The sequence below is a fragment of the Scomber japonicus genome, chromosome 11 (genome assembly GCF_027409825.1).
Source record: "Scomber japonicus isolate fScoJap1 chromosome 11, fScoJap1.pri, whole genome shotgun sequence".
NCBI classification, from domain to species: Eukaryota; Metazoa; Chordata; class Actinopteri; order Scombriformes; family Scombridae; genus Scomber; species Scomber japonicus.
The window spans coordinates 19920585-19974407 of record NC_070588.1 but is presented as its reverse complement, the minus strand read 5'-3'; the positions used below and the strand labels follow the sequence as shown (position 1 = coordinate 19974407).

The window sequence follows — 53823 nt, the reverse complement described above, 5'->3', positions numbered from 1 at the left end:
CGAACAAAACAGTTGATGTTTATATTGCATCGAGTGGCAAGCACCATGGCCAGATACATTTTAATCAATGCAGATGTTTGCTATGATGTAGTAACACAGATAAACTAGATTAATGAAATATATTATACTGTATACTTTACATACATTTGTTGTACATAATACAGTTGCTAATTTCACTTTTCTAACCTTTTCCTAATCGTATAGGCCATGAAGAGATCCCTTCGTTAACTACACTGTAGAGTAGGGGGTTCTTGTTCTAAGGAAAAATGTATTTTTAAGTCAAGTTAGCAGTCTGCTGAAGCCTCATTTGAGCTTTGTCTGAGTCTTAGATAGTGTTTTATTACTTCCATTGGACTATGAAAGCATTATTGTATGGCCAGTATGAACAGAAGTGATTATTGCAGCTACTAATGACCCTTTCAACATACAGTACATATGGTCATATGACATATGGGTATGTATGTATGTGTGTATCACACATCTGAGAAACCTTTCTAGTCAGGAAGAATATTACACCCTAATTCTTATTTTCTTCATGGTATGCTGTGTGTTACATGTTACTAATACTGTAGCACTTTTTAATGATGAATCTCATTAATGTTTTTTGGTCCTCTCTGCTGCAAGGGTTAGGCTCAGTGTATCATAATTGCATGGGGTTAACACATTGGTTTCCAAGGTGTGTCTACAGCCTTCATTTACTGCTAAGATGATTAGTTTATCCTGTCACTAGAACCAATGGTTATTACAGGGATTCTTCAGAGAGGCTCATTTCCACTTCGGTTTACAGAGTGAAATATGTCAGTAACACAAGAGGGGTTAGAGGGATTCGTTCTATCCTATGGCAGGCCCCATGGGACAAACAAGGTCACAGAGGTAAATGATTGCTCAAATAGACAGTTGAATGAATACATATTATTTTGTATTTGAATAACTAAACAAATGCCTCATTCATACCCACGTTGTTTTGGGCATGTTAACACAAGCCATGGAGTCGAAGAGTTGTAAGACACAACAATACTGCATTTCACTCTTCTTTGAGGCAGGATTGTACAGTAAATATCTACATCTGCAGTGATGCTTTCTCTTAATGATTTTGAGCTACACGATATAAGCTACGATAAAAGCCTTCACCTACATAACTGGCTAAAGCAGTTATATCCAGACGAAACTGAAAAACCACACAATAGATCATTATATAATTTGCCCAAAGACAACTTATAGTAATGTTTAAGTTACAGAGAACATCTGATCCCACAGTCTAAACTTTAAAGTTTCCCTTTAGAGAAACTAGGGGGATAGGGAGTCCACACTTTAATCTTTTAACATGACAACACCCCATACAGTCTGTGCAGTCAACTTGTTTCTCTACCTCTGTTTAGAAGATTATTTAAGGATACGTTCAGATTGAAACAAACAGACTACTCTAACGTTGAAGCTGTTTCCTTGGAAATTGTTTCCTTGCTGAACCACAGGAAGAGGATAAAGTGTCCTGTTAACTTTATTGCTGAGACAAAACGTCATCAAATGATTGATAAAAATTGTGTGGTGATTTGGCTGCTGGGTAAATTGAAGAAAGCATTTCTGCACAGAAAGAGCACTGAATTTTGTTTTCCACTACAATGGGATCACTTTAAGTCCAGTGTAGGCGAAAACCAGGGGCTAACCCAGCTGGGCTAAATAAATATACAGTATATTATATTTGCGTATGTATTTAAATGCTCACACACCTGGCACAAAGTCTGTAATGGTGTTAATTTGCCCACTCATTTTTTCTTTTCTACATTTTTTGTTTATGGGAAAGCAGCGACGTAACTGACGTATATGTGACGTAATGACATGGCTCCCTAACCACCTCGAGCCATGGAAAAGCAAATTGATTCGCAACTGGTTAACAGTTGAACCGACTGTGAACCAGTTTCATATATTTTGATATAAAAAGCATCAACATCAGCACTGATCTACCTCTACTTGGCTGTATCTAGGTTTTAGCAGTGAGCCCTGACTTACAGAAGACCAGCACATAACGGACCCACATTATTGATTCCTCTATTACATATGTTTTCCCACCCTAGTTAAAGCTGAATCTCATTTATGCATGAAACATGACTTATGCTAGTTCTAAAACACTTCTGTACCAGGCAAAGCCAGGCCATTGTGTTATTTTGACATTTCACTAAGGTGGTCTCTCAGTTCAACAGGTCAGGAATAAGATGTTCAATTTCTGCTGATGTGACAAAGCACTGCAACAGTGATGAATGCATCTCTCGGCTAATTTAGCTATGACAGCGTTTAAGAGGTCCTGAGAATGCCAGTTTAGAATAGGTGTTAATGAGTGTGTGCCTAAAATAGCTACAACCCAAACTGTTTTAAAGGTGTAACAAACACGGTATGTGGTCAGACGTTGTGTTCTTACATATACAACATGGATATACAAGCAGGAACCAATCTGTAAAATTACAATTTTTCTTTCATATTGCTTCAAAATAGCTTTTTTTAAAAGGCTTTTTATTGCTTAATTTGATTTGGGTATTTTGATTGCATGTGTGTATGTTTTTTCTTACAAAGGCGGTATTACAAAAGCACTTTGTAATATCTTGTTTTGTTGAGTGATAAATCATTGTGCAATGATAGAGACATGCATCATCCACCCCCAAGCACCTCAGAGGAGACTGTTTGGGCAATTTGAGACCTCTCTGACCTTCCATATGTGGACTGCACTGAGGATGTGATTGAAGGATGTGCAGCAGGAAGTAATGGCTATTGTTATATTATGGCTCCTTGACATTTATTAGTTTTATGTCCAAGTACGAGCTACCATCATTTTGATTAAATCCGTTGTTAATGGACGCGCAGGTGGTTGAGTGGTTGGAGCACATGCCATATACGCAGCCGACCCCGGTTCGAATCCCGATCGGAAGTCCTTTGCTGCATGTCACCCCCCCTCTCTCTCCCATGTTTCCTGTGTGTCTACTGCTTAATAAAGGCATCTATGCCAACAAAATCTTAAAAAAAAAAAGAAAGTCAGTTGTTAAAATTTAAAGGAAAAAAATGTGAGATTGTGAAAGTAGCTGCTGTTTATGAACCAGTAAAACCTGACATTAAAATACTTTTTGAGCAAGAAAGGGTATTTTAGTGACAGCAGCATACATGAAAATTATTGTTATATTAATTTGGGGCCAAATGATTTGTTTTATTATTCACAGATAGGAATGATGAAATCTCTCAACGATTTCTGGGCTGACTGCTGAGACATTCATGAATTACCCAGGTGGTGCTAATCCTTGTAAGAGCCACAGTGCTGATAACAAGTACTCCCTTAATCAATAGTCCATTACCCAGAACCATACTATCTAAATTATATTCAGCTTGTGATGAGTGACTCTTCATGTTATATGTTACAGTAAAATAAATGTCAATCAGTCCTACAGTAAATCAGTACATTTCTGCTCTTGTTGGACTTCTTGTATATGTTATTGTCCATTAAGGCCTAGCGGTTATTTTAAAGTACATAATATAGATGTATTTATATTTTATGTGCTGTTGGTGTTTTGAGAGGCTATACAGAGGCTATTTAAAGAGTAAAGGCCAACATTTAGTTTCCTTTCGTGTCCATTAAGACCACTCTAAGTAAGTCAGTGGCAATGCCTGTGCACTTGTACTTCTCAAGTTTCAGCATGGCCTCGTTCTTTGCTTTGAGTGCTCAAAGGATCTGAAATGGACTCAGGTGAGGCATGACTGCAAGAATTTATTGCTCTTCTGTTTCCTGAAAAATGACAGCAAAGTAGTTTCAACTTCATGAAAACATCCAAAGTGATGGGAAAAAAAACATACAGTACAATCTCAAAGTGGTCAAAAGACGACATGAGGTGATTTAATATAAGTTGACATAGAATCTTTATTTCAATTAAATAACATTACACAAAAAAGCAAAAGCACAGTAATACCAGCTGGATAGTGACAATTATGTATGTGTGTGTGTGTGTGTGTGTGTGTGTGTGTGTGTGTGTGTGTGTGTGTGTGTCTGAGAGAAAAACAGAGACATATACAGTCAGACAGGAAAAAACAAACAATGTGAATCTGTCAGACATAAAGATCACCAATTTAGTAACCCAAAGTAGGCCGCATAAAACAAACAGCAGATGCACAGAAATATCTCTTGTATGATTCTGGTTCTTTCTTTTACATACACATAATTTCCATTATTAGAACATACAAATATTGACCAAATGATCCTTGTGCTGAAAGATAGCACATCTCTCCTGTCTCCTGAAACAACGGATAGTTGCCATAACAACAATTATAATAGCAATGAATCTAAGCTGTCGCAAGGGAGGTAGATCTGTTGAACCTCCTCCATCCAGAGCATAAACCAGAACGGAAAACTACACATTCCAGACCACATGTAAACACCTAAGGCCTTACAGCGTCATAGCAGCAATGACATACTTCTTGAGAAGTCTTCTTGTGGACAGCAGCCAAGAAAACCACATAACATCATTTCCACACTGTTTCAGAAAGGACAACAGTCCCAGAAGAATGTCAAGCCAACCTTGAATATGTTAGTAATCAAGAGTGTGGCTGTCATTGCCCATATTCTTTTCCATGGATGAGGAAACATCATTGCCAAATGCTTCAGCTCTTGTTTCGCCTCAAAGAAGAGTGACGCTTTTATATACGCATAGGCATCTAAGTATATTAAAGACACACACACACATAGAAATATAGATGCTGTACACTCAAAAACACACTTAAGGCAACGGTGGCCTGGCAACTGTGACCATTGGAGTAGATCTTAATGTGTCCTTGTATGCTTCTGTAACCTTTCATCACTGTTCTTCCCTGTGGCCTGAACAAGCTACTTAGAAACATCATACACTACAACATATCACTGAAATACAAGATCAGAACTTTCCTTCACAAAACATCACTATGCAAATAGACAGTACATGAGAATGTTTTATTATTATATTTCATTTTATACTGTTGACACATGATTTTAGTACAATTCAGGTATATTAACAATAGTACACGAGCAGGTATTTGCATTTTACTAGAGAAGGCTTGTGTGTCTCCACATATTGTCGCTGACATTCACAGGCAAGCAAGATAGCTGCACTAATCCAAAATCCGTCCCACAGAGACAGTAAACATCAACACAAATTAAACAATACCCAGATGCTTGACTCTCAGATGACAGTCTTTAAACCTCATCATTATGGTCAAAGAAATTATTTCCACTCTCCACATGGATCATACGGATGAAATGGCTTACACCTACATCTGTATTATATTACAACCCAGCAGGCTATATTCAAACAAAACTCACACTGCAGTTTGCTGCAACTTGACAACCCAACAACAAAGACACATGGAGCCATCTTAAAACTAAAGCCTTTCAACAGATTGTGAAACTTTTGGTGTGCCAGAAATTAGCTTTATTACTTGCAAAAAATGCTAGCCCCAGATTGTGCCAGAGAGAGACAGGAGTTAAAATAGCTTTTTTTGACAGAGGCTGACATGATGGGCTGTGTAAAGGGTCAATATGTGTTAAATATGTGTTAAATAAGGAGAGGATTTTTATGTAAACCAGAGAGATTCCAATGGAGACCCAATTTATTTTTTATATCAACCAGGAAATGTGCATGTCATGTCATCTTTAAATTCCAACTCCTAAAATAGGTGAAAGCAGTACCATACACCATAATGCCAACAGTTTAAATTCATAAGGGTGATATTGCCAGGGTGTTCTGACAGGGAGTTATATTTGCCATTCAGATAACCAAATGTATTATTTCCTTTCAATCATGTTACTACTACTGAGCTTATTTGTCAAAAATGCACCCAGCTGAGCAGCCCAGTGAAGCAAATTTGCTCGTCAAATACCAGCTTTCATTACGATGAACCATCATGACCCTTTCCAAACTGCCAAGCCTATACCTCAGAGAATCCCTCTGTAACACCTATGGACACTGTCAATCTCATTCACAGCAGCACCCCTCTGACTACCACAGCACCATTTGTCAGTGACACTTGTGCAAATGAATATCGGACCATTTATTGTGACAAATGGTTGCAGTTTTATTAGTATGGACAGGCTCTTCTCGTGATGATGCTCTGCGAACCAAGCAGCGGTCAGTAGAGAATCCAATAAAGTATCAGAGGGCCAACCAGACATATTACTGACATATGGGAACTCATAATGTTTAAGATGCGATTGTTACATGTGGTATTAAGTAAGCTAGAGCAGAGAAAGGCTTGAGTGGCAGAGTGAGAAATCAATCAACACAATTGCCATCAGCAGCTTTTGTAGCCTTTCTTGAGAGAAGATGGTTGTTTGACTAGCAGCAGAAACATAGTAATCCCAAGAATGAGTGAGGGCTTGTCAGTTTATAAAGACCACCTCATTGTCTAGTCTGAACATGATTGATTACTTGTGTAAATGTGAGAGGCACATGCCGATAGTGATCATCCAACTGTTCTGCTGTTTGTGGCAGAGACACTTCTAAAATCTCTTTTATGATGTATATTTAAACACCATAACAGTTATATAAGCAGACATTTACATTAGCATATTTGTGCTCACTTGAATATATATTGTCTAATTTATCTTGCTATACTTTGTATAAGACGGAGATGTCCATTAAATGTATGGATACATAGTGTTTGTACCTTTAAAGGTTACCCATATTATAAAAATCATTTACCTCTGTGTTATCTATCCATGCAAATAGGTTTTGTTTTATTCTGTCAAGGTATTGAGATGTTGTAGATATCTCAGAGATTTTTACTCCCATCCCAATTTCATAGAGGTAAATGAAATTGTATCATTTCATTTGAATAAACCACCAACAGTGCATTTTTGTAGAAACAGGATGATGATAACCTGCTAGCTATTTTGAAATTTTAATCAAAGAAACAGTCACAGTGAGGAAGTGGTAAATTGTTTCTGCAAAGAGAAATTCTGAGCTTTCCATCTATTATTCTTCCCTTTTGCTTCACCTCTGTTGTATCGGGGTGTTGGTACAATTGTCAGAGGTTTGTATCTAAAAACAATGATATAAATAAAACTGAAACTAGCTGTATGGCTGGTTTGTGTGTGTGTGTGTGTGTGTGTGTGTGTGTCATTCGGGTGAGCTGACCCCTTAAAATGTTTTTTGTTATAAAGTATGCATGCTCTTTTTCAGCAATGTCCTCATCAAACACAATTACAGTTTTCAGTAACATTTTGGTAAGTTTACATATTCAACATGGTTGTTGCAGCATATTGATTAGAGCAGCGTTATGGGCCAGAAACCCAAAACAATGATCCAAAATAAGTGATAAACTGATCAATTCTGTGTTGGTTTGTCACTATGATCAACTAATTTCACACTACACAAAGTAATTTAATCCTTTTCATTATCACTAATATTGACCAGTGCAGCTTTAAATTCCTAGACAACACCCCCTATAGGTATTGTGCAGGGTAGATTTTACTATCTTAATAATATATCCTTGTCTCCTGCCATGTCTCCCTTACTGACATTTAAATATTCATGCAAGCATATTATGTCCTTGCCTAAATCAAATTCCAACTGAATTAATTTTCTTCTATCACTATTTCTGATGAAAGAATGCATCAGCTTGACATTTTAAAGTAGACGACGACAGGTAGCATTTACCTTTGTCCCTCTGGTCACATTGACATTTCTTTATACATACAGTAAGTGAAATATACTAATTAGAGATCCAAGCACTACCTGCAGTGTTGTTGCTCAGTTATTTTTATACTGAGCGTTCATGTGCACAGTAAATACGAATTAAATGCAGGGGGACAACAAATAATTGGCAGCTGTCCATCTGATAACTAGTTTAATAAGCTGTGAGTGTGTGTGTGTGTGCATGTGTGTGGGTGTGGGTCTGTATGCATTTGTGTTTATGAGAACTGGATAAGGAGGGGCAGGTAGGAAAGCAAGTCATAACGTCAAACAGCGTCTGTGACACCGCAGGGAAATCAGTCTCTCACAGCTCTCAAAGAAAAAAAAAAAAAACGCTTTCCAAGTGTCACTCATAAACAACACAGACAACTGCATTACACCACTCCTCTCCGTCTGAGAAATGCCACTAGCAGACATAAATACCTCCTGTCTGTTGTTTATTCCTGTAGGAGGACTTCATTCACGGTTAGAAATGCCTTTTTTTCCAACCTTTTTACAATGGGAGTCAGACTAACACATTGGATCTTGAATTTTTAAATACACATTCTCTACCTCATTGTATGTACATATTTCAGATCAGAGCCATACATTCAAATACCTGATCCTTTTGTGGTATTGAGCCTAAATGGTGTCAAGCCTCCAGAATGTCACCAACTAAATATGTGCCTCTGTACTCGAAAGATAAAGTAGTCTGAGTCTGCTCACTGAGACGGAAATATCAGACTGTCACCTTGTCCTTGGTAATACTGTGTATATGCATGAAGGTGAGATACAAGAGGAATTGACTGTAACAGACGTATCATATCAGAGTACGATTTTATTGTCCTATAGTCTCGGCGTGTCACCAAGATTGTCACTTACTATATTTTTCCTAATATTTATCTTCTTTATGTAATTCAGTCTACTGCAGCAAGGAATCAATATGATTTATACTTTAAAAACAAAGGGTTGTTTAAAAACAGGTTACACAATATGCCGCAAAAGCTTCAGGCTGATCTTGAATCTTCCAAAAGACAGGCCATACATCCATTAGTTGTAAGATTGACAGCGCTGTGCTTTGGTGCACTGTGAAATATGCTTGGCCGTTCAGCCTGGCAGGGTTGGGGTCGTAACACATTTAGCACAAGGGGAGTAGTGGAGCCAGAGTCAGGCACATTAGACAGGGCATGACAAACACAGACCTCTGAAGCCTGCAGGTGAGCTTAGCAGGGAAAATGAGATACATGACCCCTTTGATACTTTCCTTAAATCATAAGGCTGCTGTAAACTTACTGTTCATAAAAAACCTGGGCACCAATTAATAAATTGTGAAAACACAACTAAATATTATGATAAGCAAGTTTCCGCTTATTGAGACTCAAATTACCACCACTGAAGTACACATTCTGCATATTCTATTTTCACTTTATTTTATCTTCTTTTTATTATTATCGAGTGGGCTTTATTTTCCATGAGTGTACGTGTTTTTGTTTATTCTGTCATGTGCAGCACTGCATGTAATTGTTTAGTTGTAAAGCACTTTAAGCTGCATTTTGTATGAAAGGTGAAATACAAATAGTCCTATTATTTATTTATTTTTTAATTATTATTATTACACACAAGCTACAGTAAGCTACAGTTTACTAAGAATAGGGAGTCCTTTTTTTTTGCCAAAGCTTCGAACCATAACTGCTAAGCTTGGATGGTAATATGAGTCAGGTGGTTTGCTGAGTGCATTTTACGTATTTTACTTCACCAAGTACACTGAAATGCAACAGATTAACAACAACATATCCCATTCACGACTAGTTCAGCCAACCAAAGCAGTATGACTAAAACACAGAATATTATGTAAATGTTTTGGTTTATATCACCAAATACTTTAAATACAATAGTCTTAAAACATGTTCTTACTCTTCATTTGGACACAGTTCAGTTGGTCTTGAGAGCAGCAATGTAAACTTTTACTCTAAAGGCTTCTAGTTTTGGAGTGGTAAACTTTAACTTGTATCACATTACAAAAATCACTTTCATCAAAATCACCTTATCATTTACCATCATGCTGTTATTCCAAAACACTATGGGCCTGATTTACTAATGGCACTTCTTCCACTATACAGTTCTAGCACTACTCAGCTCAACTCGACTCGTTTTGGTACTAGGAACGACCTTTTCCATTACTATACTACCTACTCAACGTGGGCGGGGTCGTCATAGCACAGCTGCGGGAAACTGCAGTGACTTCATTTTATACATGACACAAACACATAAACAACGGAGGACATGGAGGCGATGTGTACTTGCTGCTGTATGTGGCTTTTTGTCACACACAAAGCAAGAAAACTGAGCCTAACTGCTGTAACACTGTTGCCGGTATTTAAAAATGCCGGGTTTGATTCTTGTGTAGGAGTGCTCATGACTCTTCCAGTGAAGACTCTGACCAATCAGTGGCTGGCAGTCTGTTGACATCACATTTAGTATCGGCTCGGCTTGCTTGGAACCTCGGCAGAGCAGGTACTAAAAAAGTAGCAGGTACCAGGTACTATCCCTAGTGGGGATAGTACCTGGTACTAGTGAACGCAAAAAGTAGTGCTAGAACTGTATAGTGGAAAAGCGCCATAAATTATCTATTGCACTGTGCACACAATTTAGCACCCTTTATTTGGGATCTTAGTAAATCCGGCCTTATGTGTTGTTATTTAAGTATTCTATGCAGTACTATCTGTTAATCTAATATATAGTTTTTTTCATAAATGTAAGCCTTTTTGACATACTTAATTCTATATTCTGTGTATCCACAGTGCTGGGTACTACATATCAACCAACTGCATCAGTCAGCTGCCCTCAAACTAGAGGGCCTAATATAAGAAAGACACACAATGCAAAGGGCCCAATGACTGTGTGCAACTTCAAGGATAGATTACAAATGAGCACTGCAGCTGAAATTTTGCCACATAAACACAAACATGGCTAGCGGTACACTTCACAACCACAACACAAGGCATCACCACTGCCCATCTAAGCTGTTTATACCACTGAAGTGTTTTCTGCAAGCTATGAAGTCATGAAGAACTGACAACTTTCTCATTTATCAGTTCTCATTTGGAGGAAGTTCCTAAGTTCTCTGGAGGATTTTTCAGGTTTTCAGTCTTTAAACTCCACTTCCCTCAAACCCCTCAGGTTGCAAGTTGCTGTAATCATGGTAACTTTGGTGAATGAGACAAATTGATGGTCGACGAATATAATAAAATTTAGAAGCAGGCACTTAGTCCACAATGCAACTGAATAAACATCAATAACACAGATACACACTCACAACTGGCAGCAAAATATAAAACACAATTTGAAAATGACATAGCAAGTATTCTTCCTATTTTTATAGCTACATAACGACTAAGTTATAAAGACTGATTCCCTCACATATCATACAGCCCACCACTACTCACACTCTCTGCACTACACAACAAACACACACAGATCTTAAGCAAGCACATGTCCTTGGTCATGTGACAAGTGATATATTCTGGTCTTTTTGTGCTTTTTCAATATAGCTATGGAGGTATTTACACTGTAAGACTGGGGTTCATTAAATAATCCCTGTATAATTCTACTCATAGTCATAGGTGAAGCTTTTATACTGCTACATTTTATGGCCTGTTTTTCCACTCCACATGACTGTCCCTGTATGAGCACAGAATGGGCCTATAGACAAAGGATGGGGGGTGCCATGTTGCCGTAGTAACTGTCTCTTCTGGATTGTGCGTGCATCCATCTGATCAGCAGGTTCCCATGGTGCTGACTGTAGTGTAACTGAACTTGGACATGGATGCACCCGTTGCCATAACATCCTCCTCATTGTCCCGTAGCCCGCGACGACGATGATGATGGCAAGGTGCAGCACAGCAAGAGAAAGTGGCAAGCAGGGCTTTGCGGAAACGTGTGTTCATGAAGCAGTAAATAATCGGGTTGACGCAGGCAGAAGTGTAGCACAACAAATGGATAAAAGCAATGGGTGACCCTGAGAGGGCATGTTTTGCAGAGATGTCATCGAAAGCCCGCCAGGTGTTGACACAGTACAGTGGCATCCAGCACAGAAAGAACAGGAAAACAATGATCACCAGCATGCGGATAACTCGCTTCTTGGCCTCCAGCTTCGCCTCCGATGTGTTACTGCGTGGCCGGTCCGCCTTGAGTGTCTTGCCAGATGCCGCCATGGTGGACATCTCCATCGAGTGAGGCCGCTGGACATTCATGTAGCAACCATCACCATCCTCACTTCCACCAGAAACAGTGGAGGTCAGACCATTCTTCACATCTGTATGGGAAAGCAGAATACACGTCTGAATACACGGACGCTTTATCAGCAAATACAGTCCGATAAGACATTTTGGCCCCTCACTGTCATGAATTCATGAGATCACAAGATCACATGATAATCCATCTTGACAGCCTCGCGTGAGCTCATGATCTCGTGAATCCAGCTATCTCACAAGGTAAGATGGTGATAGACAGATGGTTCATCCAATCATCTGCCAAGTATTTTCTGAAAATTTTTCCAAACACTTTCCAAGGACCATTTCTCAGATGCTTCTGTGTAACAAAACACCTGTCGTGTCAGGGTAGGTGGTAAGGGGACACCTGCCAAGGTGGATTGTAGCATGTATAGCAATGTAGAGCTTGTAGTCAACAGCGAATCAGCCCTGAAGAACCACTGTCAGACTCTCTGTGTCCGTGCTAACCCTCAACCAGAGAGTCAGGTGGAGCTTTGACAGTCACTATAAACACATTAACGGCCTTTTGTAAAATGTTCCGTGTTCCTGTGTTGTAGCTGAGCTCTACTACTGTACAGGAGGCTCTCCGGTGCATAGCCCTGCTGCTTATTGTGCTAAACTTTTCATTGTCAGTTGTGAATATCTTGTAAATATGTGCCTTGAGATAACTACAATAACTAATAAGCACAGTAACTTGTGTTGTGTTTACTACAGAAAATCTCTGGGTTAATTGCATGACTGGTTCTCTGAGTAGCACAACATTGCTTCTCTGCTGTGGTCGGAACCTTGGTTGGTTCAGTCCAGATTATCTAGTAATGTGAGGGGTGTACAGCATACATGTCAATTTTGAGCTTTGAAAATAAGGAAGACTTACCGGGATTCTGACCCAAAATAAGGGAAAATTTGCACTTTTTTACAAAGAGATGATGAAAATATTTCATTGTTTCTTTGAGGCTTTACATCTTCTAATCATTTCAACAATCCGTAGTAGACATACAAGAACACCTTTTATGAGTGTTTTACAAACTTTATTAAAAATATCTCTTTTTTTACATCAGTAAACATAACAAAAATTACAATTTCAGTGCTTTGTTTTTTTGAGACAGCGGTAGGGGTGTAGGGGGTGCCTGTGCTAATCCTGATAAAATCGCAGTTTTTGTATTGCCCACGGACGCGACTGCCATCTGCTGATATGGAGGTGACCTGCACAGGTTCTGTCCCTCACTGACGCTTTAAGTTCTACCAGGTACCACTCTCTTTCCAATCTTAATAAATGACAACGTACAAATACGTGATTTTTCCGGGAAATTGTTCAACCCGGTAAAAACAGGAGGGTTGACAGGTATGGTATACAGATCCAGTCTTAAACTTCCAGAACTGCTCGCAGACTTAAGGGGGTTACCACAATAGCCAAAGAGAGAGACAAGTCTACAAGTAGACAGTGTTGCCAAACAACGGTAAATATTCTAGGCCTTGAGGCTAACATTAGCTAGCATACTACTTTTGAAAGATTAAAACTGACAGTTAAAATCCCACCTCCAGTTCTTGCTGAAGCCAGCTTGATCCCTTCTCAGCAACTATTTTTTTCCATCCAGACTCATTTAGCCTCCTGCTTTTGTTTTGTTTTGTTGTATTTCTCACTCCAAAGCATAATGACAGCAAGTTTTTGCAGCATGCCAGTCTATATTCTGTTTACATCTGCTTTCATCCCCACGAGATCATGTGAGATCGTGCTTTGCTTCCTCTTGCACAATAATCATAATATTATTTTGTAGTGTGTGATGCATCATTAATTTGAAATCTTGCAGCGTGTGCATGTTTGAGATTAGAGAGAGGAATCTCTGTAAAATTTTCCAATGATTGTCACGGCCGGCTCAAAACCACGACAAATAATGGCAGATGGGACAAGAAGTTAAAGCAAAGAAATCATAATTTATTTTAAGTAACCCAAAACCAACATATCAAAGAATGGTATGAGGTGTGGCAGTCAGTAAATCAGTAATGCTTGTTAAAATAGTGAGTGGTGTTAAGATGGAAACAGAAGCAAATAAACCAATAAGCAAAAATAAGAAGCAGGGAGTGTAGAGAGCAGAGAGCAGAGTTCCCCCTTTGTCCTCTCTCACTCTCATTCCAGAGCTACAGTAGTGAGGTGTGCTCTTAGTGCTGGGAACACCGGGCCCAGGTGTTCCCACCAACTAATGACGACCCAAAGCCTCCTGCTGGGAATCTGCAATACAAAAAAGAGGCAACCAGCCCAACAGCCAGAGGCATGGCCGTCACAATGATACAACCCAATTTCAAAATCAATTAGGATTTTAAAACTCCTCTAGTCTTAGCCCGGCTTCAGGGGAAAATCATGGTCATGGTCAGTGTTGACTCATGGTTGAAAACAGGAAAGGCACTACATTTTGCTATGTTAAAGTCCAATGTTTTAATGACCCATTCATCACCTCATTTCCCTTTTTGCTGCCATCTAAATTACTACAGACACTGGAGGGCTTTGTCATTTGAACATAAACACATCATTTTGGCACACTTGCTTACACGACTGACTCATTTTTCTTGGAAGCCTCTGTCTGCCTTGTGGTAGAGATGGAATATTATTATACAGCATATGAATGGATAGTATGTTGAATATGTGACAATGAAACAAGCTCTGTTCCTGCATGAACTACTATAAGGACCTTTTTTTATCATGGGAAATTATATAAATTTGACAATTTGTGCCACTGGATTTGAAAATATACATTTGATTAGATAAATTGTATGCTGTCCAACATCCAGATGAAAAAAACTTCAACCAAAGCATCATGTCTCATATTTCTGACATTGGCGCCTTTGTATGATTCATTTTAGTGAATCACAGCTCTTTAAAGAGCAGCTGCTCACCTTAATGGAAATGAGTGACTAGCAATTCTTCCACTGCCACAGCAATCCTGCATCAGGGGAAATTGCAATTTATTGATAAAATGTAATAGTTGTGCTCTTACAGAAGTAAGAGTGCTTAGGCAAGTAAATATAAAAAAGGAACTTGTACTGTAGAGACGGTATATACTATTTGCTAAACCACAACTGGATTATTAAATTCAAATTATTTTCCAAGAGGTGATGCTGATATCTCTGTTGGAGTTATTTAATCTTTTTTTTCAGATTTCCTGTTTGTTTATTTTACCCTACACTATTTGTCTCTCCAGCTCTTTTTTTAGAGAACCTCTTTCACTCTGAGACCAAACAGATGGTGATGTCCAGGCCCGCAGTTGCCAGCCAATTCCATCCTCTAATGGACCACCAGCAAACACACTCCATGCTGTTGTCATCCCAAACACACTCTCATGTGCACACAGAAGGTTACATTTCACTTAACCTGTACACATTACAGTGATTGTACAATGCTAATGGAATTGATGTGGTTAAAAACAAATTCCTCATCATTCACATACACCATGTGAAATATAGTGTTGCACCAACCGAGACCAAGACATTACTGAGACCAGAAAGTACCGAGACCGAGACAAGACCATGACATTTGGAGGTTGAGACCGAGACAAGACCAAGACCATATATATTAAAGGAAAATCATAACAAAACATCAAAATGTGAGTTTTCTTTTTACTTAAGTTTGCTTTTAAATAAATGCAACAACAAAAGCAATCTTTCCTTGCAAGTTCATACAGCCGCTTTCCTCCTGTCGTCTACAAACTCTGTGAGCAGGGGGCGTGCCAGTCACTCTCACACCGGTCTCGTTAAAAAAAAAACCTGAGTCCGCCCAGTCCGAGACCAAGACAAGACCGAGTAAAACTGCCCTCAATTCTGAGACAAGACCAAGAACCTCAAAAAATGGTCTCGAGACCAAGACCGATCTTGAGTACTACAACTTAGTGAAATACAGTGTGACGAACATCTGAGCCTTGAATGGTCGTGTGATGAAATTAATTTAGAGACACAGAGAACCCAACGTTGACTCTCATTATAGTGAATGGTCTACATTTCTATCACGCCTTTCTAGTCTTCCAACCACTCAAAGCACTTTACACTACATGCCAACATTCACACACGCATCCATACACTGATGGCAGAGGCTGCCATGCAAGGTGTCACCCGGCACATCAGAGGGAGTTTCTGTTCATTCACACACACTCACACACCAATGGCACAGCCTTCAGGAGCAATTTGAGGTTAATTATCCTGCCCAAGGACAACTCTGATGTTTTGTTGACCCATGCATTTACACTGACCTTCTCCCTGCACACACTTTGTATGGGTGTATTATAGGAACCAGAGACCAATTTTCTAGCTTCATTGTGTGTCTCAGCCCACAGTCTTTTCATTGGTATGTAAACTAAGTTCACCTTTGATGCAAACACTGATTTTATGTTCAAAGATTCTTCATCACAAGAAACCTTAGAAGTCTGTTAACAAGTCTGTTGAAAGTGTTGAAAGTGATACTTCCTGTATTGCATTAGTTGTTGGTTTGGTGATTTCAAAAATTCATGTTTTCCATAGTGTACATACCCTCACCAGTAGAGTCTTTTTTGTGGCCCATCTCAAACTGGATGCCTCTATAAAGCTCCCTGGAGATGAGTCCATACGCCACAATCATCACCACGCCTGGAATAGCGAACAGCACCAGCAGTAGCAGAATGTACCTAAAAGAGACACGAAAGAGGTATTAATAAAAATGTGCATGCAGGGACCCATGTGGCCTCAGTTTGTACCTCTGATTGCCATTATTACTACCATAACCTTTGAGTGACAGGGGAGAGCTTTGTTTTTACAGAAAAAGAAATGGAAAAATACCAAACACAGTTACTGCACTTCTGAAGCTATTTCCAGTATCCTAGAAGACGTATCTAACTGCTTTTTTTCTGTCTGTTTTTAACGTTTCTTTAACCTATTTCTCAGTTATGTTATTGTATTTGTTTATACCAATCTCACAGTCTCTCTATTAGTCTATTATTTCTACTGTTGCATATTTTCATACACAAATGCACATTTTTCATGCAAGCAACCATATCCACGTGCCTTTAAGTGGAGGTGCAAAATGTATTTCTTCGAATCTTGTAGAAATACTTTTCCACAACGCTAAGTGTTCATAAACAGTATTGTAGGGTATTTATTCTTCATAAAAACAAGTGCTTAGCTCTGTGATTCAAATACAATAATAACACATGAAGTAACTGGGCCCAGTATGCATGCACTCATTTATACACACATAAGCAAGCCTAAGGTCAGTTGAAACATAATTTTCACGTGTGCACAAATACGGAGTTATCTGAAATTAGCCCAAAGTCTGCTCCCAATCTGAAATGAAAACACATTAAAACATTTGTTCTCATCTTCCCTAATGTTTCCATGAAAACACCCAATGGCCAGAAAGCGAGAGCTGTTGAAAACTGTCTCCAGGCCCAAACATGGAAGTAAATGAGATGTTTCAGTGTAGCGTGCTTTGCTGAAAGTACACAGACACACACATCCCTCAGACACAGATGCAGTTCATATAAAGTTTATTTGATACAAACAGAATGATGTCCCAATGGTAAGCACTAAGAGAGTAAAAAAGATGGATGATCTGACGGCAGGTTTCATGTTAAGTTTCATTTTATGGACTGTTGTTGACTGGCTTACTCTGGAAATTGAAATGATAATGCTCAGGTGAAGACAAGACAAACACCAACTGTATATCTCTTGTTACATTACAACACAACCACCATCTTTTATTATCTTTATCAGAAAGAAACTCAACAAGTGCCCCACTGGTGGTTCTGGCTTCAACTGGATTATCTGCAGCTGGAAGCTCTCGTTATAAGCTGGTGTGGCATTATTAAAAGAAAATAGATCAACACAGGTATTTGGACACTGTGTGTATTTGTGTGGTTTGGGGATGCTCACTAATCTCTTAGTTTTTCTATTTGTTCTTCAATTGATTTTGTGCTTTTTAATCTGTTGATGAAATGTGTTGAGCGGTGAATGGTTTGATAGGACCTTGGTTGGAGGAGCTTTACAGTGCCAAGGTGATGGCCTAAAGTATTCCTGCACAGTTGAGTGGAGTTAATTATACTTCTAACTCTGCAAGTGATTATTTCAATATATACTATTTCGATATGTGCAATATGTCCTAAATGATTGATTTTGAATGTCCTTAGCATGAGTAGCACATGTGAAGAACAGCTACAGCTATTGCTCCATCTATGTGTCAATATATGATGCATTCAGGCACGATATTGGGTGTAGGGCACTTTAGTTATACAGGTAAAATGAAAAAAAATCAAGTCAAAGCAATAAAAACATTTTTGGTCTGTTTGGTTTACAGATGTATGGCTCTAGTGAAGTATGCTCCGTTGCTTGACCTGACAGCCTTATTGATTCAAATAGAAGTGTTTCTGTTCTGTCAGATATATGGGATGGACAACTGAAAAAACACAGCTATCTTTGTAGACATTGTGTAAAGAACAGTACAATTCTATGTTAATCAACCAGCTATTTGCACAGCTCATGTGGCATGTGTCATGTACTATACCCAAACCTTATTTTTAGACTTCAACTGTGTTTTTCTTCTATTTTATATGTCATTGTGTACTGAGCTCTGAGCTCTTCCTAAACACAGATGAACTACGCTCAACACTGTACCTGAACACTGCCAGTGTCAACACACAGACAGAGCACTCCCTGTTGCTGCTCTGCCAAACATGCTGCTCACACTACACTTTCTGTGTAGACGATGTAAGACAAAGAAACACTTTCTCATTATAATGAAAAGCAGATCAGCAGGTTTCTTTTTCTCATGGTCACAGATAAACACTGTCATTTAGAAATTAGAGGTAAGACTGTGTTAAAGAATCAGTTTACTTAAACGACACACAAGTAAAACACAAACAGACTCACCAGGCCTGCTCTGCCATTGCGAGGGGCCACTTGTGGCGACACTGGTGAGCAGTGGTGTTGTCTGCGCGCTGAAAAGACTCCAGGTGACTGATTATTGGATAGGGGATCATGATGATGATGGCCAGCACCCATGTAGCGGCAATCACCCTGTAAGCATGGGAGCGGGTCTGCCACACCCGTGACTTCAGGGGATTACAGATGGCACTGTAGCGCTCAATTGCAATGGCAACCAGGCTAAATGTAGAGATACTCACTGATATGCCTGTAGAAACACAAAACATTATTTAAAAAGTTAGTAAAGTTAGTATAAGCTGCCGTCTTTTCTCAGATATCTTTTATTAGATGAGGGAAAAGTTATTGCCGCTCTGTGCTCAGACTAGAGTTTGGGACAATAATAAAAAATAAGAAGAACATGTTTATTGATGTGCACGTAATATCTGCAATCAAACCTGAGAACAAAATGTGCGGCTCTGCTGAGACGTGCTTACAAATGAATATAGTGTGAGGGAGTGAAGAGGGGATGGTTATCTGAGTCTTGTGGCAGAGGAAATCATGTTGGCCTAGGCCCCTGACGTGATCTGCCATCTCCCTCCTGACAGGGCAAGACGGGAAATTACTCTTTACCTCTCTCATCCACGTCCTCAGCGAGAATACAAGCTGTGTGTGTGTGTGTGTGTGTGTGTGTGTGTGTGTGTGTGTGTGTGTGTGTGTGTGTGTGTGTATACCCTGCACTATGTTGTCCGTACATATGAGGGCAGCTTTAGACTAGACCCTACTTAAGCAAAAAGAAAACAATCAGCCAACAGTCTCTCCCCTGGGGTTGTGCACTTCCACACCGGCATCCTGATGATGGTTCTCCATTCAAAGGTCCTGTGTTTTACTTAATCCACCTTTCTATTCAACTGTCAGATGGCTTCTCTTGTTAATTTAATTGTCTCTAACTTACACATATATTCATTATTAATTGATACTCTCTGATGCTTCTATATTTTTATACATGCAAGTGCAGGAGAGGATGAAAGTGTTCTATTACATCTGTTTCATTCAAGGATCTGAGGCTGTTTGTTATCTATTACTCTTTTCATCCTCAATGTTAGGAGTTTTTTCTTCTCCTAACTCCCTCTCTTTAATTTCCTTATGTACAATAAAAGTTAGTTGTGGAAAACAAGACTCCCCTCTATTAAATTGTGAAGGCTAGCTTCATCCCCAGCAGCAACCACATTAAAATGCTTCTCTACATGTTAATGCACCAATTACGGAGTATAAAGTACTATACGTTTACTGAAAGAAATAGTTAATATTTTGGGATACAACGCTTATTCATCTTCGTTATGAGAAGACTGGTACCACTCAAATCTTAGTACAGTCAGTATCGCTGGATCTAGCTGCGGGGTAGCTTAAAGACTCGTTGCTTGTTGGAGGATGTTGTTATACCTTCTGACAGAGCCAGGCTAGCTGTTACCCTTGTGTCCAGTGTTATGCTAAGCTGACCAGCTGCTTGCGGTTCAATGTTAATATTTAATGTTCAAACATGAAAGTGGTATCAGTCCTCACATCTATCTCTTGGTAAGAAAGCAAATGTCAAACTATTTCTTTAAGTAAAGAGTCTGTAAGAGGACCTCTTGTCAAAGAAAAACATTTCTTCTGTTAAAAAAACACAGATTTTCCTTGATGCGAAGAAGGAGAATTACAATGTTTCCAATGAGACTGTAAACATGGAAACACTTACAGATAAGAGAATAAGGCACAAACAAATCCCACTGAGGTTCCACACCAGTAAACCTCCCACAGCTGGGAAACATAAATGAAAATGGACTCTAAATGTAATTTTCTTCAATGGAAATCTATAGGCCCACCTTTTGTGAATTGACAGACAGTAGCCACAAGAGGTTGGAGAGCTTGTTAACATCCTTATTGCTACTTCTGTCAATGGTTGTTGCAGTTCAATAAGTAAAATAAATCAATGTGGAAGCTGCATCTGAATGGAGTAAAATAATGGGCCTCCCTTTTCATTTTGGATACAATGTCAATCCCTTCTCAAGGCAATGTGGGATCAGCCCAATAATTAGACTAAAGTGTCATTGTGTTGTGTCAGAGATTTGAAATTAGGCTATTATGTGATGCACGATTGGCCTGCAATGTGAGGTAAAGGGAAATATTTTTTTGTTTTGAAAATGTTTTAATGTTTTTAAAATGAACCAGCAATTAGGGCAATCATAGCCTAGAAGTATAGTAATAGAGGAAATTATGCCAATATGAATTAAATGTTTCATTCATAAAGTAACAGTGCATTCTTTTAGTTATAAGATCTTATAATTATGGCAGCCCAAATTATAAGAAAATGTCTCTCGATTTTCTTTTCTTTGATTAATTCTTATAGTGTTATGTTTGTAACCTGCACACTCAGCAAGACATTAGCTGAACTGTTTGAGTTTATTTTTCCTGAATAAATATACAATAAATGAGATTTGACTACTTTAAACTTCCATTAAAACCATTTAATAAAAGGGTTGGTGACTATTTACTATGTTGCCTGATAAATGAAAGCCTGGTGATGCCTGAAAGAAGATCATAGCAACTGCGATGAAAGTGTTATCAATAACACAACATTCTCTAAAGTTTTCAAGGAGTGGCATAGATTATTTTGTGTCTTGCCAGTGATTCTGAACCTTTCCCAACATTTCTTTTCATATCTTCATGCAAATTCCCATCAATAAACTTACTAGATCAGATGAGTAGATCTAAACCTACTGATTTATTAGATCAGATGTAAATGGCATTTCAAAGCAAAATCCAATAAAAAAAACTTCTAAAGGTTACAGAAAAATGATGATTCCTCACATTGTATAGAAGATATTGTGTTCTATCGAAAAAGGCTTTCAATAGCCATTGCCACAGGTACACCTTAATACTATCATATCAAGATCATATTGAAACAGTTGTATTTGTCTTCTTCAGACAGATTAGTTGACCAAAATGTAAAGGGCACCATCTTCAGATATTGACTGGTTTTACCTAATAAAAGAAGAAAAACATAAATCCTCTAAAAGATGCCTTTCCCCTATATGTAAAAATTCTCTGTGACTCATTGAATTACCTGCGACATTTTTTATCAATCTACTAAAATGCCCCCAGTAGTATGATTTATCTTTGTACATTTACTAAAAATCTTAAATAAATCAATGAATGTAAGAATAGCATTAGATGTACTGTATAGCAATTATCCCTTAGCAAGACACTTCCATACCAGCTAACAATGTTTGAGAAAGCAATTGTAGTGATATTTTTTTTGCTTTATTTTAATTTTATTACAGAACTATATTAAATTCTTCAGTATTTACATCTATGTGAAAGAAAGTAAAACAACACTTGTACTCCCTTTATGAAAATATGTTGATTAAAATTGGCTGAAAAAGGTATCTGACTGAGCAATGTGAATTTTACAGAGATGCACAGAGGCTTACATATACACAGTAATGTACTGCTCACTATAGAGTAAACTACTGAGTGACTGTTCTATAGTAAATTAGTGGATATGAGGGCGATTTTGGACACAGCATGGGTATTAATACCTGAGTGATGGTAATCTTTATTCTACATAGTTTTCTCCTTCAAATTTGATAATGTATTCTGCTTTCTCATCACTTGTCATCCCTGGTTCTTGACACCCTCTAAATTCCCCCCTCCTTCCCTCACTACCCGCCCCTTCTCTCACCCATGAGGTAAGACACAATCTTGCACATGGCAGCTCCGAAGATGAAGTCCTTGAGGATGCTCGGGATGAGGGTGAAGGGCATGCAAAAAGCAGCCATCATCAGGTCACTGACAGCGAGCGACAGCAGGAAGGTGTTGGTAACGGTGCGCATACGCTTATTGACCGTCAGCACCACGATGATCAGCAGGTTGCCGAACACACTCAGGAAGAAGATGAGCGAGTAGAGCAGGATCCGAAGTGTGTGGTCCTCATCTAGTACAGCAAAAGACAGCAGCAGAGGATATGTTAGAGTGTGAAGACCTTTGTTCTTGTAAACCAATTTATCAGTACTGTTCTACATAATGATCAATACAACCACGCCGTCTTTATTGATCCAAACAGACCTAATAGTGCTATGTATAACCATGCCGTGTGTGCGTGTGTCTTGTTAAGTTATACTACAGCTTGATCAGGAACAGCATGTTGTCATGTTCTTACTGCTGCTCTTTAATCAGCTTGCAGCCCAATGTTTTCCTTAAAAATGATGCAATACTAGACTTGACATAATCATAACCATAACATCATAATCATAAAGACTGACATTATACTAGTAAAACAAAAATTATATCAGCTGTTGGTGACAGACTGCACATCACAGCTACAATAAAATCATGAAATAATAATGCGAGAGATGTCAGTATCAGATAATCCTACAATACCAAATAACAAACACTGAGGAGTCCACATACTAACACAAACACAATACACACAGTAGTGTCTCCAGCTGTCTATCTGCAGTTTAGCAGTGAAAAATACTGCAATATTCCTGTGACCTGGGAAAATTAGCATTCATCAGTGTCTCCCATGCCTGAAATTTGCATGACGTGGTCACCTCTCTCAGATTTTATACCTTTGTACATCTCAATATAAACAAGTACAGTAAAAAAAAAAAAAAGGAAAGAGAGACTGTGGTGAATTCAGCATGGCTATAGTATGAGAGGAACTTGCTGTTCCTAATACACACGTGATGTATATGCCTCAACCTGCTGCTCATTTTTGTCCAACTATGTCTCTGTTGTTACCAACTGGGGACAGAATGAGCCAAGTTGAATTGATGTTTCTCCATGTTTATTTTTTAGAGCCATAAAATGCATCAATTCCTGCAAATGTAAATGGTTTCAAGATCTGACAGCATGCTGAATCACGCCTGAAAATGTCTGCCTGAAAGCAGGTATGCCTATTTATTTCTACATCCTTTTAGATTATTTACTTTATTTATAATTCAAGTGCAATCAAGAGAATTCAACATTTCAAAGTAGAGTCCTTTAGTCCTACAGTACAAAATACTGTACAGGACAAAATTACTGGTGCCGAAAGCCTTTCTGTGCCCTCGGCCATTAGCAGCTTCACTGGATCATATCCTGTAAAGTCCATGTTATCTGCTTTCTCTGTTATCTCCACCTCACCCCCTGCTTAGACATAACACTTTTTAACTGGTTACTTACTGTGTCGGTATACTGAGGATTAGAGGCACCACCCACACCCCATCAATTACATCACACACATAAGCCCATACTTCATCGACACAGTTGTAGTAGACAACCAAACACACTCAAGCCTGAAATTACACCGCAAACAACTTCTCAAAGACACCCATAAATTACAAACACTAAAAACTAAAAATGCACCAACAGACAGTTCAGTTCCCTGCAAAACACAGGCCAAATTGATTGCTAGCTCTGTCTTTCTTATTCTCTTTTCACTCACTGCACTTGATCTTTTTGACCATTTTCCATCTCAGGAGTCCTCTGTGGTTTGCCTTCTCTGCTTTGCTTTTCTCTGTCCATTCCTTCTCCTTCCACTCTCAATTAAAAGTTTACAAAACAGAAAAGCAAAGTCAGCCACACAGCTATGTGACACGTAATTACATTTTTTTCTCAAGTGCAGAGTAAAATAGCTTTTCAGTTTGTGCAATTGACTTGCTCTTTGGCCACAGGCAATTCAAATGTTTTATTTGTTAAGAATCACCATCACATTCTAATTCTAATGTTTTCTAAATGATCAGTATCTTTGAGACCACAAAACGTAACATATTCCCTTGGTCTTTGTCATCTCTGTCGAAACTGATCCTCAACTAGGCTGATTTACACTTGGGATGTGCAAATTCTGCACAGCTGGCAAGAGTACATAATCTGAACTCCACTCACTTGACTGTGTATCAGAAAGCAGTACATGGATGAAGTTGAGCCGTAAAAATGTAAATACTGGCACGAAGCTAAAGAACATCAAAGATATGATTTGACTTCTCTTAATGCATGCATGTGAGATACCTCTGCAGATCAGTGCCAGCTCTAAGTGGTCTGGACTATAAGCTCCAAATGGGCAAAGCTTGAAATAGGAGTTAGAAATGACAGTGTCTGTGATAGTTCTAAACTCAAATCGCTGTGAACCATTCATGTGGTCTATTCACGCAACTGTAAGCGATGCTAATGGTACAAATGCACTCAAGCAGATAGACTTGAGTGTGTATTTAAATGAGTTCAATCACAATCGTTGTTAGCCAGGTGAAGTAAATTACTGAAGAGAAATATAGCAGTAGCATTAATGAGACATGTTGAGAGAAAAACACCAGTGGTAATAGGAATGAAAAGTTTTTAAATAGTGTAAGTCTGAAGTCAAAATACAGCTAAAATGAGTTACACTAGTTATTGCTCATGTACCAACAGCAGTATAATGTTGATGAAGTAGTTGGCTAAAACACACAAGCCTTGTTTCCACCGTCTCTTCAATGACAACTTGCTTCCATACTTACTTCGCTGCTACTAGCCCCTCCCATTTGCAGCTGCCCGACCCCAAAACACTTGAAAGGCAACACTCGGCACTCCTTACATGAGAGGTCCTGGCTCCAGGAGAGTATGTGGTTCATATATGATGAATGGAGCCAAGTTGATTTAATGCTGCTGCGTCCACTCAGCCATTGTGAAATGTTTTAGTATCACTTGCAGGTTTAGTGATGGATTCAGGCTATGCTTGGTCAGCAAAAATCAGACTCTCTCTGTCTCCCAGACATACAAACACACACACACACACACACATACACACACACACACACACACACACACACACACACACACACACACACACAGTGTTCCCATCTAATGATGATGCTCCACCATCTGTCTCACACATACTCACTATGCAAATATAAAGCAGTATCCTCCAATATGGTGGGAACTGTTCTGCAGACAGAACACCAGGGTTTCTTCATAATCAAAGAAATGGCAGCAAATAAAAGTGTTTCATTAGATGATTGTGCATTCAAGAGAATAATGAAAATGTGCAGCCTGTTGATTGGTGACAGAAATGAACCAACAAACCAACACTGCTTTATTAATGTCTCTCTCTCTCTCCCTCCTAATATTACACTGCCTTCTGTCTTATCGAAGCCAATTAGCTTTCCTGTGTGTTAGCTGGCTGTGTGGGAAACACTGATAACTCCCTCAGCACATTTACCAGTTTCTTCAGGCAAGTATTTCCAATAGCTGCTCATAAATAGAACAGAGACATTCGTATTACTCACCCCACTCAGATTATTATTTCTGTTTCATAAAGTAGAGCACTCTTATATTGTGGTCTTCTGTATCACAGCCTCACTAGACTCATTAATACAGATGTACAAGAAAACATGACCGTTAAATCCTGAAATTAATATTGTTGGCATATGACCCATGTTTGACCTGAATGTTTTGTCAAAGTTGTTAGACACGCAGATGGGTCTGCAGTTTCTCTACAGGCTTTTATAGTGAGCGTACTTTAGGCAGGATGCAGTTCATCATCTAGTACTTACGTAAATATTTCTTAAAGAGACAAACTAATCTGGGTGGTGAACATTTATAGTAATAGTATAAATATCATTAGTGTGCAGCTAGTATCGGTATTCGATCAGTTTGAAAATATGTATATCTGTATCATATCTGTATGTAGATGCAAGTGTTTTGATTTTCATCTAAATTGTTTGCCACTGTTACAGGAATAGCCAGCGGTGTCTTGTGTTTAAGTGGAAGACATAAATAATAACTGTTTTCTCAAAATACACACACACACACACACACACACACACACACAAAACTGAAAAAAAAAAACGTGATAGACACCGAAGGATGTCTAAAGCTTTTATATTACAACAGATGAATGAATGAATTAAAACAATGTGAAAGACTTGGCTCATAGCAACATTTTCAGCTAACGAAAACTGTACACCACCTGCTCAGCACTTAACAGCAGACACACAAAATTAGCAACTAGCAGGTGAAAGTAGTGGAGCATTTAGCGGCTCAGGAGTCAGATATTTCTTTCAGGAGTTAGTGGAGACCAAAACAGAGCTAGAAGGACGGTCAGCATTGGACTAACATTGATCAAGTGCACATAAGCACATTTACAAATGAATACTAGACTTGCCACTTATTTGCTGTGTGTGTGAACCAGCAATTAAGTTAACTATATCAACTGATGTGTTTCCAAGTTACCAAAAGTTTTGAAGTTATTTAAAGTCCCCTTGTTCCACTGTCAGCCAATCTCATATATATTCATAATTTATTAAATGTTATTTATCAAAGTGCTGTAGCTCATATAATGCTGCAGTAGTGGTGTGATGCGGGGGGCATGTGTTCACTATGGCTCTGATGGGATCTCCCATTTGTGCAGGACATATTACACAGCTGTGCTGGAAGTGTTGACTGATGTGGTTGTGTAATGATTATTCTGCCTTGTTTAGTTTTGCCCAGTTTATCACCACCTGTAGCAGACAAATCTCTTCCTCATTATCTGGACAGCCCCTGGACGGATGGACTGACAGACCTATTAATATTGCACCAATATCATATGAGAAAAATATCATACACTCTCACTGTCAGGTAGCTGCTTAAGGATGCATGTTATAGATATTATCAAGACAGGATAAAGTCACAAGGTATAAATGCAAATGCATGTGTTGTGTAGGAAATTTGTCCCTGTAGGAATATTATAGAAATATTATACAGCACCTGACAGGACACGCTATTGTAAGCAAACTACAGCTTTGTATTTTTTTTCCCTGTATGACAGCAGTTGTTGATAATATTTCTGGTCAACATACTGCTTCTTTCAACAAAATGAGTCTATTTAATATGATTTGTCACTCATGTCCTCTTCTTTTTATAGTTGTAAAATTGCTCATTTTTACAGACACACAGTCCAGATCAAGTCAGCTGTTAAGATGCATTTGTCCTGAATAACACCATGCATCTGCTGCCCCTGTTGTGACAGAAATGAATTAGACTTTATCAGACACACATTTCACTTTGTGGCTGATTGTTCTCACATAATTGGTTAAATAAACCATTGGAAGAAAATACTAATTTGACAGTGTTTGACATTGGAGCAAATGTTTCCCTTCGGAGGCTGATGGATCTTTAATTTGAAGATTTACAAAAAAAGGTGATGAAGGGTCATGATATTAGTCACTGATATGACTGGTACAGGAGCAATGTGCATACCGTGGCTCCTTTTTCAATCAATCTCATATTTTCAGTCTCCTACTACTGACTTTGCCCACATTGTTATTATTGTTTCTACCCACTCAAATGACACTAGAGGCATGATGTAAGTTTAATTCTTATTAAACCAACAACATCGAGTTGTTCTGCTTCAGTGCAAGAGTGCTGAAGCTACTGCTTACTTTCTACTACAATAGTGGAGAAACCAACACTGACCATTTGGCATGTTCAGTCAAATGACAGAAGGGAAGTCTGTAGAGGTGTGAGGAGCAGGATTTGTGGGTGTGGGTGTGGGTGTGTGCACGCGTGTGTGTGTGCGTGTGTGCATGCGTCTGGTGTGTGTGTGTGTGTGCAGTGCCCATATCTGACCATTGGCTTTGGCACACGTCTTCTCACTGTTCACAGACTAGAGACATTGTGAGCATGGTATGGGACAAAATTACGTTGTGGCATCTACCAAAGGTTTTCTGCTTGTTATATGAAATCATTTTGATAGGTCAGACAAACAAAAAACAAATCACTTGCTGCCATTTGTCTCTTACTAGAGTCAACAAAATATCTATCTCAGTAATGTATCTGTGTTTGGATATGTCACATACATACAGAATAATGTATAATGCATGGTACTGAAAGTTTCAGTGTAGTTCAAATGTGCAAATGCAGACTTCATTAGAAACTTTTCACTGTCTTGTGTAACATGTAATAATACATTATTACTATTATCTTATGCACAATTAAAGACTGCAGTGGCAGACCCTGTTATAAGATATGTAGTGAAATGGTAATGAGGTTTGTACTCCATTTTTTTATTCCAACTGTGAATGTTTAAGGCTTCATCTGTTTTTCTCATTCAGTAAATCAGACATCATATTGACTATGAATAACCCTCCCCCTCTCTCTTTCAAATACATATGCAGCATGTGTCACTTCCTATCCCCGTTGGCCCTGGTGTGACTGCACCTATCAGGGAAAAGCCTTTTCTACTCCTGTAAGACTGATGTATTGGTAAATGTCACAGCTAGTGGCTAATCCAGCCCGGTAAATGTCAGCTGCGGTGAGCCTTGCCACTAAGCCAACTGCACTCCAGAAAATTTGATGAAGGCACTGAATGCAACTGCTTTCTGTTGACAGACTACAATGCGCGATCAGCGGGGGCCTCTGGTCACGCTGATTGGAATACAGAAAACATGCTGGTTGGTTGGCGCACAGTGCAGGCATTTATTAAACACCTCAGCTCTCAACAGGCAGAGTGAGACAAGAGGGTGTGAGTGAGAAAGTAAAATATCCACAAACAGCAGAGTATGGTGGGGACATGAAAATCAGCGGATGGCATTCCTTTTTTTGTGTGTTGTATGACGAATTACACTGCAATCAGCTAGCATCCTAGATAACTCAAACACATTATTATTGACTCTAGAAATACATTCTCACTCACCTGCAGTGTATAAGGTGTGACTGGCATCCTGTAAAGCCACTTTAACCCACATCAACACTACAGCAGGAGTGTCAAGTCAGTAGAGCACGTGTACGCAGTCTGCAAGTTATTGTTCCAAATCAAAGGCACCTGAGCTGCATTCAATGTGAGAACATTATATGCAGTCCAGGTTTTTCCTTGCTTTGAGATGTGTTTGTTCCCGTTTGGTGGATTTGTCAAAGGGTGGTTGCCACTATTCATGAAAAATCTCTCAAAGCAGCAATTTAAACACTGAAATGTTTACATGGGCTGCACATCACCTGTTTGTAATCCCACCTTTCTGTTATTTAAGTAATTGTCGTTTCACATCCTAAACCTGGTGAAACTTTGAATGTCAGGCTAATTATTCCAACAGTTTTTACAGACTGAGCCGGACTCTTAATGACTTGTAAACTGATCTTGGTGTATAGAAATTTGTGGGGTTCCCCCTTAAACAAACATTTTGCTGTTTTCAACTTGATGAGCTGCACACATTTTCCACAGTAGCAACTATCACCCATAGCACATTCAATACATTGTGGCAGACCTGAACATTAGGGGAGAATGGGATTGGTTGTCTCAGGGGTTGGTCGTCACATTCATCAGATCTCAGACCTAGAGGGCACTGTTTAAAAGTTTTGGTACTGAAAGTTTCAGAATTTAGTGTTTTTCATGTGAAAAAGTAAATATCCAACTCTTCTGTGTTTCTCATCTAGGCTTTTACACAAGTAGTTTATAATAAAACAATCATTACTATTAAAAAGTGTGAAGAGAGAGTGATAGGTAGATTTTTTTTTCTTAGCTACGCCAAAATGTGATTGTTAGTTTTGCTGGTAGCAAAAAATCCCAGTTGGGGATGCTTGTCACATTCTCTTCAGGGTTGGTTGTCACATGTTGGCATATACATATATAGTAGGGATGCTCAATATTGACTTGGTCCTCTCAGCTGTTGTGTCTCTCTCCTGCAGTGGAAACGGGGCTCATAGCAGAGTAGGACCCAGATAGGACCCACTGGACTCTGACGGTGATGTCACAGAGGCGACACACCCGAAAACATAACAGAGAAAATGACAACGAGGAGGTAAACCTTGTTTCTGGTTTGTGTGTTCGTGTACATGGCGGTGGACGCTATGAACTTTTTAGCCACGGTTAGCCACGGTTAGCGACCCACGAGTAGCGTGTTGCTATTGTTATACGTCATCAGACGCATGCTGGTAAACGTCCCATGCTGATACAAGCTCTGACATGCTGAAGCCTTCAGAACAAACATCGGTTATAAAAACCTGATACTTCCCAATATTAAATTTTTCAAGTAAATATCGGACATCCCTAATATATAGTGTGATAAATCTAGTTCTTTCTTTCTTTTAACATAGCAAAATGACCAGGAACTTTGTCAGGAAGACAAATAAGGGCCAGCCTCCTCCAGATGTAAAACTTCAGAGAGTCAGAGAGATGAAATGTGCAATATTGTTAAATAAAGACAAAAAAATGCACTTAGGTTCTCTTGGTGCATGAGATGTGTTAGGTTGTTGTATTTCAATGAAACTAAACATTTTAACTATTTTTTAAGACTATCAGCATTTTTTATTTTTCTCCATTAACACAGGGACAACCAACCCCATAGTGTTTGACTACCAACCCCACTGTGGGGACGATTGTCACAAGTGCACAAGACATGTTTGATGGTCCATATCTTTAGAACAGAATCAGCTGAAGCAGAGTAAGACCACTCTATTCCTACCTGACACTTTAGGCTTCAATTACAAATTAAAAGGGAATCTATTCAGTATACGGTTTATGAGGAATTCAAAGGAAAGTAAAAAAGTGTGACTACCAACTCCGTTCTCCCCTACTCAGGTAATTTCACTGTCAGCCAGAGAGGAAAAATGAATTAGTTAAATCCCCTTGGTAAGAGTAACAACCTGTCGGCTGTGAGAAGTCTGTGGCTTATTGTTTTGATATCTTCAGTCTGGAGAAAAATGAGTGCGACAGAATCTGACTGTGACACAACTCAATCTGCTTCATAAACACAGAGTGTCAAAGTGATGGACAGAGGACAGGAGATGAGGACGAATGAGCGAATGTAATGGAGAAGTAATTTCTGGGGTGAAGGAGGGAGTAAAGGTGACAGCTGCTGTACAGGGTCTGATGTCCTCATTTTTCCCCTCAGAAGATGAGTGTGTGGTCTTTTTAGACAATATGGTGGGAACACTAAATACAGAGAAATAATGCCATGAAAAGTCTAGTTGGAAAGAAGCAATAATCTGTGAGTGAAACAGCATGCGGAGCATTATTATTATTTAATAGTTCAGAATAAAACTGCTTTAACTTCCAATTTAAATATGCTGCTGAAGTTCTCTGCAGACACGAGACATGTCGCTCTTTAACTGTGCTTGTCCTGAGTGGCTTTTTCATTTTCAGGGCACCAACCCAGTATACAGTAATGACCCATTATACTCATGCCTGCAGGATGCTTGAAATTACTAATCACAGACATTTGTAGATGTTGTCTGGTAAGGAGTGACTGAAATCATTCTGAATATAATGTAGTATTTGTGAACTGGTTGTGTGAACACTCGCTATGATAATGTTCAGTCTCTGTAGAGCCTGTTACACACATGCAACCCCACAAACCTCATGAACACACATGGAAACACTGACAAACAACTGTTAAGGGATGAACGTGTTGATGAGTAGGGTTGATTAAGTAGCATGTGGAGACACGACTGAGAGGATATGGAGTGATGACACACTTAAATGTTCTGTCTTGTTCACATGAACATTTTACAAATATTTATATATTCTATATATAGCCAGAAATCACACATTTGCCTCAGAGGGCTTTTAAAAACTGCAACATATGCAGCCCGCTCCATCCTCAGACCCTCAATTTGAATGAAATGCTTTGAAATGCTTGGAAACCATAAATATTAAAAATAAAATCAGCAGATTGCAACAGCATGACCATGACATGGTCCAAATATGATACCATCTGTTTTTTAATCTTTTTCAATTGATAAATTCTGTCTAGCTTAAAATAAAGAAAACAACAACACAGCTTTCTGTTGAAAAGAAAGGCAGATGCATCAGGATATCAAAACCAAGTGAATGATTAAAACCTGGTCTGCTCTATATTAACATAAATTGCAATGGTGTAAACCACTTACTTTATTGCCCTCAATAACGTTATTCAACTGTATAAGCCTTTAATTATGATGAATGACTGGAAAATTAAGAGAAAATTAAGAGATTAAAACCATATAATAGAGGGAAAACCATAAATAGTCAGTTTATTTTGCTTTCAGTTTAGAGTTCACATATCTTGATTAACCTAAAAGCACTGACATTAAAGTGAAGAAAAATAATTGGGCATTTGTATGTCAAAGGAATGCTACAATTAACCTTCTTGCAGCATAACTTAGTTTTGCTCCCAGCTGGAGGTCAAGTAATTCATACAAAATGGGGTCATAGTTGCAACCTCTAAATGATATAATAAAATGCCCCTCACCTCTCTGTCTCACACGCTGAGGGATGAGAATTGTGGACGTGTTGCTGCAGGTGATGTTTGATGTCCCCATGCTCCCGTTACCGGCTCCTTTTTGCTGCGCAAAAGTCTGCGCTCCGAAGCACTCGGAGGATGTCTCATTTTGCGTATACAAATCCATGTTTTTGATTTATGTTGTCACTGATGTTACTGAATTTTCAAATCAGACCTTATGTCATTTTTATTCTGAGCAGCCAAAGTGGTAAAATAACAGAACTTTGCATCCATAGTCCATCACGCGAAGGAGGCAATTTATCGCTTCCCAACCTCCAACACGAAAAAAAAACAGTGGTTGGCTTATTTCATCGTTGATTGTGTCACCTTTACTCCAGCTGTGTGTCTTTCTGTGGCATCAAACGCGTTAATGAAGGGTTGGTGCGCGTCTTTGAGAGGAGGGGCGCAGCGCACTGCTGCGCCTTTGCCAAGTGAACCGCACGGAGAGAGTGAGTGAGCGTAGAGTGGAGAGGGCGAAAGTCATATAGGGTGATAGAGAGAGAGAGAGAGAGAGAGAGAGAGAGAGAGAGAGAGAGGTGGACAACGACACTACTGTGTGCTATTGGTCTGTTTTTGGTTTTTTTTTAGGTTCGTTCATAGCACAGAAGTTATACCTCATGTCATCATTCATCATTCAGAACAGTCTCCCTGTATGAAACACACAGATAACCTACTTGAACCTTTTAACAACAAGATTTTGTGGGTTTTTTGTTTTGTTTTATTGCCGTTTAATGTTTGTCCTTTTATGTCCTTTTTTGTCCTTTTACAACTTTGGTTGTGTTAAAGTGCTAAACAAATAAAGTTGGATTGATTGGATATGCTTTTTTGTTTTCACCTTGCATCCTTTAGAAGTATTTCGGTATTTTTCAGGAAAATGAAGTGGAAAAATTAAGGGAAACATAAATTAATTGATAACAATAATGATAACTTTGTTTGAATAGCACGTTGTATACAAAAAAACTGAGCTCTAAGTGCCTTACAACAAAATAAATCACCCGCAAAAAAGCCATAACATGCACATAAAAACATGGAAATAAACCAAACTCTATGATGATAATAATAACCACCACCACCGTCATCATCATCATCAAAATAAGATAAAGTGAAATAGTCTCAGTGGTGGTAATTTGGGACCTAATAAGTGAAAAACCATAATGATTATAATAATTCAGAAGCAGAAGTTATTAGTCTTGAGAAAGGTGGATTGTAGCTCAAAAGTATTCCAGTGAGCTGGAGGCAGCCAGTAACAGTGGTACAGTAATATCAGATTATTTTCCTTGATGTTTTGGGTGACAGCATCACAACAATCTGCCATGTCATCTGATTCCTAACTATCATCTATTGTGATAAACTTTTATTTTTTAAGAAATAAACTTATCACAACCATAGTAGGTAAAAATAAAGATTCATTTTGGAAACTTAACTGAACAAGACCAGGGAGAAATCTGTTTGAATACAGGGAGAGAGAATATAGTGCACCCTGTCGCCCTCATGTGGTTTGTGAGCGCATTCCATGTCCCTATCAGGTGGTTGAAGCATCCGTATTAAATTAGACATGTTATATTCATGTCTCATTCCTGTGTAATTATAGGGCCTGAACTTGATGGGAATATGTAAATCTACAGTCGGTGAAGGTTACTTGAAACAAATCCTCATCATATCTTGCTCATAATCATCCTCATAATTACCAGCTGTAGGCTACCAACCCTCCCGATAAAGAATCTAATTAAAGCCTGTGATATTCAAATGTCTGTAAAGGATCTTCCACATACATGTTCTGTGTCTTCCTGTAACTCCCTCCCTCTGGCTGCATGTGGTTGTAAAATTACTATCTGTGGTCACTTAGGCTTTTTGCCCACTCAGCAACATTTATGGATGATGTTGGACTTTCTGAGTGAGGTATAGAACACCAGCATGCTGCAACAGTGGAAGTACAAGTGCCTTATATGAGAAAATACTGCTCCCATCCATTTGCTAGCAACAGCTAAGGTTGTTTCCTTTTCACCATGACCACAACCATTCCCTAACAAGTCATTTTAGTTGCCTAAAGTTAAATAAACCTACAGGTGGCAGATAATAAGACAATATAGGCCTACTGTATGTATAGATATAAAGATATATTTTTCAACAGTCATATGTATTGTGAAAGGCACTGACAAACAATTTCAGAAAATGCTCATATTGTCATTTTTGGAAAGCACTCAGGACTTGATTTTTTTAGATTAAACAACTTAGTGGTGCTACTGTAAAGGAAAGCTTTAAGGAGAGAGGAGTTTAGTTGGCTTTAGTTTTATTCTTTTTTCTTTTTGATTTGAGTAATTGTTCCATTTTGATTAATTATAACAGCTTTATGCACTTTTTTCCCCCAGTAGTTCCAGTTCTTCCAAACTCTGACTACAATTAAAACTGCCTAATTACAGTTTCAATGACTCACTAAAATGTGTCTAATTTCATCATAATTAATAAATGCAAGAAATTGCCCTGACCTCACTGTGCTCGTGTGTTGTCCAAAGACACAACAGCACAGATGGATGTCAATGCGCGTCATTGTTTTGGTGGATGAGCAAACAATGCATGCAAACATTGTGAGGAAGAGGAGTAAAAATACCTAGATGTGCTTCATGTTCTGATTACAATTTGATTATTTCAATGGAGACATCTTCAGACATGTATCCAGAGATCATTCTGACTCCACATTTTTATTATCGTGTATAGAAATGTTCTTAGTAATGTTTAATATGCTTCATAATGACAGAAAACTAATCTAATCTACCGGTCTTATTATTAACCCTAATTGGAAAAAATCCTTTGACAAAGTCATCCCCATCATTTATATTATATATAATATGTTTTAGTCAGGTTGGGCAGTGGCACCATTCATTTTCTTGTACTGAGCTAGAGGTGTGTTATGGAATATGTTCGTCCAGTGGGCCTGCTCTGGACAGGTTCCATGCTTGTTTAGTACAAGGAAAGGAGACACCATCTCTTCTGTCACCTGTACGTTTGGGAGGCCGAAATGTCGCTGTTTTCTGAGGCATGTTATTGCTGTGGAGAGCTGGGACCGAACACTTAAATGACTCCCACAAAAAAACAAGGGCCATTATTCCTTGCGGCCTACCTCTAATCGTTCTCCTGGTCTAATTAGCTGGCTCAGGCAGCTCATGTGCAAAGCCACTTAACACAGATAAACAAGCCATGTGAGGATGCCAATCAAGATGAAGAGAGAGAGTAGTGCTACCTGTTGAGAGTGGTAATCATAAACTGGCATGGCATGTTGATTACTGATGTTCCACTGCTGATGAAGGCATGTTGGAGATAAACACTGCTGGTGTGGCACTTTACAGTACTGTGTCTTCTGCTGCTACAGTATATGCATACTTTTCCGTTGTTACCATAAATACCACTAAGATTATGTTTCAGATCAAATAAACAACTAAAGGTGTCATCAATCAAAGCAGTCAGCATCACGGAAATACATTCAGCTATTTTTATTTTTTTTCTGCAAACACAAGGTGATGACAGAGGGTAATGGATAGTGAACGCATCATTGCTAAGCCAAGCTGAAAAGGATTTCTGTCTCCTTCCACTCACTTCATCTCCTCTCTGCTTGTGGCTCCTGGATCCCTGGGATCGATTGTTCAAACATGGCTCCAGACCGGTAATGAGTGAGTGGCTGCAGGGTTGAAAGTGTGTATGTATGTGTTGACATGTGTGAGGGGTTGGAGCTGGGCAGAGTGTACCAGAGTGTGTGTACAGGCAGTGAGACTGACGCCCTCAAACTTGCACAAATGTTTCCATTTGCTGCTGTTATTTCCGATTTGTAGCACAGTCCTGCACCCCCATGTCCTTCCCTTAAGTGCTATCTGAAAACAGACTGACTGCTGTTCAATCAGAGAGTTACTGTATTGTTTGTATCACCGATTCTATGTGCTGTACACCATGAGCGTAGTGTAGAGTGACGTGATACACACTGTAAACCTTTAAATGAACAGTTATGCATGATCATGTCAATATATATTACTGCTGGTTGCAGTAAAGCTCTATTAAAGGCAACAGTTTGCCAAAAGGAGGAGGGCGAAACAGTGATGAACCTAATGCAGGTTTCAAAACACTGACTGAAAGCCTGTGAACGTGTTTTATGAAGAAGGAAGCTCTCACAGGTTAGGTTACTTTATTGGTCTCCACCAGTGAGAAATTTGTCTCGGAGATAGGGAAGAAGTTGCAGCACATGAATGACATACAAGAAAAACAACATGCAATACAAACGTACATCAGGTTAAAAGACAGTGGTGGAATAGACAAAGACTGACACTGGATGATCATACACATATACTGCCATAAGTATACATCCATATCACTCCCCCATCTTCCATCATAGCATTCACACAAGCATTCGCATCATATCACCTCACATCACCCTCACCACATCACCATGTCAACCTACCAAAACATTCATTCTGTCATAACTATAGATTCAGTCACACATCATCGCAAACATTCATTGATCCATTCAGTTGATCCAAGTGTTGCTAATCTGAAAACTTTATCAGGTAAATCAATATAGTGTTGGCTCATATTTGTAAGGTCATCAAATGTTTTTAAACTGAATGTTAATCTGTGAAATAGATAATGACTGCACACATTAGATGAATGCAATTACTTCCTGAAATGTTTTAAAGTAGAAATATAAAGAACATGGAAATATAAAAAATAACACAAAAGTACTTAAAACCTGTGCAAGTATCGGAGTAAATATTCTGTGTTACTGTCTTGTGTACAGTCACTAAAGGTACTGTCAGGTTTTTAAAAAAGAAGTTTCATCAACATGTCAACATTTCAGAGACAATGAACTCATAATGAAATGTTGTATCAGTGTATCCAGAGTAAATAAAGATCACCTGACCAACATAACATATCTTGGATGCACGCGTGAGACTGTCCAGAGGTCATCTTCAAAACAACAGTAGATGGCAGCATTACATTTGGCAAAGTGCTCCAGCAGACTGACACCTTGTGGGGTTATAATGTGACTTCTTTCTTCTGACCCTGTCCACTTGATGGCAAAATCATTGTTATGAAATAGCTGCTGATGGCTGAGTGTGCCAAAATATTACTGTGTCAATTAATGGCTTTCCTCTAATTGATAATTACAGTCTCCTTGGAGACAATCAGAAACTAAAGATCATATAAAAAATAATTTTAATTGAATTCAGAGCAAAATTATTAAACACAGCTACTATACAAACATCTCTTGCTGTAGACCTCAGCATGTCTGACCACAGTAATGAATCAACCTTTACTGTTTGCAGATTTGTTGTGCTTGGCTTTGCTTGAGTTTTTGTCACCTTTGTCCCATCCCGAGGACAGCAGTATCATAATTAACCTTTTATGACCAAGAGACTCTCCCAGTTACAGGCCACAGCAGCCATAAACCTGGCAGACTAAACCACACAAACAGAAACCCTGAAATCTGTTAACTCTATATATGATGTTTTAAAAAGTATAATGAATCCATTTAATTGACCTAAGTAGCAGGGTTTTTTGAGTAGACTTCCATGCAGAGTAAATCACAGTTTGTTTGTTTTTTAATTTTTGTTTATATCCCATTTGTTGTTGTGTTATGGTTGCTATGTGTGTTTTAATTGTTTATACCTTGCTAAAATACTGTATTAAAGATTTAATGAGGTGCCCTGAAACATACAATATATGATATACAATACAACAGTATTACAGCATCTAAGTGAGAAGTTTTAAAATAAATAGTTTTAAGAAAAGCTGAACATTATAATCTTCATGAAGGAACGATCCACTGCAGGGGTGTTGTGTTAGACTGCATAAATTTAAGCCATGTACACCTAATAAAATAGTAAGTTATTTTAAAACAGGTGCCAAATATTCCCAAGGTGTGTACATTCCAAAAACACGGTAACAGTCAGGACATTTTTTGTTTTTGTTTTGTATACCATTAACACCTAAAAGGTATTTTTTCCTATTTCAAGTGAGTGTAAAGCATAGTTTAAATTAAAATGTTACTAATAAGATTTATACAAATGAGTATTACACAATATGTATTTCCCTTGACGTAGTTCTGACTGTAATGATTCTTGACAGTGCTGATTGCCACCTGCGTCATGTACTTTTGACCACCCAGCAGATGACTGCTTCACAGTTGCATCTTCTCCCTTTTAAATGATCTCTTGAGGCATTCCTGACACGAGCCACAGTTAAATAACTCAGCCTTTAGGCTCACCTTTGGCCTGTCAAAGTCCTCTCAGAGGGAGGGAGAGGGGGATGGGGGAAGGAGTGAGGAGGAGACAGACAGGTTGAAGATGCAGGATATATCAGCTAAGCAGTGACAGGTGAGCGCTTCCTTTGGACCAGGACATTAGGCTGAGACGATCTGGTGAGTTTGATTTCAATGATTTCAAATGACATGATTATATAACATATAGAGCCTCTTCAAATAACAGAAATGTGAGGCATCACATACAGCAGTGGTTGGGGTCAACCTTTTTCTAATCTTTTCCATTTTTGAAAAATTACCACATAGTATGTCAAATCCATTGTATTGATACAGGATTCCCTTGCTTGAGTTGCCAAGGATTTGATAAAAACGGCATTAAACCATGCTCTTGTAAAAAATACAGTAGAGCGCTATTATACACACATCACACGAGAACACAAAGCTGTTGGATAATAGCATCGATGAAAAAGTAACGACTGGACATTCACCTCAAAACACTAATTCCTTCAAGTTTTGGGATCTTATTCAGATGTTTGCTAGATAATTTTCACTTAACTATGGGAATAAATTTGAGGTAACCCTGTTGCATTACTGGGTTAAGTTTGTTGGTGAGGTTCTGCATCTTTCTTTTCCCCTACCTCTTTCTTTCTCAACCCAACTGGTCAAGACAGATGGCCGCCCACCTAGAGCCTGGTTCTGCTCAAGGTTTCTTCCCATTGAAGGGGAATTTGTCCTTGCAGCTATCAAGTGCTTTTTCATGGGGGAATGTTGGGTCCATGCAAACTAAAGAGTATGTGTAGACCTTCTCTATATGAAACATGCCCTGAGATTAGTATTGTTGCAGTAGTGAAATATTTGTCCTGATGGACTTCTTAAATATAACATTACAAACAGGTTTTTTCTTATTTTTTCAAGGTCAAAGTGAGTTACAATATGTTGTGCCATTGCTGTTTCCTTGTCATACACATACATCAGAGCACACACACACACCTGTCCTTACATACACCTCCTTTATGACCTATCCATATGGAAAAAGTCTTAAAGAGGATTACAGAGACATTCCTTACTGTACATTCAAAGTCCAAGCTGACTTTTAAAATCATGTTCAGCTGTGACTCACTATTAACCATTAACTTTCACTAGAGAGCTGACATGGAAGATTAACTCTCTATCTGAAGCTATCAGCACTTCTATGGCTATTTAGTATTAAAGGAATACATTTTATGCTGAAGGGTGACAGTTATGACTGAGAAAAAGGTGTTCATGCGTGGGGGCTAGGGGTGGGGGGCAGAGAACTTTGAAGGTTAGAAATAAATTCAGTAACTGCAGGCTCTGTTTTACAGGAGCCTAACATGAACACGTTGAAAAATCATAGCACTTATTTCTTTCACTTCTCTATCTTTGCCTGTCACAGTCTTATCACACCAAGATTTCTGGGATTGTAGGTTTTTCTGTGTACTTTGTCTGAGTTGATATGAATGAACTTTGCAATATTTAAAAGTAGGTGTAAAAACTACAAACTGCAAACTGTGGTCCCAAAAGTCAAAAATGCCAAAGGACTTACCACATTTCCTTCATAACAGGACATGGCCGGGTACAAGCCAAAGGTGATTTCTCTAACCAAGAGGCCAGGTCAGACATTTGGCTTCTACTTGAGGGTGGAGCATGGCGAGGATGGTCATCTGATCCGCAGCCTGGAAATGGGAGGTCCAGCTGAACTAGCTGGCATGAAAGATGGAGACCGGATCCTACGAGTTAATGGAGCATTTGTTGATAGTCTGTCCCATTCAGAGGTAAGCATGATGTGGAATTGCTGCAGTGCAATAAAATCTCTTACACTGATAGTTTTATCCTGTGACCTGGCCTTTTTAACTCTTTTCCGCTCCCTGAATGCATTCCCCTGGGATAGGTGGTGGACCTGGTGAGAAATGGCGGGGCAACTGTCACCTTCCACACCTTGGATGAAGCTTCCTACAAGCAAGCAAAAGCTCAGGGCGTAAACCTGTCTGATCCTAACAATGCTCCTGTTGTCAACGGTGTGGCAAAACATGCACCAAAACCTAAACTCTGCTACTTGGTCAAATCCAGCTCAGGCTACGGGTTTTCTCTTCGCTCGGTCAATGGTGAGTTGACGTATCACAGTTTTGGAAAATGTAAAAAAAAGTAAACCTGAAAAAACATACATTACAATGTACAAATACGTATCCAACTTATATACACTTTTAGATTATAAGAGTTTTGTTGGATTTGTTACTGGCAATTGTAATCCTAGATTTACTGTCCTTAAAGGACTAAATTCTTTTGGTATCACTTTGATAAAGACACCCTTTAACTATTGGTGTTTTTGATCATTTATGAACCAGTAATAGTAGCAGTAGTGCATTCATTCATCAGGAAAACCTCTGAGCTTGTAAAACACACTGCAGTGACACTTTATTTTAAAGTTGTTTAACTGACAGAAAACACTTTGTTTAAATATGTGGATTTGTGTGTCAAACTACATACTAGGTTGTTTTCTTAAAAACTCAATAATGAGAACATTTCCTAGCAATTGACATAACCCTATCATAATGCCCAACAATTGACTATTATAAAGCAGCTACTTTTAGCAAATGATTTAAAAACTGAATATGTTAAAAAAGTGTTTTCCTTCAATTAAAGAATTGTTAAAAGTCTCATTCACTAAGTCTAAGATATTTATAACAACTAAAAATGAGGCCAAATACAAGGAGTAGCAACTAAATTAAACCAAACCAAACCAATTTTTTCTTTTTTCCCCTTATAATTTGTACCAATTTGCACCTCTTAAAAAGATATATATGCAAATATATGCAAATTACTCCCCAAAACTCCAGGAAATGTGTATATAATTAAAGAACCTGTAAAAGTGTTACTACTGCTGCTTATTATAGATTTATTGACATTTGCAGCAGTAGATTTGATGGATCATTGGCAAAACCAATTATTGATGACATTAACATTTATAACTACAGACATTGTTATTTAGAAAGTAAGAAACCCAACAACAATCCATGTATTTTGGTTCAGTTGTTCTGCAGCATTACTACAGGTCAGAGGTCAAATGGTTCATTGACCATCCATTGTCATTCTGGAGGAGGATAAACATGAGCCGAAGGGATTTTTCACACCCTGCCAAATGAAAAGTTGTTGTTATTAATGGCTTGTAACTGATCTATAAATAACTATTATTTTATGATATTAAGCAGCCAGATGATGACAACTGCCTCTGTAATCTCTTCTAAAAAACATTGGTTTATGCTGTATATTCTGTAACATTTCCTTTAGGTCAGCAGGGTTTGTTCATGACAGAGGTGATGTCAGGAAATGTGGCAGACAGGGCAGGGGTCAAAGCAAATGATCGTCTGCTTGAAATCAACGGGGAGGACGTGGAGGACTCCACGCACGAACAAGTGGTGGAAAAGATCAAGCTGTCAGGCAGTGACGTCATGTTCCTATTGATTGACGAAGAAGGATACAGGTACTACCAGAACAAGCGCATCAAAGTAACAGCGTCATCAGCTACAGTCAAGTACCTCCCTCACAAGCCACGCATCATTGACATGACCAAAGGATCTGATGGGTATGGTTTTCTGCTGAGAGAGGAGCCAAACCAAACAGGCAAGGCTATAATCAATTAACTGCTATGTTCACTAATATTAAACTACAGCAAGGAGGCTGTGTTTTGACAGTGTATTCATTGACACCATGCAGGACATCTCATCAGGGACATAGACAGAGGCAGTCCAGCAGAAAGGGCAGGTCTGAAGGACATGGACAGGCTGGTGGCTGTGGATGGCAAGGAGGTGGATGGCTGCAGCCATGACCAGGTGGTAGACAGAATCAGGCAGAGTGGCAACAAGTGCTGCCTCCTAGTGGTGGATAAGGACACGGACCAAATGTATAAGCAGGTGAGGCTGGGTGCCACAGTCAAACTTTGGTGGTTTCAGTTTAGATCGAAAACCATCTATAATGTTATGTTTTGTCCCACACAGGGGAGAGTGTCTCCTATGCTTTTCTGGGAGGAAAGGAACGACTCACTCTCTCCACCTAGTTACACAGAGGCTGTCAAATTACCATCCACACCTGTTCAGGAGACAGAAGAAGAGCTCAAGCCTAAACTGTGTAAGATGGAAAAGTCCTCAGCTGGCTATGGCTTTCACCTAAATGGCATCCAGGGTGTGTGTGGTCAGTACATTAAAGAGGTGAGACACAAAAATGTCCATTTCATAACCATTATCATTTTCAATCAACTTGTTAAAGATCTTGGATGTACTTTGTTTCAGGTGGTGAGGGGTGGAGTGGCTGAAAGAGCAGGTCTGGAGGACGATGACATTGTGGTGGAAGTGAACAGAGTGAATGTGGAGCAGAGCAGCCATGACGAGGTGGTGGGTATAATCCGCAGCAGTGGCAGCTCTCTAGAGATGCTGGTGGCTAAAAAGAGCGTCTACGACCAACTTAAAGCTAAAGGAGTGCCCATCACACGCCAGCTCCTCGGAGAAGCATCCTATGTTGAAGTCCACTCTGCAGAAACTCCAGAGTCCTGCGAGGAGGTGACATATGATGAGATTGAAAGACCAGAAACTCCTACTGAACGAGCAAGAGAGAGGGTGAGCACAGCTGTTTGTCCGGCTGTAGAGATGGCAATGTTGGTCTGTCAAACCTTTGTCAAGACTGAAATATCTCAGTAACTACTGCTATTAAATTTTGTCATGGATGTAATTTAGGAACTGGATCCTATGATGGTGCCTAGTCACTCAAATGAAAACTGCTCACTAGCACATTGCTTCTGAGTTTTCTTACGTGTTGTGCAGACCACAACACGTACTGTGCACATGCACAGTAGTGTGCAACTGATGCCACCCACAAGTTTGCGCTCATCCCAACTGTTTTACAAATGAAATTGCTTTTCAGGCCACAGGGTTGGTAGCAACATTCACAACACCCTCATGATGAAGTGTAATAACTTTGGTGGCTTAACTTTTCATGTTTTGCCATTCTCATTTATACTAATAAGCAAATGTTAGCATGGTAACACACTCAACTAATATGGTCTCTGCTGAACATCAGCACACTAGCATTGTCATTGTTTGCATGCTGACATTAGCATTAGGTTCAAAACATTACTGTGCCAAAGTAGAGCATCAAAGAACCATTAATATTTAATTAGTAATACATCCTCATTAAGTACAATACTCAAGATGTATATTATGATGTCAGTTCCTCTTGATGTTCTGTTGCTAAAATAATTGTGATTTTATTTTCTTTCCTCGCAGACCCCATCTGTGTCATCATCTTCATCAAGTGACAGTGAAGATGAGAGATTTTGAGAAGACACCTTGAGAACGCGTTTTCTGAACTGGCCGTTTCAATCTAATGTTGATCCATCATACTTTTTCGAAGAATCAACTTTATGGGCTTTCACACATCCAATTAAGAGCACAGAAGAGACAAGGAAGAGTACAGAACAAGAATAATGATAATTCACCTTTCAAATGTCTTGTACCTTTCAATCAGAAGAATAGTTTCATCCACTGTATAAGCACTGAGAACTAAAATACTTATCTGAATACTTTTGTCTTTCTTTGTAGATTGCTTATGAGCCTGTGCAATAACCAGAATATTATATTTCCTATACTGAGATTACCAATGTCACTAAGATTACAACTACATGCCCCAGAACTAAGGCCAACACTAATAATGTTGCTGGTAAATACGGTGACCCTTTATGGGGTTTCTGTCTCTATGTTAACACTGCTGCCTTTATTTTATTTAAATTGAATTCTTTGTTTTTTGTAATTTTAGACGTACCATTCAAAAACACTCATATATTTACATTGTTTGTTGTTTGTAATTTGTGAAATAAATGTAAATGAATGACACATTTCATGAACAGAAATAAATGAACACATACCATCAGAATTCTGTTTTTTCTGTATAGATATTTGTTTATGTTCCAAATTTAATGAAAATGTATCATTTCTTTATACCGTAGAGTCCATTTACACCTCAGTGGGAGTGAAGCAGGGATGTGCTGTGAACAGAACAGCTCCAGTGTGTTCAGACAGACTAAAAGAAAATAACATTTTGGCCAAAAGATTGAACATTTTAGAGCAAAGAGAACAAAGTGTTTGCATTTAGCAAAGTACATTTACATTTCTAATATCAACTTTTCTTCTGTAAACACTTAAATTCAATATAGTCCACTTTCAAAGCTGTTACCTGATGTGCTCCAATAGATTCCCATCCATTCAACAATTAGCCATTCCTGATTCAGGAAAAGGCAGTCCAGATAATTATATCCTTCATTTAAAAAAAAATTATACCTGGATATCCCTAAATTTCAGATTACAAGTCCCACTGTGGGTCAGAAGTCATGTCCAGGTGGGAAAAGATGTAGAGGATCAGAGGGCCATGTGTTTTTCTGGTGACTGCTTGTGTGCAAGATAGAGGAAGAGGATGCTGGATAGGGCACTGACAAGGAAGATGACGTCAAACCAGCGATGGTAGAAGTTGAACTGCAGCTCTCCAAGCACCTCTGACACAATGGAGCGATACTCCAGAGGCATGCTCATTCGCATCAGCAGTACCGATGACACAAAATACATCCCCTAAAATCATGAAACACAGACAGAGAAATCTCTGACTAAACTGCTATGTGGAGGCCAAACTGTGTAATAAGACAAATATAAAGCAAAGTCACTCACCATAATCTGAGCCAGGACAAGCACAATAACATTGGAAGACTTGCTGCTCGATATTGCGTAGAAAAACTACAAAAACAGAAGCAAAATATTTACCATCCAAAAAAACTAAAATATTTACTTCAAGCTCTGTATTCATTGCTCTGTATTCAACATGTTTCATGAGAAAGTTTTACCTTTGTGAGGGTGATGAGTAAGCCTCGTATGGACGTAACAATTATTATTCCCACCAAGATGAAGGAGATGTGTTGGGACCAAAACTTTACCTGACACAGGGAGAAATATCAAAATAGAAAATGTAAAGCAAAGTAAGTAAGTAAGGAAATTAGAGTAGGGAAAGAGGGTGACAACTTTATATTAATTATTTATTGATTTAAATTAAAACATTTAGCGGCCAGTGACATGTGACTCTATTTCTGCAGGTCTGTGTGTGCATGTGTGTGTGTCTGTGTATAATAAGAGAGAGAAAGAAAATCGGATCTTACGTCAAACTGGATGCCCAAGTAGTTGACTGTAATTTCAATACCCCTCGTCACTGGATCCGTCTTTCCAACCCGATCAAACACAATGTTTATAGTGGCCTATGACAGACAGAACAGGACTTAAAATTAAGCAAAGTCCTTTTAAATCTTACACAATTAAAAACAAAACAAAATTTAATTATGTAACTAATTAAAGACCAAAGCACTGCAATATCTATGAGTGTGAGTAAAAGACATAATGCCAGAAAATGACTCTAAATGTTCTCACCATGAAGATTTTCCAAACACAATAGATGGAAAAGAAATAGCCGAGGAAGTTGAAGTATTTCCCCTGGAATGTTTTTGAGTACTCAATTCGCTCCTAAAGATAAAGAAGTGATAAAGATAAGAAGGGTTAGATAAGAAAGAATTAGATAATCATTTACCATATACAGGCAATAGGGTAATCAAAATGGGCGGAGTGTGTATAGATAAAAATCTATGGGTGCATCTATAATTGCAGTCAGAGACGCCCTGCAGGCTAGTGGTGGAGTCCTCCTGGTTTTAATTTAAACCATTAAATCAGATACTGATATAAACAGCGTTGACTGCAATAGACTATCTAACCTGCATAATCCATGTGATAATCAAGAGTAGACCTGCTACTGTAAAGGGTTAAAAAATGCAGCATATGTATTTGAAAGGTGATATAAAGGAAATTTCAAAGATGTTAAAAAAGTCAGTTCATTAAGGGACTATGTTACAGTTGATTGTTAAAAAATAATAATTTAGTAAAAGTGTTTGTGTAATACTAAAAGATGTCAGCAGAGGGCGCATAGCGGTTAGGAGGAACCTAAAACCCCATAGAGGCAGTGGAAAGGAAGCTAATGTTATCTGCCTCTGTGTTAATATATACAGGTCGGTTAATATTCCCCTAAAGAGTACGCATTTGTGTAATGAATAGTTAAGAAATAATAAATAATTTATAAATAATAAATCCTGCAGCCGAGTGGAAAGGAAGCTAATGTTGTCTGCCTCTGTGTTAATATATACAGCGACCGCCATAGCTTCAGCGGCAGCCGGGTTTCCAGCTACTCCCATCAAGTTAGGGGGGCAACACTACTACATATCAAGAGCACTTTCTGATAACGGATGTGTATTATTATACAGATATTTGAGTTAAGGCATACCATTTATCAAATAGCAATGTAATGTGAAATGAGTAATTCTTGATAACAAACTCACACAGACTGAACACTGAACTCTATAACACTACCTTATCTCATTGTTTTGTTTTTATGTCATTTTACTGTATGATTGAGTCATTAATCAACACCTGTGGGCAACCATTTTCATAAAGCAGGCTCTGATTAACCTACTGGACACTTCCTACCCAGCAACAAAAAGAAGACTGAACGTCCAGCAAACTCTAAGAATCCAAATACTTTTCTCAGGAAATTGTCAGGAAACTTAAATTCATGTGATAAAATATATATATATATATGATAATGTTGCTCTGTGCACTTTAGCCATACATTTTATAACCTGAAGAATATTAATGCCACAGCTAGACATCACTCTGTTCTTGGTTAACTTTGTGAGACAGAAAGTAACTATGGGTCTTCATGTAATGTTATATTCCCCTCATGTTGACCCCCACATAATGTGTGCTCTTAACTACCTCTTAATCTTTACACTGGCTCAGGATACCATCAGCAGCATTCCCCCACCCCTTTTTGCCCATTGCAAACAAACAGCAACCGTGCCTGTCCCTGTGCCAAGGTGACAGGTGCTTGTTTGTTTGTTTGTTAATAAAGCCTATAGACACTATTGACTGAGGATTAATGCTGAAAACAAAGATAAATACCAGTCTGAATGCTGTTATTCTGTTTGAATTTAGATGATAGCCACACGTGCAGTTACAGCTAACTAATCAGAAGGTCAGTATTGAAAACCTGCTTTTCACTCCTCATCTCAAACTGATAATCCTACACAGTCTATATAATTAACTAGTTTTTCAACCTTAACTTGCAGGAATCTCGTGATGGATTCAAGCAGCCAGATTTGAAAAAGTTTAATCCATTCTGTGTTTCCTCCTTAGATTTGTCAAACACGGTACACCTGTGTGTGCATTTGTGTGCAAGTGTATTCACATATGTTACCTTAGTGGATTGTAGGTCTACAGTCTCAAGGAAGAGTTGTCGACTCAGCTCCTCTAACGCATCGACCTCCTGCTGGATCAGAGAGAGGTCTAGACGGAAGAAGTCAAGGCTGACATCTGTTACAAATACTGTAGGTTATGTGCACATACAGTAGTTACCCTGTAACAACTTCTTGCCATCTATTTAAGTATTAGTGTAAAGGATACTTTCACTGCCTGCTTGTGTGGAGGTAACACTTTTGATCATGCCCCAGAATCCTGTCTGTTTGTTCTGATCTTCCCCACGTTGGTACATCTGCCTCCGTGTCATTGCAATTCTACAAATGAAATGCAAGCACACTGTCATTTCACAGTGATTTGTTTGAATTCATTAGTTTTATGAATTAATTTATTTTTAATTAACTCACCGCTTCTTCTTGCTGACAATCATGTCCATAGTCTGGAGCAACCGTCTCTCCAAAGCAAGGATGTCACTTTCTGTTACATTTCTGTGAACATAAAGTAGGAAGCATGAAGACAATGGCAGCATGTGGTTGAGTGCTTCCATGTGAACAGAGATACACCTGAGTATACTGTAGATTTAATAATACATTAGCAGGCTGTGTGGTTCAGCTTCTGAATGTTATTTCAGAGAAAGCCCACAGCTGAGCTTACCTAAGAAAATAAGACATATATGTGTAGGGACAGTTGACAGCACCAAAGCCAGACAGCAGAGCCATGAGAGTGACTCCAATCACACCAACGCGACTGATTAGCTGCTCAATGGACAGGATGCCTGAAGAAAAGATAACAACAGATTGAAAAAATGGGACTCTCGCATTATAAGAAACAAGACACCCATAAATGATCAAATGCACAATGTTTCAAATATTCATTGTAGACTGGCATAAAGGTGCCTAAAGCAAAGTGAAGAGAAGGATGCACACTCACCATGTTTTGGACTAAGGATGGGAAATGGATCCCCCAACTTCCAGAAGAAATACATGAAGGTAAACCACACCATACAGGCAAAAAGGAGCCTCTGTCTCTGCACTGCACACATAGCAGACAGCTTTGTGACATACTGTGTGAAATAACGTCTGTCAAATCAGCATCAGCTATTTTAGTGACAGTGTTTTGATATTTCCTGTACTTACACAGACGTATGTTGCTGACGACAAAGTAACCAATGTAGAAAGGCACCACAAAGATTAGAACCAGCAGGATCACGTACAAATTCAGCTTCCAGTGGAAATACCTGGAGCTGTGATAAAGACATGGAACTTAAAATTCCTCATCAGCACTAAGCAGCAATGAAAGAGTTACATCACACAAAAAATGTACTTACCTGCTACTTAAGGCACCCAGAATCTCAAAGATGATGAGCTCGAACATGGTACATGAAAACGCAAAGGTGACAGAGAAAACCACCTGAACGACATACTGACGCACCTGTCAATAAACACAAAAACCTTTACTACAGAGGAAATCCAGTTACTGATAGACAGTAAACCTACAGCTCAGCTAATATATATGCACTTAACTATGTCATTTGGTACTAATTAAGAGGAAAATATTAATATCCTTAAGAGAAATCTCAAGTTTTAATCAAGTAAATATGAATCATTTGTTCATTATTGAAGTCTTTATTCTCCATTTATGTGACTGTAATACATTTTCACATTTACACACATTCTGCTGAACTGATGTGAACTGACTGAAAGACTCCTCTAGGATATCCTATCAATTTATTGCAATAGTACCAAATGAACATTCCCTTTATTTTCCCTCTAAATGGTACTAAATAACATCATTCTTTCCAGGAAGTTTTTGGGAAATTATTAGAGAATTATGGACCAGTGAAATAAAGTTTTGTGTTTTTCTTATTGGAATTATCACCATGTCTGTGTGAGTAGTCAACAACCCCATCTTAGTGGTTATTTGTAAGTGAATGACTTGCAGTTACACTGTACCTCATAGTCTTTGAAAAGTTGCCGCATAAAGAATAACCATCCAAATCCAAAGAACAGCACCTGTGTTGGATTAAATGGAAGTTATTTGGAGTATAGAAAGAAGGGAAAGATTACACTGTCAGTCACATTTGTAATTAAGAAATGTTCATCACAAATATATTTCATCAAGCTAAGTTCTTAAACAAGTCTGAATCAAGACTCTGAGGGTTTTTTGGGGGGGTATATGTTTGTTTGGTTTTTAAACACATGATAATATGAACTTCCTAATACGGATTTCATGATTTTGAACCTAACTTACTTACTTTGTTTGGCAGTGTTTTGGCACTCATAACACAATAACACAATAATATAAACAACGTATCACTAGTCTTGTAAGAATCTTTGACTGTGCATATACCAACATCACATTATGAAACAAGGATGCACCTCTGAAATTATAAACGCATCAATATACTTAAAAATATGTTTGCCAGTTCTGCATACAGTAAATCCAAAATGCACAAGATGAAATTAAAGAATGTATACAAATAAGTGTACATACATCATACACATATAGAATAGATGTACAGCAATGCTAGTCACCCCTGTATTTTCCCATTTGGCCCCTAGTTCTCATCCACATCACAGTTTTAAGGTTTGTGTCCTCTCTTTTGCAATAAACCTGCATAGGTCTTCAGCTAAAATATGAATCAGATGTGTGTGCAGATGCAGCAAGATCTTCCTACACTCAAATGTATGTATTTCTTCTTGTTCCTTCAGTTAGATGTTTGAGCTTCGTTGTGCTGAATGATTTATGTGCAGAGTTTGACACTTCACATTTATTTGCTGTAAATGTAAAGTTTCTCTGTGCTCACTGAAAATCCCATTTTAAGGGGCGGACGTAAGAGCATGATTTTGGACATCACAACTAGTTTGGAGGCTAAGTCTGGTCCAATATTCAATTTAAGTGTGATGTGGAAACTTGAAACCATCAGTGCACAAACACTGAGAATGGGTTTTACAGGAAGTGGGAGACACCCCGTGTTCGACACTAACTTTTGAAATGAAATAATATTAGTATAAATTGTGAGAATGAGGATTTTAGCCAGATAACTGACCATTTTAGACACAAATGATTATTCAAAGTAGAGCATATACTACATCTTAAAACAAGTCTGGAGGGAATCTTAAAATGTGTGTTGTTCTGAGTTGTGAAATCAGACTTTTCCAACCCAGTTACATTTAGCTAGAAGTCATCTAACTACACAGCTATCTAGATAACATTTAAATAACGCAATAATAACTGGATATTCTTGTCCAGCGGAAGAAATGTCTTTACAGTTTATTCAAAACGAACCAACTCAACGAACCTGAGAGGTGAACATGATGACTGAGTCCACCAGAAACGACATGATGTGGTGTATTTCACAGCCTTTAGTCCGCCGAAATATCGATGTGCCACTGTATCAGGGTGAGGGCCACTTTCAGATCATGCTGACATACAAAAACAGCCAGTCTTGAACATGAAAGCCTTTTGTTTTATCCTAATAATCAGCTCGTTTTCATTTTTGAAGCTGTCAAATTTCTACGGCATAGCACGTACGTCATCCAAATGAGTCCGACAAGCACACTTCCGCCGCACGACTGTGACGTTATACAAAAATAAACTCTGAACAGTTGTTTACTATATTTATATATGTCTTTATACTTTCTAATGTTTTTAAGATATTGCTAATTAATAGCTAATCGTGAACTTAGGCACTTCTTTAAACGCTGTGAGGATTTTTGAGGAGTTCTCGTAATTGTCACCTACAGAGGGAGACAAACCAACACAAAGTTCTAGTTTTTCTTCTAATATTCACATCATTCAGCAACTACTGGCACTCAGTCATGAAGTTAATCTGTAGTTAAGGTATCAAATTCATATTAAATTATTATCATTCTAATTCATACATGATTATTAGATAGCATTTCATTCGTTATTTCATATCTGGCTTCAGTTAACGATGTACTGTGGCACCCTTTAAAAGTGTACGTTTAAGTTGGAGCAGCTACTTAGGAAGAAAAACTTGGATTTGGATATATCAGAAAGAATGTATTATTGTTTACTGCTGATAAAAATCATGGTTATAAACCATGGAAGAAGAAAAGAATTGAAAAAAGAAAAAAAGGGGTGAAAGTGGAATACAGCATTTTTAGATTTTTAGAAAACCAATGTGTTTGTTTGGTCTGTGGATCTGTAGTGACTATGCCCTATACTTTAGCCATTATTGGCTGCTAATGGTTCAGATTGTTCAGACGTGTACTCAGTTTTTTCCTTTTTATGTCCTTTTACATAAACTATACAATAAAACAAAACAAATAATTAGATCTTCATCCTCCCAACGTTTTGTTTTTGATGTTAAAATATGTTTAATCACTCTAATAGGACACATCATCAGTAGTTAGGCCTCAAGTGTTTTGGTCGTTATCACCAGACACCATTATCAGGACCTGTTGAATTTGACCAAGCCTCACAGTGTGTCTTATCTGGTGCAGATAATAATGTGTGTCAACCTGTGCATTGCCTTTGACTCCGTATGACCAATCTGACAATCCAATCTGAAATCTGTACTTTCAAATGTAAATGTATTGATCTTATTTCTCATCTTAATACTTACCCAATACTTGAATATTTACAACAAATGCTTTAATACTAACTTTTAGATCTACCCTAATACTTATACCCTTTACACTTCATTTACCATTTCAGAAAATACAGTGTACTTAAAAGTTGATGACCTGAATACTTTAATGTACTTTTAGATCAACCCTAATACTTACCTCAGAATAGATCCTAATACTCCTCCCTATTAATACTACTTATGATGTGTCCTAAAATATAATAAGAGTGATTAAACAGATCTAAAAATAGGATAGGAAATTGGACTTTCCCTAAAACACCTCTTGGAAGTAAAGGTTAGACAAAAGAAATTGAGTGGAAATAATTAAAAGACACAAACAAATTTGATATATGGGACAGATAATAATATATAAGTATATTAGCCCATACAACAACAACAACAGCCCATAGTGAACACATGCTGCCCCCGGGGGTCAGTTAATACAGTTTAATACTATTCTAACTTAAATCTCGCTGTATCTTTATGAAAACTTGTGACAATTAGCTGCAGTTGCACTTTTAGAGCTTATGATGTATTTGGGAGGTTTGATGTATTCCTGTGCTGATACAAGAGATGTATTGTATCAGTTT

The 53823-nt window shown here is 38.4% G+C and overlaps 3 protein-coding genes across 3 annotated transcripts; 1 reads left to right on the top strand and 2 right to left on the bottom strand.

Moving 5' to 3' along the window:
* Positions 1–11452: 11452 nt before the first annotated feature.
* Positions 11453–33178, bottom strand: LOC128368263 (cholecystokinin receptor). The gene is made up of 5 exons (XM_053329051.1): positions 33022–33178; positions 22545–22796; positions 18830–19091; positions 16466–16593; positions 11453–11991 (listed from the first exon to the last, which is right to left on the bottom strand). Exons 1-5 carry the CDS (start codon positions 33176–33178, stop codon positions 11453–11455), a joined length of 1338 nt encoding a protein of 445 aa, XP_053185026.1.
* A 7703-nt stretch (positions 33179–40881) lies between these two features.
* On the top strand, positions 40882–44643 carry pdzk1 (PDZ domain containing 1). The gene is made up of 7 exons (XM_053328262.1): positions 40882–41088; positions 41205–41418; positions 42602–42934; positions 43028–43224; positions 43309–43518; positions 43600–43923; positions 44590–44643. Exons 1-7 carry the CDS (start codon positions 40882–40884, stop codon positions 44641–44643), a joined length of 1539 nt encoding a protein of 512 aa, XP_053184237.1.
* A 581-nt stretch (positions 44644–45224) lies between these two features.
* si:ch73-390b10.2 (Golgi pH regulator) lies at positions 45225–52164 on the bottom strand. The gene is made up of 14 exons (XM_053329041.1): positions 51941–52164; positions 50592–50651; positions 49967–50070; positions 49776–49882; positions 49570–49671; positions 49294–49414; positions 49047–49127; positions 48847–48956; positions 48641–48729; positions 46768–46860; positions 46503–46598; positions 46194–46283; positions 46021–46086; positions 45225–45924 (listed from the first exon to the last, which is right to left on the bottom strand). The coding sequence occupies exons 1-14, from the start codon at positions 51980–51982 to the stop codon at positions 45718–45720; spliced, it is 1368 nt and encodes a 455-aa protein (XP_053185016.1). The 5' UTR covers positions 51983–52164; the 3' UTR covers positions 45225–45717.
* Positions 52165–53823: the final 1659 nt, after the last annotated feature.

What these genes read in the sequence shown, in the direction of transcription:
- LOC128368263 (XM_053329051.1), bottom strand. Translation starts at nt 33,178, where the DNA reads ATGGATTTGTATACGCAAAATGAGACATCCTCCGAGTGCTTCGGAGCG. An exon ending in TCAGCGTGTGAGACAGAGAG is followed by an intron (nt 22,797 to 33,021) that starts GTGAGGGGCATT and finishes TTGCTGTACTAG; the next exon opens with ATGAGGACCACACACTTCGG. An exon ending in GCAATGGCAGAGCAGGCCTG is followed by an intron (nt 16,594 to 18,829) that starts GTGAGTCTGTTT and finishes TGTCTCTTTTAG; the next exon opens with GTACATTCTGCTACTGCTGG.
- pdzk1 (XM_053328262.1), top strand. Translation starts at nt 40,882, where the DNA reads ATGGCCGGGTACAAGCCAAAGGTGATTTCTCTAACCAAGAGGCCAGGT. An exon ending in TTCTCTTCGCTCGGTCAATG is followed by an intron (nt 41,419 to 42,601) that starts GTGAGTTGACGT and finishes CATTTCCTTTAG; the next exon opens with GTCAGCAGGGTTTGTTCATG. An exon ending in CTGAACGAGCAAGAGAGAGG is followed by an intron (nt 43,924 to 44,589) that starts GTGAGCACAGCT and finishes CTTTCCTCGCAG; the next exon opens with ACCCCATCTGTGTCATCATC.
- si:ch73-390b10.2 (XM_053329041.1), bottom strand. Translation starts at nt 51,982, where the DNA reads ATGTCGTTTCTGGTGGACTCAGTCATCATGTTCACCTCTCAG. An exon ending in CACACAAGCAGGCAGTGAAA is followed by an intron (nt 48,730 to 48,846) that starts GTATCCTTTACA and finishes TCTTCCGTCTAG; the next exon opens with ACCTCTCTCTGATCCAGCAG. An exon ending in TAGACCTACAATCCACTAAG is followed by an intron (nt 46,861 to 48,640) that starts GTAACATATGTG and finishes CTTTATCTTTAG; the next exon opens with GAGCGAATTGAGTACTCAAA.